The sequence below is a fragment of the Dipteris shenzhenensis genome, chromosome 11 (genome assembly GCF_047967505.1).
Source record: "Dipteris shenzhenensis isolate YYH24624 ecotype China chromosome 11, Dip_SZ_1.0, whole genome shotgun sequence".
Lineage (NCBI taxonomy): Eukaryota > Viridiplantae > Streptophyta > Polypodiopsida > Gleicheniales > Dipteridaceae > Dipteris > Dipteris shenzhenensis.
In genome coordinates, this window is record NC_141606.1 from 13,947,211 (window position 1) to 14,019,299 (window position 72,089).

At 41.9% G+C, this 72,089-nt stretch overlaps 1 protein-coding gene across 1 annotated transcript; it reads left to right on the top strand.

The window, feature by feature from the left end:
- The first annotated feature begins 4,956 nt into the window (after positions 1–4,956).
- Positions 4,957–27,301, top strand: LOC147896643 (protein translation factor SUI1 homolog). Its single transcript, XM_087381430.1, has 5 exons — positions 4,957–5,070; positions 5,481–5,581; positions 26,468–26,673; positions 26,757–26,810; positions 27,076–27,301. Exons 2-5 carry the CDS (start codon positions 5,545–5,547, stop codon positions 27,118–27,120), a joined length of 342 nt encoding a protein of 113 aa, XP_087237556.1. The 5' UTR covers positions 4,957–5,070; positions 5,481–5,544; the 3' UTR covers positions 27,121–27,301.
- Positions 27,302–72,089: the final 44,788 nt, after the last annotated feature.

Here is a 72,089-nt window from a genome sequence, read left to right on the forward strand (position 1 = left end):
GAGAGAGAGAGAGAGAGAGAGAGAGAGAGAGAGAGAGAGAGAGAGAGAGAGGGGGGGGGGGGGTTGTGAGCGGTGGGGAGAGGGAGGAAGAGTGGATGGCAGTGTGGGAGGAAGAGTGGGAGCTGGCTGAGCAGTTGGAGAGGGAGGAGAGTGGAGAGCAGTGGACATGGAGGAAGGCAAGAGAGAGGGGAAAGAGGTAAAGGTGGAGCGAGGGAGGGAGAGGCTAAGAGAAAGTGAGAGGGGGAGGGAGGCAATAAGGCGGCGAGGGAGGGGAGAGACAGAGCAGTAGGGAGAAGCGGGCCAAGGAATAAATTAAATAAAAAACTTAGGTTAATTGTGATTGAAGGGGGTGGGGGGGCAATTCTAGGAATTTGTACACAAAATTAGAAAAATCATGCACTGGTTTGAAGGTGATCGGAGCTTTGTAGTGAGAGATAGAAATTTTCAAAGAGAGTATACCTTGTATGATTATAGAGTCTATATGCTTGTCAGACAAAGAAAATCAATATCAATTCTGTATAGCTTTTGTCAGCTGCAGCATTGGAAGGCTACAGCTCCACTCACCTAGAAAAATTAAGAGAAATTCGAGGTTACGTTCAAACATTTTACAAAAGAATATTCAAGGTAGTAATTGATGACAACACTCAAGCACATTTATGTGGGGAAGACTTGATGATGGAGTAACAATACTAATTGGAGCCGAACTCTAAAGAATAGCACCTAATACAATACTTTGACCATGGTTTGAAGGCTTGTTCGATATCACAATTAGTAGGGCATATAGTCGCCTAGTAGGTGCCACGATATAACGTGATGAACATATCTTTACTAATTTAATTTAAATGTATTGTAGAAATCAACCCTTGCCTAGTTAGAGAAGGAGTTTGGAGCAGGTGGAGCCATACCACACGACTGTTGGAGATGCGAGAGCTCCTAGAAGATAGGCATAACAATGCTAGGTGCATTTAGTTACACTTTAATTCAATTTGTTGCTTTTAATATATTTTTGAAGGGGGGAGAGGGAGAGAGAGAGAGAGAGAGAGAGAGAGAGAGAGAGAGAGAGAGAGAGAGAGAGAGAGAGAGAGAGAGAGAGAGAGAGAGAGAATCGAAGGTGAAAGAGATGTTGGAGGAGGAAGGCCAAGATAGAGGGAGGGAGGGAGGGGGAGAGGGGGAGATAGACAGACATATATATATATAGAGAGAGAGAGAGAGAGAGAGAGAGAGAGAGAGGGAGAGAGGGAGAGAGTATGTGTGTGTGTGTGTGTGTGTCTATTTTATATATATATATATATATATATATATATATATATGTATGTATGTATGTATGTATGTATGTATGTATGTATGTATGTATGTATGTATGTATGTACGTACATACGTATGTACGTACGTATGTATGTAGATAGATAGATAGAGAGAGAGAGAGAGAGAGAGAGAGAGAGAGAGAGAGAGAGAGAGAGAGAGAGAGAGAGAATCGAAGGTGAAAAAGATGTTGGAGGAGGAAGGCAAAGAGAGAGGGAGGGAGGCAGGGGGGAGGGGGAGATAGACAGACAGACAGATAGATAGAAAGACAGATAGATAGAGAGAGATAGAAAGAGAAAGAGAGAGAGAGAGAGAGAGAATCGAAGGTGAGAGATGTTAGAGGAGGAAGGCAAAGAGTAGGATAGATTAGATGTCATATTAAAAGTCCCTACAAATGAAGAGAGGTGGGCTTCTATAGTCTCCTCAACTAGATCCCTTTCACCCTTCTAGGCCCAAACAATCTCTAATAGAATTAGTCATGACCACTGCTAACTTGGCCCAATTTTAATTTAGCTTTCATTACAAACCATCCCCACCAAAGATAAGTTTGCTCTCAAAATTGTGGGAACAAAGGCTCCTTGATGTTGGAATGGGTCATGCGTGCTACATGGGTCCAAAGGAAAAGTAAGATAGTTCTTTTCTCCATAAGTTGTGGCACCATCCAGATCATGTATGCATTTATCCCACCTAGCATGCTCATCACATGGAGGTTGGTTGTCCCTGAGACTATTATTTTGTTCACCACTCTATGCCTTATTGCCCATATTTCCCGACGTTGGCATTCATTGTTTTTCCATATATGCTGCAAGGTAGTTCTTGTTCCCATATGTTGTGGCACCACCTAGATCATGTAAGCGTTGATCCCACCTAGGATGCTCATCATGAAGAAGCTCCAAAATCACATAGAGATTGGTTGTCCCCAAGGCGGGTATTTCATTCACCACTCTATGCCGTGTTGCATACCTTTCCCCATCTACTTTCTCAACATTTCATGCATCTGGAGTACTCCTATATGAAAAAATATATGGCTTAAACTGGCATGGATGCTAAATGTCCTCTCTTTATGACATGCATAAGAACCTTGAAAGCTGCCTATAGGCCTTGCCTACTGAAGTTATCATCTTTAACAAAATGTGGGCATAGTGCATGCCATGGCAAAGAGCCTTGTTTTCCAAGAGGACAAAAACCTGCCAATCCACATGCTCATTTGGCTCTTGGACAAAAGCTTGCCAATCCATACGCTTCTATATCTTAAGAAACATCTAGTGATGCTGTGTGGTTCAATCAAGCCACCAATTCTATGAGCATCCGCTTTATCAAATCCAAGAGGTGGGTACATAATATATATGAAGGTGTGTGTATATAGTCATATTAGAATCAACTAAAAATACATTAATCAACTAATTTAAAGCCAGATAGTAGATACTCATTCTGCATGTGTATCATGATTCTTTTTTTTTCTTGTTTTCTTTATTATTAAAAAGATGTTGTGAAGAAAGAGAACTATAAAGACATGTTAAAAAACATTGTAAGTGGCACCCTAGGAATAGGATAAATAAAAAAGGCATCTATATGTTAAAGGTGCATAATGTAAAGAAACCTTTGTTTTTTTGGAGATGTTATAAATAAAAAAGAGAGCCTTCTACATTTCCTTAAAAGAAAAACACATAGGGGTGGCATCAATGACCAAAGTCATCTTTGTAAAATATGTAAAAAAAAATGTGGAATTAACCTTTCTATCTCTAGAACAATATGAGTGTGAATAGCCATGTATAGATATTGATTATTTATTTATATATGTATGCATCTTTATTTATGCGTGGTTTTAAGCAACTTTCCTTCTTTTGGCTAGTGAAGCATTTTAATTAACTTCACATTTTATAATTGGTGACTTTATGTTTACGGTGGTGGGGACCATGTTGTTTAGGTTGGAGTAGGAGATCAAAGGGCTCTTGGTTAAGTGTCATAAAACGATGTGAGCTACGGCTTGAGTGGACAATATGCATAGCTTGAGCTTTTGGTGCATGCATTTGAATGTTGTGAGCTAATGCTAGACAACCTATTTGTGCATAATGTTGAATGTGAGCACATCTTAGATGGATTGGGCTAACACAAATGACTGCGATGGACTAAGCAAACGATTTTGAACGTACGTATTTTATTGGCTTTCTATTGCTCATAGATTGAGTTGTCACTTGGCAAGGTAAGAACTATGTGAATTGAAATTAACGCTAATTGAATCAAGCTCCAAGACATGGTATACAATGTTGTGAGAGCATGGGAAGTAGACATAGTGGGTGCATTTGAGATGAATAAGATCTTCAAGACAAACATAGATTTTAAGACAATTCAAATGATTGTGTGTAAAAGAGCTCGACAAACCTGTGATTACACACTTGATTCATGAAATGAAATAATTTAGAGTTGTTGGATCGAATTAATGCCCATAGAATGAATTAATGTAGAAATCTCTATTTAAATACCTCTGGGTATAAGTGATTGTTCGCAATAAGCAACTGTGAGCTCATGAATTTACAAGGAGAGTGAAAAACATTGTTCCTTGAAAGGCAAGTTTTATGAAAGACATTTTAACTTTAGCCTTTTGGCATTAAAAGTCTAAGCTTTACAAATGGACACATGGTTGAATATGTGTTTCAACTTTTAACTAGGCTGGTTATGTAAAGAGTAAAGATAGGTGGAGTAGTAGTGGAGCTGAAGAATATCTTTTGGGATATGAGTCTGGCTTGTAAAAGGTTAGATCCCTTGATAGATTGGGTGATCTTTGCAAAGTTTTAGTCACTTAAAGTTGAAACCTTGTCGCACTGCAGTGTTGGGGCTAATTCCAAGTAGTTGGCCCTTTTTTGTACTCTATTTTCTACTTAATATAAGTTTGCTATTAAAAAAAATAAAAACAAGAGTACACAAGTGCGCATTGGCAACACTGCTCATAGTGTAGTGTTAAAGCAAGTACTTTTGGATGCAAAAGAGAAAGCAAACGATTTTGTAAAGGGCTTTGGGATAATCAAAAGGCAACTTTTGTTGAATGGGCTCCATAAATGGCAATTTGAAACACACAAATTTTTTTAAAGTACTAGTGGGATTGACAATAAGAGTTTCAATGCTCCACCATAGCATTCCCTCTAAGGAGGCAATGCTAATAAAAACAAAAAGGCACAAGTGTGCATGGGCATTGCCTCGTAGTATAGTGGTAAAGTGAGCACTATTGAACGTTAAAGAGAAAGCACATGATTTTTTTTTCCGACATTGGGCTATTAAAAGGCGCCTTTAATCTTGAAGGGAAAAAACTTTTGTAAGATGATCCCCATAAATGCTGATTTGAAACACATAACTTCGTTACCTATTTTTACAAAAATTAATGGTAGGAATTCACAAAAGTGGCAATCCTCTACTATTTAGCACTCCTTGCGAGAGCTTGTGCATGAGAGATGGATGGTTTACAAAACCACCAAGTCGGTGCAATTGGGGTTTTCTACTGGCCCCTACTCCAGAGCAATAGAACCGAGATTTGCGGGTGAGGGAGGTTCAAAATCTGGCGGCCACCTTGTGTGACATGACATGACAAGCTAATTAATTAATTAAAAAAGGGTAGGTTCGAAGTATGAAAACGTAATTAATTACAAAGGAAAGCATTAAGTGAGAGAGTAAAAAGGAGTAGAGAGGCGCAAGCGAGGCAAACATTATATATACTTCTCTCTTGTGTCTCTTCTTGTCTCTTCTTCCAAGGCTTTCAAACCATCGCCGACTCAGGTACGTCTCTCTTCTCCGTTCTTTTTTTTTCTTGCTTAATATCCATCTTCCTTCCCATGGATTTTCTCCTCTCTGCTTGCTTCGTACCTTTTCTTGCTTTAGCTTCGTCTGCTTGCCTCCCAGTTTCCTCTCCTTCTTGTGTTTTAGGTTAATTCCGTTACCCCCGTATATTGATCGCTCAATTTGTCGCTTTGGAATTCCCTTTACTCCATTAGTTGCAATCCTAACACTGTCTGTTTAAGTTCTTCGTTTGGGTTTCTCTCTTTTTTTTATAAAAAACATCTGTTTCCCTTTTTATTACCGTTGATTCCCCTTATCTTGCCTCGTTTGCTATCGCAAGGCTTTCCCGTTTTTCTCCTCTCTTCCTAGATGTCATTATGGCTTACTGATTTATCTGGTTTTTTCACCAGATCATTCGCATAACTAAGGATTGTGGGACAGAAGCACCTGCTTGCTCTCTCATCCAAGTCTCTCATGTCTGATTTAGATATTCAGCTCTCTGGCGCCTTTGGTAAGTTCTGTGACGATGAACGGTGCATTGAAGCTCTGCAATTGGAGTCTTAGAAAGTTAGTTCTTGTCCTTTTTGTTAAAATCAGTTGCTAGGCTTTATTTGATACCGTGGAATTGAATTTCTTATCCTGATTTTATTGGCTTTTCGTTGAGACTTTGTCCTCTCCTTGCATTTTACCTTTGCTTCTTTCTGTTTCGTTGTCCCATTTACCTCTGCCCTCTTTCTGTGTAGATGTCCCTTCCTTGAGTTGTGCTGGACTCGCATGTGGGAGGCACATTTGCATGCCTGTGGAAGAACGCAGAAGGGTATTTGTCCTTGGGGCTACCATAATGTCATCGTATCTAAGCTAGCAACATCCTAGTTAAATCTGTCCTAATCTCTAGGTACAGCTTGCAGAAATGATAGTAGCAAGGATTAGAATAATAGGACAGCAAGTAATCTTGTACATAACCATCAAAAAGTACGTGGAATCCATGTGAGAGCCCTTGGCTTGTGAGGGGCTGCACACCTAACAGGCTAGGGTATTGACTCGTGTTGATATCCTAGTTCAGCTTGGGCTCAGCTCTCAATGAGAGTTTGTTATATTGTGTTCAAGAATGAAATGTGTGATAGATGAGTACAAAGGACAGCTGGCCCCCCTTATATAGGTATAGGCTAGGGAAAAATACACCTATGCTTATGAGATAGTCTTCCTAGGAGGCCATCTGGTAAGTTCTGGCTTGCCTACTTAAAGTAGTATTTATTTACAAACCATTGAAAAGGCTGCCTATGCTAGAAACTATTAAATAAATTTCACCTTTGTTGCAGTCCTCCTTGCCCACAAGAAAATTTGCGAGGGGCTATAATAAGGGATTACAACCAAAGTATGGAAAGAGAGCTCATATTTTGTATAGTAGGAGTAAATAGTGAGCAATCTCTGCTGTACAGCTGACCAAAATCCTCCACTGGCACACACTGAAGTGCAGTAAGATGGTGGTGGAGCAGTAGGCAGGGTAGGTCAAGTCTCAGGAGCTCCACATGGGTGCAAATGATCATGTTTGATCCCAAACATTAGTTGAGCGAGTAGGGTACTACTCCACTATGGAAGAGGGCTGCCAAGAATACTCATCATTTCGCAATGCCCTCCATTTGATGTAGTACTTTATGTAAGTTCCGTTCCAGAGGATGTGATCTCTAAATCCATTGATCCTCTCTAGTATATATTGAATATGTCCCTCCTCATCCATGGGAGGCAGCTCCTCCATAACCTGGTCTGTGGGATCCAAGTACTTCTTACACATTATGAATCCTAGAGGAAGAGGGCAGCTCCAACCTAGAGGCCACCTCACCAATTCTATGCAACACCTTGTAGTGGGCCAGCTTAGTGTTTGTGTTCCCTTTCAATGATGCATATCTAGACTTGCGGAGTCTATGGATTCTTCAAAAGCAAGCTCCCTCCTATGCTTATCAGCATATGCTTTCATGCATACTTGGGCTTTAACCATATGGTCCTTGCATTGCTGAAGTAAAGCTGCCATGTGTGCCAAGTCATCAATGGCTTGTTGATTAGTTGTGGCCGCATCCAAAATTGTAGAAGGAACATGAACCTTGTATCCATACGTAGGCCTCAAATGGGCTCGTCCCTATTGTCACGAGGACATGAATTTTTGAGCTTTAGGAATTTACGGAGATTGCTCTAGCCTCCAACTGATTTAAATAGTTTAAAGGACACTTTAGTGCAATTAATTCCATGGGCCAAGGCAAGGAATTGAAGGTTAGAGAGGGGTAAAAATCCCTTTCCTCGTATGCTTATCAGCATATGCTTTCATGCGTACTTGAGCTTTAACCATATGGTCCTTGCATTGCTGAAGTAAAGCTGCCATGTGTGTCGAATCATCAATGGCCTTGTTGTTTAGTTGTGGGCTGCATCCAAAACTGTAGAAGGAACATGAACCTTGTACCCATACATAGCCTCAAGTGGGCTCATCGCTATTGTCACGGGGACGTGAATTTCTAAGCTTTAGGAATTTATGGTGAGTGCCCTAGCCTCCAATTGATTAAAATAGTTCAAAGGACACTTTAGTGCAATTAATTCCATGGGCCGAGGCAAGGAACTGAAGGTTAGAGAGGGATAAAAATCCCTTTTAGCTAAAAATAGCTCCAAGAGCCACGTTTGGCAAGCTGGCTTGTGAGACAAGGCAAAAATTCAAAATTTTCTTTGAGGCTTGTTTCTGGACCATAGAAGAACAGGGAGAGGCAAGTTATAGCTTGGGAAAGTGCTCCAGGGCTATTCTATCACTTGCCTTGCTGATTTTTGACTACTAGGGTAGTTTGTGGGCTGTTAGTGGGATGTCAAGGCTGCTAGAAGCTCAAAAACGAATTCGTTTTTGTGTCAGGAGCCTCTAGATCAGTTCGTTTTTGCTGCATGCCTTTTGTTCATGCCTTCCCAGAGCCCCAAATCTGATTCACACTTCTTCCAGGAGCCTTCCAAGCTAGACGTCTCTCAAATTCACACTTTTGCAGGCAATTTGGAGCTTCCAAGCAAGTCGATTTACTTCTAGGCATTTGTCGAATTACACTTGCCAGTGGCTTTCCAGGGCTGCCAAACTTGATTTCACTGTTCTAGATCCACTTCACTCGGGGTATCGCTTGTTGCTGATGGTATATTTGTCATGTGACTTCTAGATCAAGTTACTAGTCACTGTAAGTTTTTGTTCACACACACACACACACACACACACACACACACACTCACACACACACACAGAGCAATATGGTTGGTTATCTTGAGCTTTACCGAGCCATATGTTGTAAATATTTGCTAAATTTTTTGTTTCAAGTACATATGAATAGGTACTTGTAATCTTGACCAGAGTCTGTCTTGATTTTTTTGATTTTGGTACTTGCTGTTTTTGAACCAACAAACGGGGGACATTTGGTGTGTTTCACGAGGGGGGTCTGTCATGGGAACGTGAATTCTAAGCTTTAGGCATTAACGGCCCAGCCTCCAACTGATTAAAAGAGTTCGAAGGACATGTTGGTGCAATTAATTCCATGGGCTAAGTCAAGGAATTGAAGGTTAGAGAGGGGAGCCACATTTGGCAAGTTGGCTTTTTGGACAAGGCAAAAGGCCAAAATTTGCTTTGAGGCTTGTTTCTGGACCACAGAAGAACATGGAGAGTGACACATCCCAGCACTCCTGAAACCCCTGATCTGCAAAATAACCACACACAACATCAGAACTGAGCAGGCTGCTCACCACCCAACCGTGACATCTACGGGATGTGATCCCGAATCAGAACATGTCCCCCCGAGCCACAAGCTGAGCTACCGGCACGAACTCCCAATCATATCCAAACCAGCCTGGTGTCCCATACCACCAGGTGGCGCTGTGAAGCCCTGGATCTGCCATTGGGCCTTGGGCTACGCTAAGATGCAGGCGCGCGTCCGCGACACAATCCAGGATCAGACCTTGCACCTGGGAACGAGACTTGCTCCCAACTGCACACTGAGAACTGAACCCCCTGGGCCTCTTTTATAGACTTGGGCCCCGGCGCCAAAATAGCGAAGACCTATAAATAGTTCGTACCCTTGCCACTCAACCCGAGAATCAAGCCTGCCTAGCTCTAAGCCTCCCCAGGCTAACCTGAGCTAGTTCTGTGTAACTAGTACACGTCAGATACCAATCCGTGCACATGACATACTCCCCCTCCTCTAAGAACTCACTCCTGAGTTCGCTAAGAAATCGGGAAATGTTCTTTGGAGGTTTTGTAATGTCTCCCATGTTGCATCCTCCTCAACACGATCCTTCCACTTAATCTTGTATTCCGTGATAGTACGATTTCGAATCTGTCTTTGACGGAATTCAAGAATAGATTCAAGTTCGTGAGGAATAAAAGTTAAATCTGTAACTTCTATAATCTCATGAGGAGAAACAATTTGATCATCTGCACCCAATACTTCTTTCAATCTACTGACATGAAAGACTGGATGTACTTTAACATCAGGAGGCAATTCTAGTCGATATGCAACTGGTCCAATTCTTTTAATGACCTTGAATGGGCCACAGTATCTGGGGGATAATTTCGGAACCAAACCAGTACTTAGGCTCTTGGATTCCTTAGGAATTCTCAAATATACCATCGTTTCAGAGAACTCTCTGGGTGAACGATGTCTATTAGCATAAAATCTGTCCCGATCTTGGGCACTTCTAATAGACTCCTTGGCAAACTGCAACATTTCCTGCATGTCTTGCAAGAAATTCTTAGCAGCATCATCATGGAAATACTTTCCCATTTATTACCTGGAATCTGTAAAGGCTGTAATAAGCCCGCGCTCCTAAGGCGTTCAGCCTTAGTAACCTGACAAACTCGGCAACCTACCACATAGTTCTCAACAAATGCATGCATCTTAGGCCAATAAAAGATATGCTTCACAAGAGACAGAGTCCTATGTATACCTGGATGTCCCGCACTAGGAGCATCATGACACTCCCAGAGAATCTTGGATTTTAGGTCCAGAACATCAGGCACACAAATCTTTTCATTCCGGAACAGCAAGCCGTTCCTAATCATCCACTGATCTCCCGCCGCCTGTATCCTAGGTGGCACAATCCCTGAGTCCTGGTCAACCATGGAATTCCCATCCTGGACTCTCTGCCAATAAGAACTGAAATGACTATCAGTTGCGTATAGCCCTCTCAAGGATTGAAATAGGTCTGAGGATATTTCCGTAAATGACAAAGCATTTACAAACTTAACTCGACTTAAGGCATCCGCCACACTATTCAACGAACCCTTACGATAACGTATTTCGAAATCAAAATCCTGCATTAGCTCTGCCCATCTAGCTTTCCTTCCTCTCAATTCGGATCCATCACACACATACTTAATTGACTGGTGATCAGTCAATACAAGGAACTTTGAACCATACAAGTAGTGTCTCCAAACCTTGAGAGCATACACTACCGCATAAAGTTTCTTCTCCAGTGTGGGCCAACGATACTGAGTGTCGTCTAGCTTCTGACTCTCAAAAGCTACAGGTCTGCCTTCTTGGAATAGAGCTGCCCCAATCGCATAATCACTCGCATCGGCCTCTAAAACATAAGGCCGGGTAGGATCGGGTAATGCAAGAACGGGTGCTTCCTTGATAGATAACTTCAAGGTTTCAAAAGCCTTATTCATTGCATCATTCCAAGGGATCGGTTGAGTAGACTTGCGTCCACGACCTTTCAATATGTTGGTCAAGGGTACTGTGATTTGTGAATAATCACGGACTGACTTCCGAAGAAATACCGTAAATCCTAGGAAAGAACGAAGTTGTTTCACAGTCTGAGGGATAGGCCATTCTAAAACCTTCTGGATACGATCCAGATCAATGCTAATACCTTCAGAAGAAATCTTGTGTCCTAAGTAAATGATCTCCTTCATAAAGAAGTCACATTTACTCATCTTGGCATAAAGCTTATGCTGTCTTAGAACAAGTAAGACAACCCGAAGGTGTCCTATATGATCCTCAAGCGTTTTACTGTATACCAAGATATCATCCATGAACACTACAACAAATTTGCCCAGATAATCTCTGAACAAATCGTTCATCATCTGCTGAAAAGTAGCAGGAGCATTGGTCAAACCAAAAGGTAATACGAGGAACTCGTAATGACCATACCTAGTCCGGAATGCGGTCCTATCTATGTGTTTAGCATAGATACGGATTTGATGATAACCCGTACGCAAATCAATCTTAGTGAAATACTTCGCTCCGGCCAAACGGTCTATCAAATCATCAGAACGAGGTAAAGGATAGCGGTTCTTAATTGTAACTTTATTAAGTCGTTTATAATCTATACACATTCTCTAGGAAGAATCCTTCTTCTTTTTTAAGAGGACAGGTGCACCCCAAGGAGATTTACTTGGGCGGATATAGCCCATATTCAGATAATCCTGAAGCTGGATAGCTAACTCATCCTCCTCTACCTGGCTCATCCTATACGGTGGTACACTGATAGGTTGAGCCCCTGGGACTAAGTCTATGCGATGATCTACTGCCCTTTCTGGAGGTAAACCTTCCGGCAGTTGAGCTGGGAATACGTCCTTAAAATTATTTAACAACGTTCTCAATTCTCGGTGTTCAAACACACTTAATTCATTTTTGTTAATTACCGAAACAATAAATGAAGAAAGTGGAATCAAAACACACTGATAGACATCATAATGAGAATTGTTCAATATATTCCGAAGCTGCATCGCAGATACAATAGGCCCCTGAGAAGGGGGAATCTTATCACACTGAATACAAAATTGGGTGTCCTTGTCTACAAAAGAAAGGGTATGCTCCGTCCATCCGATCTGGATATTGTGGGTTTTAAACCACTCTATCCCGATCAGCAAGTCTACATGCTCTAGATGCATAACATAACATGTGAGAGCTCCCGTGTAGGCTTGAATCCGGATGGGAAGCGCTTCAACCTTGCGATCCCAAAACTGCTTCCCGGCTGGAAGCTGCACCTCGTAGGTGTGGTCGCTAGGTACTGTGGACAGCCCCATCTTCTGCACAAATTTGTAATTAACAAAATTGTGAGAGCTGCCCGGATCAAAGAGAATGTGAACCTGTTGGTCCCTAACTTCTCCATAAACTCGGAAAAGATCATGGGAACCAAACAACGAAGTATTAAAGGTACAATTACAAGAAAGGGGGCAGGTAATGACATTTACTGAAATACCTGTCATCGTAACCTGGTTGGCTCCCTTGGCTGCGGTTCGTGGACCCGCCTGGAGCTTCGGTCCTAGCACCAACTTTTGGTTCTTCCGCTTAAGACACTCATTCTTCGTGTGGCCCCGCTCCTCGCAATAAAAACACCGGCCCTCTTTCTTGAGCCTGAGAGTGCGAAGGAAACGGGCCTTACCATTCTTCGCAGGAGTTAAGCTTTTCCTGGAGGCGTTGTCCGTAGACTTCGTCTCCCCAATACCAGTCGCATGCTGAAAGAACTTGCGTTTGTTCTTTCCGCTGGTCTCGGTAACTGTGGTTGCCTTGGTACCGGCCATGGTATCATCATATATGCGCGCATATGTCATGGCCTCCTGCAATGTTGTGCACTTGTTATTCTTAATCTGTAACTTATAGGAGTCTGGCAAACCATCCACGAAAAAACCTAACAAGGTTACAGGATCCATTTTAGTGGCCTTGGTTTGCAGATCCCTAAATCTTTGAAGATAAACTTCAAAAGTTAAATTCAATTTTGACATATCGAGGGCCTTGAGCTTGCCGACGATATCATAGTCATCTTCCTTCTTCAGGAACTCCTTCCTGAAGATACCCTCAAATTCTGTCCAAGTATCAGGCTTAGGCTGAAGTTCTTTCCACCAAAGCAAGGCTTTACCTGACATAAACCCTGCTGCAAGCTGAATCTTTTTGTCGTCTGGATAGGGGTGAAATTGAAAGTGTACTTGCCACTTGTGTAACCAAGTGTCAACCACCTCCTTTGTTCTTGATTTTTGGTCCCCTGGAAAGGGATCCGGAGTGATATTCGGGCCTAGCACGGAGGCCATGGCATCCACATGCGTGAGTGCCTGAACCGTGCTAGCCAGAAGAGTCAAAGTTGCTTGTATCCCTTGGAGTTGCTGTGTCAACCCCGATTGATTAGCGTTGACCTGCTCAAATTTACCATCAAGAGCAGTCGTGAACTCACTGAAGGCTTTCTTAGTGATCAGGTCGTCATAGAGACCCTGATCATCCTCTCCCACTGGAGTGTAATCTAGGATTCGGAGCATCAGACATAGCTGAAATCTGATTCGATTACAAACGGAGAGAAATAACCGACTGAAACGAAGCACGGAGGGAGATGGAGCAGAAGAAAACCGTCCCAGATAAATCTGACAGAAGAGATGCTGAAATCTGGAAGACCACGAGTCCTGGTGCCTCCCCGAATCTGCTAACCGGATGCGCAGTCTGCAATAGGAGCTGTGCGGACTGCTGATGTGGCCTGTACGGCTGCTGACGCAGGCCGTACGGTAGCTGCAGAAGCTGGCGCAGCTGCTGTTCGATACAGCAGTTGGTACGAAAACAGGCAGGACAGTCCGTACAGGCTGTACGGCTGTCGCTGGAGTTGTACGGCTGGTACGGCAGCTTCGGGAGTTGCGCAGGGCTATCGCAGGCAGGGTGGGTGCAGGGGAGCTGTTCGAACAGGGCGCAGGCTGAAGGGCGAGGCTGGCTGGCACAAATTTCGAGGTAGCTTCTCGAATCTTGGGGCTGCTTGTGGGTTGCCTAGCACCCAGCCCCCACCTATATAGGGTGCAGGGCTGCCTGATTTGGAAGCTAGGCTTCCAAAAAAGGCTAAGCCCCTCCAGCTTTGGAGGGGTGCTTTTTCGAAAAAAGCACCTGAGCCCCTCCAACTTTGGAGGGGTGCTTTTTCGAAAAAAGCACCCTGTTTCAGCGCAGGCTGCTCGCAGCCCTAGGCGCAGGCTGTTCGCAGCCTGTTGCGCTGGCTGTGGACAGCCTTTTACACAGGCTGTCCCGCCACACTGCCTCGCCTACAGCGCCCTACACTCCGCATCCCCTACTCCCTGACTGTCTATTTCCTGCCCTACTCTCCTTCCTTTCTGCTCTCCTTCTCCTCACTCAGAACTTCTCTCCATAGCCTTCAGAAATCTCGTTTCTATTTCACTCCTCTTCTTCTTCCTTTTCCAGATATTTCTTCACCCCTTCTACCCCAGGTAGACAGCAAAAACGCAGCAGGAAATCTCGAATTTTAGGGCATACCTGGAAGAGAAATCCGTCAAATTTCTCGCATCAGAAGTTCCTACCTCAGGAGTTGGCTCTGATACCAACTGACACATCCCAACACTCCTGAAACCCCTGATCTGCAAAATAACCACACACAACATTAGAACTGAGCAGGCTGCTCACCACCCAACCGTGACATCTACGGGATGTGATCCCGAATCAGAAGATGTCCCCCCGAGCCACGAGCTGAGCTACCGGCACGAACTCCCAATCAGATCCAAACCAGCCTGGTGTCCCATACCACCAGGTGGCGCTGTGAAGCCCTGGATCTGCCACTGGGCCTTGGGCTACGCTAAGATGCAAGCGCGCGTCCGCGACACAATCCAGGATCAGACCTTGCACCTGGGAACGAGACTTGCTCCCAACTGCACACTGAGAACTGAACCCCCTGGGCCTCTTTTATAGACTTGGGCCCCGGCGCCAAAAATAGCGAAGACCTATAAATAGTTCGTACCCTTGCCACTCAACCCGAGAATCAAGCCTGCCTAGCTCTAACCCTCCCCAGGCTAACCTGAGCTAGTTCTGTGTAACTAGTACACGTCAGATACCAATCCGTGCACATGACAGAGAGGCAAGTTAGAGGTTGGGAAAGTGCTACAGGGCTATTATGTCATTGGCCTTGCTGATTTTCGTCTACAAGGGTAGTCTGTGGGTTGTTGGTGGGTTGCCAAGGCTGCTGGAATCTTTGTGCCAAGAGTCTCTAGATCAGCTCATTTTTGCTGCATGTCTGTTGTTCATGTGTTCCGAGAGCTCCAAATCTGATTCACACTTCTTTCAGGAGCCTTCCAATCCAGGCGCCTATCAAAATCGCACATTTTCAGGCAGTTTGGAGCTTCCTAGCAACTTGATTTACTTCTAGGCGGGAGGATTTAGTCGCACATGTCGGTGGCTTTACAGGACTGCCAGATCTGATTTTGCTGTTCCAGGTCTATGGGATTATGAGTGTGCATAAAAGCTTGCTCAGAATTTTGAGCTCATGCACAAGAGTTAAGGATCAAAGCAGGTCAACACTGAGAAGATGCGGGATTTCATGCCAGGTGATGGTGGGAATGGGCAGCAGAAGAAGAGTTGGATGGTGAGGGAGAGCAATGGTTATGGCAGGTGCTTGGATAAAGTGACGTGAGCACTCTATGCCAAGGAGAACTGATGCTTCCATTGTCATGTGTCGGGCCCATGTTAAAGATGATTGCTCGCATTACTAGAATCTTCTAACAGTAGGAGCTGCGTCACAACAGCCTCAAAAACCTTAGTTGTCACCGAAGAGCTCGATGACTAGCAGACTACAAGGACAACTTCAGTAATTTTGAAGCTCAGCATAAGGGGGAGCCTCCTTAGTTTTTCAATATGTTTTTGTTTTATGGACATGTTCGTGGGCAGAAGGTCCTTATCCTAGCAGATTCAGGCAATTTCGAGGACATCATCTCCACCAAAGCATTTTAGAAGGCTCAGTTGTCTTTTATGCCAATGGAACCAATGACCTTGAATAGTGCATTTCCAGGGCAATAGATAAAAAGTAACATGCAGGTAGCTTCATTCACTCTGAAGATCTTAGGATGGGTATACAGTCGGCCACTCAGGGTTGCACCTATTTAGGTAGCGGACATCATCTTGGGAGTATGATGGTGGTACCCGTTCGAAGTCCAACTAGAGTTTCAACACTAAGGCTTGGATGCCAAAATCCTAGGCCATGGGTCCAAGTTTATCTATTGGAGTACTGGTGTTCCACCTCGACCTTTGATATTAGTCATTCAAGGGGTTCGAGACCAGTGCCATCAAAGACACAGTCGTACAGTAGGATAGAGTATCACAACAGGCAACAGGGTTACAACAAGGCCATGATGCTTCTCTCAAATAGAGTCTTCCTTTGTCCCTATCACGAATACGCATAGAGGAAACCCACATGGAGGATCATCATGTAGCATTAACCCACAACCAATATCCTTACCAGAAGCTAGCACTAGACTTGGGAATTTTGTTTCTACAGATCAGGCTTCATGAACTAAGAGATTACGTTCCAGGCATTCAGATCGGATTTTGATTACCGAGGTCAAATCCTTTCTAGGATTTGTAAACTTTCTCTAGGTTCACTTTTGAAATTATGCTAAGGTTTAATTACCCCTCTCAGATTTGTCTAAAGGTGCGAAGCAGGGTAAATATAATAAGTATATACAGATTGTGTGGATAGAGGAGCTTGACACATGTTTTAAGCAATTAAAACATGTTGTTACAACAGCTCTTATATCACAGATGCCTGTATGCCTGGCATGAGAGATACAAGGCGCCTTGTCTTGTTTGAATGTCATGACAGTCCCAGTGCCGGTCATCAGGGGGTGTAAAGAATTTTAGATCTAGTTGAAAGAACCTTCTTTTGGCCTAAGCTTAAGGTTGAGGTTGAACTATCTGTGAACAATGCCAAGTCAATACAGCTAAGCGCTTGAGGTAAGGTGGATTCTTGCATCCTTTGAAAATACCCTAGAATAATTTGGCAAAGTATTTCGATGGATTTTGTGGTAGGTTTACCATGACCCAGTCATTGATCGACTCACCAAATTGGCTAGATTCACACCCACAAGAGAGACTGTTACAGCCACCCAGCTTGCTCATTTGTTTGTTGAGAAGCTCTTTAGCCTGTATGGCTTGCCAACTGAAATAGTCAGTGATAGAGATGCTAAGTTTACTGGGTATTTTGGGTGGGCTGTGTTGTAAAAATTGAACACTCAGCTCAGCATGAGTTCGAATTGATCATCTTGAATCGAATGGATAGACTAAGCTGGTCAATCAAACTTTGGAAGACATGCCGGGCTCCCTAAGGTAGTTTGATTGGGAAGATTACCTTCCTTTGCTTGAGTTTGCTTACAAAAGTGTTGGCACTCAGCAACCTGAAATAGTTCATTCATGGATACCAGCATAGAGCCCCTTCAGTAGTTGGGTTAAAGAATGCCAACGGGAGCTCTGCTGCTGATTGGTTGCAACATCAACGAGATGTTTTGCAGTTGGCAAGGGAAAGCATAAAAAGTGTTTTGGACAGAGTGCAGGTCAGGAGGTTAACCTACAAGCTATCTCATCGCTTTTGTGGCCGTTGTTGATCCTTAAAAATATCAATGACGTAGCTTACAAGCTTGATTAGTTGACTGAAAGAGGCTTTGGGTGTTGGAGATGACTTGGTCTTTGAGGATGAACTCATACGACTGGAGGATCTGTCCACCTATGTAACCCATGAACTGGAATGCCTTCTGTATTATAGGGATCAGCAATTTAGGAACAAGATCTTGGAATAGGGTTGGTCACCTCCCTCCTGTGAGCCCCTAACTACAGCGGGGGCAGCAACCAGCCCCTATAAAAGGGGGCACTTGGGCCCATCATCACTTGGAGCAGCCCTCAGACAGCAGACAGGAGCAACCGAGGGACCTACCTTGGGCCTAAGGACCAGGATTTGGTGGGGCTTTGGCCCTCTGTTGTAATGCCCCACAAATACAGCTTCAGGATGCTAGCCATACATAAGACAGTGCTTGCCCTGGAATCTTGGCCTCCTTGCTGGTCCGAATCACAGCCAATGGTGAGGCACAAGCTCCCCCCTTGATCCGTCTTTCTGCTGCTCTGTTGACAACCAATGATGAACACACTTTTAAGCTTTTTGATCTCTGCCAATAGCCTCCTCCCTTGCTGCAGCAGAATTTTCCTGTCAAGTACCTTGAGGCAGGCTTTGTGCTACACCAGTCTGCTCCTTGAATGGATAGATAATAAGCCATCTAGGTAAGGCACAAGCTCCCCCTTTGATCCATCTTCCTGCTGCTTGTGGACAGCCAATGATGAAGACACCTTTGAGCTTTTTGATCTCTGCCAATAGCCACCTCCCTTGCTGCAGTAGAATGCTCCTGTGAAGGACCTTGAGGCAGGCTTTGTGCAGCACCAATCTGCTCCTTGAATGGATAGATAATGAGCCTAATGGCCCCCAAACTGACTCACTGGCCCCCAAACTGACTCAATTCCACCAACCAGCCGACCTGGTCGGCTCATCGACCAAACATGCCAACCTGCCACCTGTCAGCCTAACTGTCAACCCTGCCAGTTTTATGCCTGTTTCCAGGCCCAAGCCTGCTCCAGCCAGACGCCATGCTGCTGGAAGTATTCGGCCTTGAACCTGAACCTGGTGTGGCCTTGAAGCCTTCTTTACAGATCTGTACAACCCGGTGCAGCACTCCATACCAACCTGCCACCTGTCAGCCTAACTGTCAACCCTGCCAGTTTTATGCCTGTTTCCAGGCCCAAGCCTGCTCCAGCCAGACGCCATGCTGCTGGAAGTATTCCACCTTGAACCTGAACCTGAACCTGATGTGGCGTTGAAGCCTTCTTTACATATCTGTACAACCGGCTGCAGCACTCCGTACTGTACCAGACAGAGGCCCCTGCAACCCCGTGCTCTTTCAAGCTCCTCTTCCTGGAACAGCCTCCACATGTACCAGACATACTGCTGCACCAACTGATCCTGCTCAGATCCATCTGTTCCAGAGCGTTTCCAAGCCCGTACACCTCTAGGGTACCATCCACAAGATGCTACGTGTCATTGTGCCACTTCCTGAGAGACTCCCATGCAATGATGCATGTACGAATCTGCACCAGAGTCTTCCAAGCAGCCAGGTACTGTTCAAGTCTTGTTTTGTGTGTGCGCTTGCTACCCAAATGACAGGTAATGTGCTGTCCCTGTGGCAGCCTTTCATTCCCAGCTAGTTCAGCCCATGTGGCCCCTAACGTAACCTGGTCCACCCTCCCATACTCTCTCCATACGGGGGATTACAACTGGGAGCTGACCATCTAATTTCCAACAGCAAGTGTACCAGCTTGGTTCTTGGAAAGTGAAGATCATGCGGAGCTGGATATGATGTGCAATGTATAAAGGTATAATTTTGACCAGATTTTTACAAACTTGTCGATTTGTTCTTGAGAGCATTTGAAAGGAAGTAGATGGAGTGGATACGTCATTTGGTCAATGTGTGCCGACAGTGTTACAACATGGTTGATTGCACATTTGTAAATCCCCAAATGAGGAGAGCATAGGGACATGAAGCCCACATAGGATTGGTGACACGTCCCAGCACTCCTGAAACCCCTGATCTGCAAAACAACCACACACAACATCAGAAGTGAGCAGGCTGCTCACCACCCAACCGTGACATCTACGGGATGTGATCCCGAATCAGAAGATGTCCCCTCCGAGCCACGAGCTGAGCTACCGGCACGAACTCCCAATCAGATCCAAACCAGCCTGGTGTCCCATACCATCAGGTGGCGCTGTGAAGCCCTGGATCTGCCACTGGGCCTTGGGCTACGCTAAGATGCAGGCGCGCGTCCGCGACACAATCCAGGATCAGACCTAGCACCTGGGAACGAGACTTGCTCCCAACTGCACACTGAGAACTGAACCCCCTGGGCCTCTTTTATAGACTCGGGCCCCGGCGCCAAAAATAGCGAAGACCTATAAATAGTTCATACCCTTGCCACTCAACCCGAGAATCAAGCCTGCCTAGCTCTAAGCCTCCCCAGGCTAACCTGAGCTAGTTCTGTGTACCTAGTACACGTCAGATACGAATCCGTGCACATGACATACTCCCCCTCCTCTAAGAACTCACTCCTGAGTTCGCTAAGAAATCCGGAAATGTTCTTTGGAGGTTTTGTAATGTCTCCCATGTTGCATCCTCCTCAACACGATCCTTCCACTTAATCTTGTATTCCGTGATAGTACGATTTCGAATCTGTCTTTCACGAAATTCAAGAATAGATTCAGGTTCGTGAGGAATAAAAGTCAAATCTGTAACTTCTATAATCTCATGAGGAGAAACAAGTTGATCATCTGCACCCAATACTTCTTTCAGTCTACTGACATGAAAGACTGGATGTACTTTAACATCATGAGGCAATTCTAGTCGATATGCAACTGGTCCAATTCTTTTAATGACCTTGAATGGGCCACAGTATCTGGGGGATAATTTCGGAACCAAACCAGTACTTAGGCTCTTGGATTCCTTAGGAATTCTCAAATATACCATCGTTCCTTCAGAGAACTCTCTGGGTGAACGATGTCTATTAGCATAAAATCTGTCCCGATCTTGGGCACTTCTAATAGACTCCTTGGCAAACTGCAACATTTCCTGCATGTCTTGCAAGAAATTCTTAGCAGCATCATTTTGAATCCCTTTTAATCCAACCATAACTGGTGACTTAGGTTGAAACCCGTACATAAGCATAAAAGGACTATAACCTGTACTAGAATGCTTTGCACTGTTGTAAGCAAATTCAATCATAGGTAGATAATCTTCCCATGAAGACTGTCTCTTAGATACATATGCCCGAAGCATGTCTTCAACCAACTGGTTGACCTTTTCTGTACTGCCAATCGGATTGTGCATGATCCGAGGAACTCATACTTAGAGTAGTTTCTAACTTCTCAAATACAAGTGTCCAAAAGTTACTTGTAAACTTTGAGTCCCTGTCACTGACTATGTCAGATGGCAAACCATACAGCTTGAACAAGTGGTCCACAAACTCGTGAGCCAACTGAACAGCTGAAATAGTTGTTCTTGTAGGTAAGAATCTAGCCATTTTTGTCAAACGGTCGACTATGACCCAAATAGAGTCATGACCCTTGCGCGTTCGAGGTAAACCAGTAATAAAATCCATGGAAATACTTTCCCATTTATTACCTGGAATCTGTAATGGCTGTAATAAGCCCGCGCTTCTAAGGCGTTCAGCCTTAGTAACCTGACAAACACGGCAACCTACTACATAGTTCTCTATAAATGCACGCATCTTAGGCCAATAAAAGGTATGCTTCACAAGAGACAGAGTCCTATGTATACCCGGATGTCCAGCACTAGGAGCATCATGACACTCCCAGAGAATCTTGGATTTAAGGTCCAGAACATCAGGCACACAAATCTTTTCATTCCGGAACAGCAAGCCGTTCCTAATCATCCACTGACCTCCCGCCGCCTGTATCCTAAGGTGGCACAATCCCTGAGTCCCGGTCAACCATGGAGCTCCCATCCTGGACTCTCTGCCAATAAGAACTGAAATGACTATCAGTTGCGTATAGCCCTCTCAAGGATTGAAATAGGTCTGAGGATATTTCCGTAAATGACAAAGCATTTACAAACTTAACTCGACTTAAGGCATCCGCCACACTATTCAACGAACCCTTACGATAACGTATTTCGAAATCAAAATCCTGCATTAGCTCTGCCCATCTAGCTTTCCTTTCTCTCAATTCTGATCCATCACACAGATACTTAATTGACTGGTGATCAGTCAATACAAGGAACTTTGATCCATACAAGTAGTGTCTCCAAACCTTGAGAGCATGCACTACAGCATAAAGTTCCTTCTCGAGTGTGGGCCAACGATACTGAGTGTCATCTAGCTTCTTACTCTCAAAAGCTACAGGTCTGCCCTCTTGGAATAGAGCTGCCCCAATCGCATAATCGCTCGCATCGGCCTCTAAAACATAAGGCCGGGTAGGATCGGGTAATGCAAGAATGGGTGCTTCCTTGATAGAGAACTTCAAGGTTTCAAAAGCCTTGTTCATTGCATCATTCCAAGGGATCGGCTGAGTAGACCTGCGTCCACGACCTTTTAATATGTTGGTCAAGGGTGCCGTGATATGTGAATAATCACGCACTGACTTCCGAAGAAATACCGTAAATCCGAGGAAAGAACGAAGTTGTTTCACAGTCTGAGGGATAGGCCATTCTAAAACCTTCTGGATACGATCCAGATCAATGCTAATACCTTCAGAAGAAAATCTTGTGTCCTAAGTAAATGATCTCCTTCATAAAGAAGTCACATTTACTCATCTTGGCATAAAGCTTATGCTGTCTTAGAACAAGTAAGACAACCCGAAGGTGTCCTATATGATCCTCAAGCGTTTTACTATATACCAAGATATCATCTAAGATCACTATAACAAATTTGCCCAGAAAATCCCTGAACAAGGCTGGAGTTCTTTCCACCAAAGCAAGGCTTTACCTGACATAAACCCTGCTGCAAGCTGGATCTTTTTCTCATCTGGATAGGGGTGGAATTGGAAGTGTACCTGCCACTTGTGTAACCAAGTGTCAACTACCTCCTTTGTTCTTGATTTTTGGTCACCTGGAAAAGGATCCGGAGTGATATTCGGGCCTAGCACGGAAGCCATGGCATCCACATGCGTGAGTGCCTGAACCGTGCTAGCCAGAAGAGTCAGAGTTGCTTGTATCCCTTGGAGTTGCTGTGTCAACCCCGATTGATTAGCGTTGACCTGCTCAAATTTACCATCAAGAGCAGTCGTAAACTCATTGAAGGCTTTCTTAGTTATCAGGTCGTCATAGAGACCCTGATCATCCTCTCCCACTGGAGTGTAATCTAAGTCCTGCTCTCCCATAGTGAACTCAGGATTTGGAGCATCAGACATGGCTGAAATCTGATTTGATTACAAACGGAGAGAAATAACTGACTGAATCGAAGCACAGAGGAGGATGGAGCAGAAGAAAACCGTCCCGAATGAAGCTGACGGAAGGAGATGCTGAAATCTGGCGAATCGGAAGACCCAGAGTCACGGAGCCTCCCCGAACCCGCAAACCGGATGCGCAGGCTGCAGTAGAAACTGTACGGTCTGCTGACGTGGCCTGTACGGCTGATGGCGCAGGCCGTACGGTGGCTGCAGGTACTGGCGCAGTCTCTGTTCGGTGCAGCAGCAGGTACAGGAGCTGGCGGAACAGTCCGTACAGGCTGTACGGCTGTTGCTGAAGCTGTACGGACTGTTGCAGAGGCTTCGGGAACCGTGCAGGGCTGACGCAGGCAAGGGCAGATGCGAGAGGCTGAGCGGAAGCAGGGCGATGATGACGCAGGCTGTACGGACGAGGCTGGCTGGGGACGGATATTGAGGTAAGATCTCGAAACTCGAGGCTGCTTGTGGGTAGCCTAGCACCCAGCCCCCCACCTATATAGGGTGCAGGGCTGCCTTATTTGGAAGCTGGGCTTCCAAAAAAGGCCGAGCCCCTCCAGCTTTGGAGGGGTGCTTTTTCGAAAAAAGCACCTTCCTCCTGCGCAGGCTGCACGCAGCCCTAGGCGCAGGCTGTTCGCAGCCTGTTGCGCAGGCTGTGGACAGCCTATTGCGCTGGCTGTGGACAGCCTATTACACAGGCTGTCCAGCCTCTACTGCCTCGTCTACACCCCCCCCTTCCTAGGCTCTGCAACTCTTCCTCCCTTGCTGTCTATTTCCTGCACATCTCTCCTACTTTTCTGCTCACTTTCTCCTCCCTCTAAACTTCTTTCCGAGGCCTTCAGAAATTTCGATTCTCTCTCACTCCTATTTTTCTTGCTTTTCCAGATCTTTCTCCACCCCTTCTACCCCAGGTAGTCAGCAAAAACGCAGCAGGAAATTTCGAATTTTAGGGCATACCTGGAAGAGAAATCCGTCAAAATTCTCGCACCAGAAGTTCCTACCTCAGGAGTTGGCTCTGATACCAACTGACACGTCCCAGCACTCCTGAAACCCCTGATCTGCAAAACAACCACGCACAACATCAGAACTGAGCAGGCTGCTCACCACCCAACCGTGACATCTACGGGATGTGATCCCGAATCAGAAGATGTCCCCTCCGAGCCACGAGCTGAGCTACCGGCACGAACTCCCAATCAGATCCAAACCAGCCTGGTGTCCCATACCACCAGGTGACGCTGTGAAGCCTTGGATCTGCCACTGGGCCTTGGGCTACGCTAAGATGCAGGCGTGCGTCTGCGACACAATCCAGGATCAGACCTAGCACTTGGGAACGAGACTTGCTCCCAACTGCACACTGAGAACTGAACCCCCTGGGCCTCTTTTATAGACTCGGGCCCCGGCGCCAAAAATAGCGAAGACCTATAAATAGTTCATACCCTTGCCACTCAACCCGAGAATCAAGCCTGCCTAGCTCTAAGCCTCCCCAGGCTAACCTGAGCTAGTTCTGTGTACCTAGTACACGTCAGATACTAATCCGTGCACATGACAATTGGGGCGAATGAGAGGCTACTATGTGTGCATCAGATATGGAGGCCGATATGTGAGCAGAGGGAAAGATGCCACATAGAGGAAGCTTGAAGAAGTGGAGATTGGCTGCAGGAGAAGGCAGATATGACAGAGATGTAGAGCCAACAGTTAGATATCCAAAATGCTTGCTGGAAATGCCTTCTCAATCAAAACATATGCTTGATGGCACGAACTCTCATTGGCTTGATGATGACTTGGCAATCTCCTTTGATGGTATCCACTTGCACTATCCTCCGAGATATTCAAAAATCCGATGATGTATATGAAAGAAAATGATTGCAACTTCAATGGTGGATCTTGATTTTGAGTTTCACATCTCACAAGAGGGTATAGCTTGTTGATGGCACTCTTGACCTCCTGTATCAAGCAATCTGAGACTGCTATTGGAAGCACATATTGTCCTCCGGTCTTGATGGGACCAAACAATATGCAATCACTTGTCTAGGTCCTCGGGGGTGTAGGAAAGGGAGAGGGGCACATGAGATGGTACGTTAAAGAGTCTTAGGCTAAGGTTAGGATCAAATCGCAAGATGCTCCTTGAGTGATCTCCAGGGGGCCAGACCACTCCCAAGTGCTACTTGATGGAGGCTTTGATGTCAACATATTGGCAGATGCAATGTTCAGACAGCTGCGTGTCATTTGAATGGGAGCCAATCTTGTTCGCGGTTTGAATGGCAGACCAACGGCAGTACAACCGATGATCCTTCTCCACAGAGGTACAATTACAATAGTGGACATGCCATTCATCATTGTAATAGTCGTCCTACGTATGAAAGATGTTAGCGGCACATACCCCATGCTGTTGGGTAGACCTTGGCTCCGACAAGCTCAGGGTAAGCAAGACTAGCATTCTGACCATATCACGATCCGCAAAGGTAAGAAGGTCAAGCTATCAATTGCCACAGGAAACATTAGAGGGCAAATGCCGTGTCAATTTTTGGATCATTGCACACATGAGCATACGTTGGAAACATTCAGTTCTCATAACAAACCGGGCCTATTGTGGCATATGTTCTGAGCAATAATCTGAGAATATTTTGGCTGTTCTACTAGTGTCCATCATTCTAGATATGATTTTTGTGAGTATGTTCTTGTGCACAGATTTTATGAAGTTGGATCTACATTATGTTTCCTTTGGTTCAAGATTCTTCTGATCCTTCCTAGCTAGGTATTAAGGTTTTGAGAGGTAGCTAACTGGACAATAGATTAAAAAGAATATAAAGATGGGTTATAAATACAGGTTGAGTGGGGAATTGTTCCACGTAAGACACAAGCACTAGATAGTGCAAATTTCATGTTCTAACAACAGCAGCTTGAAATAAAAACCATACAACATTAAGCAAGGATGTCAATGCTCAAGGTTTGGACCAAGGGATTTAATTTCATGTGTGTGCCTCACTGAAGATCATACCGCATTAGCAGTTTCATACTTCTCCTTTACTGGAATCAGCTGCCAAGATCTATGACTGAATAAAAGTATTCAGGCATTTAAACAAGCAGTAAGAACTCGAAAGCATCCAAGAGACTATGAAGGATTTCATGATACTTGCTGCTAGTTTTACCATAGCGGTATCAAAATATGCAGTGGATTGCCATGTGGTAGTAATCAAGTTCATGAGCGACTATAGACATTATAGCATGTTTTACCTGCAGCATGTGAAACAAGCTCCAGATTTGAGTCGCTACGTAGTAATTTTGATATTTATTACCTGTTCATCACGCATCTAGTCGGTGCATCCCTAAGATCCATGACAATGCAATAGTTAATTCCTTTATTTCAATTCCGTGAATAAATTAAAGTCCTGCTATGATTCTGCTGATGAGACCACTAAGCTTAGTAGCAGTCTTGTCATGTGGGAGCACCATGTTTTGATGGGGAGGAACTGACTACTGTATTGCTAGGAATGGATCCAGTTGGTGTTGATTTTGGTCTGGATGGATTCACCTTGTCCATGTTCTACACTTATTCATTTGTGTTTTCCTATGTTTATGTTCTAGCATCTAGGAATTGCCCTGTTTTGACCGTTCGTGCGACTTAAAGTTATTTTTAACTATGTTTCAGATCCCTTTGCGGAAGCCAATGCTGAGGATTCAAGTGCAGGGTCAAAAGAGTATGTTCATGTGCGCATTCAGCAGCGAAACGGAAGAAAGAGCTTGACGACTGTTCAGGGCCTCAGAAAGGAGTTCAACTATAACAAAATACTCAAGGACTTCAAGAAAGAGTTCTGCTGCAATGGAAGCCTAGTTCAAGACCCTGAGCTGGGTCAGGTGTGTGGCTTATGTTTTCAATCAATGTTTGTTCCTGGTTATTTGGAAGTTAAAAGGGATTCGACAGTCTCTTCTATGTGCAGGTGATTCAGCTGCAGGGTGATCAACGAAAGAATGTGTCTCAGTTTCTTGTACAGGTCTGTTTGTTTGATCTTTTGGGTAGTGTGGATTGATCTTTACTATGTTTACCTAGTCTAATGTGAGTCTCTCAAAAAAGGAAAAGAAACAATGTAGCAGTCTAACTTCCACATTTAAGCTATCATTTTTGTCATCATGTGTTGGTAAATCCTTTTGCTTCACTTTCTTTACTGGCATACAGTAGTGTTGAAGAAGTGTTGACAGTTTATGCATTAGGAGCAGGGTTGATGCTAAATCTAATGCTTGTTTTGTTCTGAATTGCAGGCTGGGGTTGTAAAGAAAGACCATATAAAAATTCACGGATTTTAAAATATCTAGATCCTCTTAATATTTTATAGAATCCAGACACAGCAAAGTCTTTTCTTTTGTGTCAAGCTTCTTCTGTGATACACTACAGGTTTAATGTTGAGGCTTGAATGTTTCTGGGCTTTGTAAGAAGACTGGGATAAAAGTGTGAGATTATGGTTCAACAAATATCTTTGATGTCTCAGTTGTCTCTTCTATGTATTTTAGTCCATCTAGGAGTTTTGCACATCTCGGGTGACATTCTTTGCATATCGGGGGTGTTAGTTTGAGTATTACTAAACTACATGCGAATTCAATTTGCTTTTCATTTAGTATTTTTGCTTACACACTCCCTTATTGCTTTTGTTCTTTCGCTTGTTCTAAAATTTATTTGTAAGATTGGATATATTCTAGTCTTATGAAGGTATATGCTTTCTATTTATTTGTTTGCAAGATTGGCAAAGTCAGTAGGTCTTAATGCTTAAATAAGGGGCATTTATGTAATATTGTTTGAACTTCTTTCTTGTGAAAGCAGCCGTTCTGTCAATATCTGTGGTCATAGTTGTCTGGTTTTTGAAAGATCCAACACCAGCAGATATCTTGCGTGCTGTTGGTCAATACACATTAAATTGTTTGTTGGTAAATTTCAAGTTGCTCAATGCTGTTTTGGTGAGTCTGGTGGATTTGATGGTAAACTGTTTAAATCCCTTTTTTTCGGAGATTATTTTTCAGGGTGAATCGCACAAGTACTGGTGAGAACTTAAGCATAGCTTCGCTTACCGAGTTAATTTTTCCCCTCATTCACTCCTAATTTTGTCTAAAGTCACTTACAAACTGTGTTCTTTATGAACTCCCAGTTCTTTCGATTGATCTATAAAAATTCTAATTTGTAGATTGGATATATTTAGTCTTTCAAAGGTTTTGAGTTAAATATTTAGGGACACTTTAAAAGAAGTTTCTCACACATGGAAAGAATCATCAAAACAATGCGGGGGAGAGCCTTTAGACCTCCAATGTTGATCCCATAGGTGTGATTCCAAATATAAGGTATGATGACAGGCCATACTAATCAAGGAAACTAGTTGACTGAGGAGAGGAATTTTGTCACTATCCACTTGCTTGGTAATTCATTTATTGCATATCTTTACTTACTGAAAACTTCAAATTCTTAAAATTAGGAAGTTTGCCAAAAGAATGCAGATGTTTTTCCACCAACAATTAGTTGGCTAGGGTCTAGCATCTCCATTAAAGGGGTTACGGGCATTAGTGTCCCACAAGTTGAGACGTATCTCTTTAAGAGAATTGTAAAAACCACACTTCGTCTGAGTATCCTAATTTATTGGATCAATCAAATGCGTAGAATGCAGACCGACCCAGAGACTACTCGAGAGAATATTTCCAGTAGCTTGGGTGTGCTTGCTAACATATGAGTCTAGAGTCCATGGGATACAAGACATGATGTATCTCTTTAAGATGGATCCCCATTGAAGGGATTATGGGCATTAGTATCCCACAAGTTGAGGCGTATCTCTTTAAGAGAATTGTAAAAGCCACACCTCATCCGAGTACCCTAATCTATGGGATCAATCAAATGCATAGAATGAGATTGACCCAACGACTAAAGAGAATGTTGGTAGTAGCTTGGGTGTGTTTGCTAACATGATAGAGTACAGTGCCCATGGGATACAACACAAGACGATAGCCTATTGGGTTATGTAAGAAGGTCAACCAAACTCAAACTAGCCCTTTTAATACAACCAACTACTAGGAATGTAAGGGTGATCGAAGTAGTGTTGGTTACTTGAATTGAAATTTTAGTAAAAAAAAGAGCATGTTTAGCACGGCATGTGGCATGTTGATGTGGTGTGTTGACATGGCATGTTGATGTTGATGTGGCATGATGATGTGGTGAGCTTATGTGGTAGCCATGGATTGTGGTGTGGATACATGGCAACTTGTGGGGACGTGGAGAGCCATGCATGAACCATGGCACCGATTGGAACTTAGTCCCCATGTAGCCCACCACTTGGAACTTAGTCCCCATGGAGAGCCATGCATGAACTATGCCACCACTTGGAACTTAGTCCTCATGTAGCCTACCACTTGTCCACTATTGGAACTCTTGTACCACCAATTTTCAATGGAGCCAATCCGTACGCTCAAACTCTCTCCCATGTTTTTTGAAGCTGCTTGCTTCAAATATAAGGTGAAGATTGACCCGAATTGCTAGGTGGTACTATAAATCAGAAGCAGCGGAAAGATTTTGATTAAACAAAATTCTAATTTATAGTATTTTGTTCGAGTTCAACAAGTACAAGGCGAAGGTCGACCTGAATTGTTGTTAGCGGTCTTGGCTACTTTTTTGATGGAGATAGATATGGAAAAACAACTAAGATCTGATTTATAGCCTTACACTTGCAAGATCGTGCTTCTCTACGATGGGTTGCTATAGAATAATAAGCCCATGCTTGAAGAAAGTCCAAGAGGCAATTGCAAGCTCATTTCTTGCCAACAGAGTTCAAAAGAGACATAATGGTGCGATGGGATATCCTTTGATGGCAACAAGATGAAAAAGTTTGTATGATGTTGGTTTTTGGGATACTTTGCTCAGAAGTTCAAACTTTTGATGAAAAGGATTTGAAGGAACAAAGGAAGTTCTATGCGAAAGTGAGGTACACTATTCAACATTATCAGCCTCGTGACTTTGAAGGGCACTCTAAATGTGGCACTAAAGGTTTAGAAGAAGCTACTCTTCTTTGGCAAGCACGATCCAAAGCAAAGAAGAATCAAGGAGCATCCAATATACCACTTCCAAAGCATGCCCATAAAGGGGAGTCCTCCAATACCCTATCTCATCAACGAAAGCAAAGGTTTTACTCTTGCTTCAAATGTGGAGAGTGTGGCCACAACTTCTACGAGTGCCCTCACAAGCAAAGCTCCCAAAGCAAACATCAACAAGGAGGCTTTGGAGAAGACATTGGTAGCTCGCAACATTGGAGACTCTTCCACAAAGAGATGAGAATCTACCGTTCTATGATTTGTTTAGAACGTGGGGTCCGGTAAAAGATCATTCAGTCCTTTCTTGCTTGATGATGGTGCAATACATAATTTTATGTCACATGAGTTAGCTCGCAACATTGGAGACTCTTCCACAAAGAGATGAGAATCTACCGTTCTATGATTTGTTTAGAACTTGGGGTCCGGTAAAAGATCATTAAGTCCTTTCTTGCTTGATGATGGTGCAATACATAATTTTATGTCGCATGAGTTAGCACAAAGTTTAGGCATAGCTACTGAAGACAAGGGTGGATGTGGTGGTTTTAAGCATCAGGAAGAAAAGGTGTATCCTCTCATCCACAAACTTAGGGTTCACATCAGGGGTGTCTGATCACCTATCTTTAAAGATTGTCCTAATTCAAGGTGTTAATGTTATACTCGAACTGCCATGGCATAAGCAAGTCAATCCTCAAATTGATTATGGAGCATCTTGATGAGATATAGCATTTCAACTGAAGTTTTAGGAAATACTATTCTTATGGTAAGCCATTCACAATCTTCCATAGTTGTTAGAAGAAAAGGAATATGTTCTTTCCACTCATTCTCTCTCTTAACTTGACCGCTTCGGGCATTCAAATCCTACTAGGGCTTATTTATGTTGTTGAAAAGGAAGTTCTAGAAGACATTTTTAGAAATTCACTTAGTTGAGAAAAACTAAACTTCCTTACATAACTTTCAATTTGTTTCTCACAAGAGTTGCCTAGTCAACTTCTTCATTGATCAATATGCTGCTTTGACACGACCCATGACTATGCTATTAAAAGATGGGGTTGATTTCTCTTGGGATGAGGATTGTGATCATGGGTTTGCACAAATCAAGAATGCTCTGGCTTCAGAACCCATTCTACGCAATCCAGATTGGTCAAAGACTTTCTATATCAATCCTGGGTTTGGTAAGCACACTCTTGCATGTATTCTTCTTCAGGAAGGGGAGGATCGGTTCATGTATCCCGTTCGATTTGCTTCTCGACAATTGCTCGACACTGAGCGACGCTATTCAGAGGCTGACAAGCATGCCTTGTCTTTGGTGTTTTGCATTGAGAAATTTAAGCATTGTGGAAAGTCCTTCATTATATACTCACTAGCACTGGTCTTGCAAAGCAGGTTCTTCAATCACTAAATCGACAATTGCTCGACACTGAGCGACGCTATTCAGAGGCTGACAAGCATGCCTTGTCTTTGGTGTTTTGCATTGAGAAATTTAAGCATTGTGGAAAGTCCTTCATTATATACTCACTAGCACTGGTCTTGCAAAGCAGGTTCTTCAATCACTAAATCCCATGGGCCGGTTGGCCAAATGGCTAGCAGTTCTACAAGAATATGAATTTTCTTTCAAAATTGTAAAAGGGGGTTGTTCCAACTTGAAGAATGCTTTGATTGATTTAGAGGAGTGCCTTGATGTAACCCTTGTAGTGGCCATAGAAGTTGGGAATCCATGGTATGGTGGTATCTACAGGTTTCTGATTGCTTTCTCCTTTCCCCTAGAAAGTACTAGCTATGAGAGAAAGAAGATCCGTAGAGATAGTAGGCGCTACACCCTCCTTGATGGAGTGTTGTACCGTCAAGGCATGGATGGGGTACTAAGGTCATTGATGCAGATGAAGTGCCTAAGGTATTGAAGCATTATCATGATGGATTTTGTGAAGGCCACTATGCCAGTGACTATACAGCTAAGAAGATTTTACATGCTGGATACTATTGGCCGACCTTGTTCAAGGATGTCACTTTGTATTGCAAAACCTGTGAACCATGCCAATTCTTTGGTAGGAAGGATTTGCGTCCTGGGCAACATCACCCAGTGATGTCCATCCATCCGTTTCAAAAGTGAGGAATAGATTTTGTCGGGCCCTTGCCCATGACTGCCCGCAAAAAGAAGTATCTTTTGGTAGCCACTCAGTATGTCACTAAGTGGGCTGAAGCTATCGCCGTCCCGGCTACAAATGGTAAGGCAGTTTCAAATTTCATATTTGAACGTATCTGCACAAGGTTTGGGACACCCATGGAGATTGTCTCTGACCATGGGAGTCCATTCTTAAATGAAGTAGTGGAGTTACTCATGGATCGCATGGGTATTGATCATCACACTTCTAGTATCTATTATCCGGCATCCATGGGTCAAACAGAGCGGACCAATGGCCTCCTTTGTAAAACCATGGGAAAAATGGCCACAAGGAATAGGAGCTAGTGGGATCAAAAGGTCACTGAAGCCATGTGGGCTTACAAAATCACTCATAAAACATCTATAGGTCACACTCCTTTTGAGTTGGTGTATGGTACTGAGGCCGTTTTACCACTAGAGATAGAGATTCCAGCTTTGAGATTGGCACAAGAACAGAGGATGACAGAAGATGAACATGTAGAGGCCAGATTGGTACAACTTGAGAAGTTAGATGAAACCCGACGCCTTGAACTACACCAAACAGAGATCCAAAAGACTCGACAAAAGGCCCGCTTGGATGCTAAGATTTGCAAGGGATGGGAAAGACACTTTGCTGAGGGGGATGTTGTGCTATGCTTTGATAATAGATTGGACCACCAAATGGATAAGAAGTTTATGCCACTGTGGACTAGTCCATACAAAGTCATCAAGGAACATAGCAATGGGTCTGTACAAGTTCAGGAGCTGCATGAACCATATGGCAAGAAGGTGATCAACAAGCATTACCTCAAGCCTTTCTTTGTGCATGATGGACCCAGGCATGAAAATGCTGTGCATTCCCTGCCTAGGGGGGGAACTGTTATGGATAAAATTGTCTAAGGAAAAAGGCATTAATATGTGTGTGTGTTTGTATATGTGGCAATAGTATAATAAAATATGGTGTGCATAGGGCCCCAGGAGGTGGCAGGGCATGACCATGTGCAACCCTTCCACGTAAGAGGACCCATAAGGTGTGTTGTACATAATCCATGGTAGTAATATTATAAAATGTAAGGTGGCATGGCTCCTCCATGTGCCACTCCTCCACCTAGGCTGCATTTAGTGAGATATGGCTCAAAGTCCATGGGAGAAGTAATATAAAATAGGTGGAGATGGATATTATATTGGGTTATTCCCTCCATATAGGATAGGCCCATGTGGGGGAGGTATAGAAGGTCCAAGAGAGCAAGTTAAATAATGGGGAAAGTAGGATGAGGTGGCAAGATTCCTTGTGCCAACCCTCCACTTGTCCTCCTAGAGGTTTGAACATATTATAAAATTGGGAAGAGCCCAAGGGAGTATCATAGACTTGAGATATGGGGCTTGATTTATGTGGAAAATTGAGGCAAAGGGTTGTCGCACACAATTGAGAGTGCGTAACCGCCTAGCCCACATGGGAGACTTTTCCACACACACCATGCATGTGGGAGGATGCATTAATTGGGAGAGACCCCCTCTTTTGGCTATAAAAGGAGGGCGCTATTCCATGATGAGACACGCTCATTCTTGTAAAGCCACCTAGCTAGTACTTTGATATTTCCCTCTCATCCTTTCTTTCAAATAAAGTATGGTCCTCTTCCCTTGATGTCTCCATCTTTACATTCCTCCTCCTATCATGTACATGCTTCTCCTCCCCCTCTCCCTTTCCCCTTGCATCATAGTCTCCCTCTTCATTCCCTCCTCTTCTAATTCCTTTTCCCCTCCCATAAAACATTTCGCCCTCACGATCTCCTTTCCTCTATGGCCCTCGAGCGTCACCATGCTTAGCCTCTAGCCTCTGGTCTTGATTTCTTTTCTGGCTAATAATATCAAGCACACCTACATGATTAGGAAGTCATCCCAAAATGTCAAGAAAGTATTTAGAATGAGGAACCTCTAAGTAGTAATAAATGAAAAGCTCAATATTAAATCTTTACCCTACTCTAGATCAAAATACAATGGATGTTCTACAGGCATGCTTGATTGACAAAAGATGAAAGATAACCATAAGATAATTGAAAGTAACTCTCACCTTCAAAATAACATAAAACATTTAGGAAATCAAAAGTAAAGGATAAGAAATCTAGCCTTACAACAATAGAAAACATTTTGGAAGCTCCTTTGAATCAATCAGCTCATGCTGAAAGTAAAGCTTGATATAGAATATTTGGCAAGTCTCTCTAACCAAGATTCATGGAAACTTGAAGCTACAACTAAACTTGTTAGCAGAACATAATAATACACGTATTATCATTGACGAATAAAACATCAAGCATATGAATGTAGTGGAATACAAATAACATGACCTTTTAGGTGGAATATCAAGGAAAAAGAATTGTACTAAACTACGATGATATCATGACTCCCAATCATTTACAACATTAAAGGAAGTTGGTTTATCTCTATACCAACAGGCAAAGAAAAGCTCCAACACATAGATGTATGTCATAGTGGTTAGTGATCTTGGAATTAACCATCATCGTCTCATTGAAAATCAATCAAGTTTTCTGAGGTACCCAAGTATAGATATTGACAAAGCTCTTTGGTTGAAGGACATTCTATGAATGTTGACTAGCAAAGCACTTACACAAAGACTCAGCAAGCGATGCACTAAATAAGAAGTTGGTCAGTAAAGGATGCACTAAATAAAAATTAGCTTAATGGAAGTGAAGCATCATTGGCTTTTACTAAATTTGCAAAAGCAGCATGAGACCACAAGTGCTGAAGCACTAAAATCTTGTTTTCACTGATGACCTAATAGAAAGCAAAAATTAATTTCATACGGTAGATAACCTTTTGTCTAAGTGATTTTTCCAATCAACTTTCTGGTCTGTTGAATGTATATAATTATCACTGCAAAAGCATGTAGATTGGGCTGCCTTACTCTTAATGACAAGATTGAGACTCTACTTGTCATTGATTAGATAAGATCTTCATTCTTAAAGATTGACTATCATGCACTCTTGGTTTTATGAATATGACCGGTGGGCGTTACGTCTCCTCTTCATCTAAATTTTTGTGGAGCCATGTAGCTAAAGAATTTACTTTATGTGATTGATCCTCTTATTGCTCCATGTGGAAACATGAAAGCATGATATGACAGCGTGTTAAATCCAAGGGAACATAAGTACTAAATGGATGTGATCAACTAGTGGAAATAGAAAGCAGGAGGGCGATGCCATATCAGGAAGCTTCTTATTATTAAGTCTAATTTTCCATTTCTTTTGCCTCAAATATTGTTGATTCTATAAAAGTATGAACCTTTTCTATCCTCATGTCCTAGATCAAGTCCTCTCTGGTTATGGGTGTTCATCTTCCTATCCAAACACTCTTCTACCAATTTATTAATAGCAGGCAACAAAAAGAAATAACCATAACTTTCTTACCTCAAATCGAAATATAGTAATCCAGCTAGTCAAAATAATCAATGCATAATGCATCACTACTACACACGGGCCCTATTCCGATGCTTCAGCATCGACGTTTAGCGCACACAAGGTGGCGCTAATCGTCGGTAATCAAAGCGGGATTAGTTAAGTGTTGCTATATAGTGACTTTAGACAAGAGTTGCTATATAGCGACCTTTAAAGAGAGTCGCTATATAACAACACTTACTAGACTTGTGAATGGTCATTATAAAGGGACATTGAGTCGGTTTCCTATAGCGACGTTTTACAGAGAGTGTTTTTTCCCATACCGACCTTTAAAGATAGATTTTCCCAATGACAAAATTTTTTTCCTTTTGATACATGTTTGATCCTTTGAGAGAATAAAAGTACAAGAGCATGTACATCAAGTTTGAAGCTCATATATTCATGTCCAAGTATGAGATGAAAAAAATCAATGAAGAGCATTTACATCAATGACTTCATCGTGAGCCAAGTCTAACACGCCAAACAAGTCTATCTCTAACTCTATACCGAGTTGATCTCCTATATTGTCATCGTACTCTAGCATCGTACATTCACCTAAGACTTGATCATCTTCTTCAATAAAGGCTGGTCATACTTGATGATCATCATCTTCTTCTTCAACATCGTGATCTCCATCTTCATCCCACACAATGTCATTATCTGCATCTTCCTCTTGGCTCATATTGTCATCTTCATCTTTTTCTCTAGATCCATCTAGATCAATTGGATCCGACATTGGTAGAGGCATCTCCATATCCACATCTCTATCTTAAAAAATATTTTTACTTTGTGGTGCAACTTGGATCACATACCACCATCTTGGATCACAATGATGCGGATGAGAAACCACCTATATTGAAGATGGATATCAACTGCCATCAATCATATGAATTTATGCTTAAGTACATGTACTAATTAATCTTAAAAATCAAAAGCATTCGATTAATTAAATCATTAGTATGCACTTGCTCACAATGGTCGGGAAGAACAAAAGTATCACTTTCATTGGTCTAGAGTTTGGTGGAGTCTATTGCAAAGAAACCACTTTTTCCCCTCTCTTCTCTTATCTCCTCTCTTCTCCTTCTCTTCACCTCTCTTTCCTTCTCTCTTTTCCTCTCTTTACTTGTCTCTTTTTCCCTCTTTTCTCCTGTCTTTTCCTTCTCTTTTCTCCTCTCTTTTCCTTCCACTCTTGCATCCTCTCTTCCTCTTTTTCATCCTCTTTTCTCTCTTTTCATAAGCATATGAATTCGCGTATGCTTATGCATGTGAGCTTTCCTCTCTTTCCCTTAAGCCTTCATTCTCTCTTTTCCATTTCTTGTCCCCTCTCTTTTTTTCTCTCTTTTCCTCTCTTCCTCACTTTTCTTCTCTCTTTTCCTCTCTTTTCTTCTCTCTTTTCATAAGCATATGCATATGCATTTTCCTCTTTTTTCTTTTGCTCCTTAGCGGTATTTGGTTCTTTTATTTCAAATAGATTCTAAATGGAAAGCACACGCCCATGTCCTCACCCACGAGTGTTTTCCCAAAACCCCAATGTGGTTCCCCACATTGGAGTGATTTGGGACATCCAAAATCTGCTATCACATGCAATAGAGAAGATTCCACACGATAGAGACTCGGTGAAGTATAACATCAAAGTGTGTGCACTTGGGTGGGTTCCTAACTGAAGGCACATGGAGCAGTAGTAGCGATGACTAAGGAAAGCACAAAACAACCTGTAGGATCTCTGTAAGTTTTGGGGAGACCACTACGACCGCTGCTATAGTAAGGATGAAACTATAAAAGACATAATGGGTTGTGTAGAGGTTTTCATGGACTACAAGTACGTAATCCATGAAGAGTATGATTATATATTAGAAGAAGTGAAAGATGAGGCCCCAAGTGACTCCCTCGTCTAGCGGTGAGGAGGAGAAAAGTACCTTGGACAGTAATGCAGAGCACTAGGCCTCCTTTATTTTGGCATTTTTGAAAAATGTCTCTTTTGGAGACATATTTTTCTTAACAATACTATTTCATGATATTTTTTGTAAATGAGAGCTCTTGTTTAACAATACTATTTTTTGTGATATTTTTTTAACATATGAAAACTCTCTTGGATTCCATTTATGTTAAGTAAATAATTGTCCTTTCATAATTGTGTTTTCATAATTGTCTGAAGTAAATAATTATCTTTTCATAGTTTTATTAAATTGAATTTGATTTTGAATAAATTATCTTTTAAGTAAATTGTCTTTTTGCTTCTTACCCGCTCTTGTGTTTGTTTTTATTTTCATGTTTGTGTTTGCGTTTGTCCAATCCCCCCAAATTAAACTTGACATTACGTTGAATATCGAAAGGATGGAGTAGTGAGAGATTGGCAGGCTAAAGGTTGAGGGAGAAATAAGACATGGCAAGGACAGGGTGACAATGGTTGGGATTGTATCAAAGGATGGTTTGGAGTGTGTTGGGCAGAAGAGGGATGATAAGATCTATGTAGAAGATTAGATTTTGTACGGAAGTTCACCGAAGTGCATTTGGAGTGTTTGGGGGATGGTGCATGGGGTGAGAGTGTAAGTGGTGAGTTGTGCATCACCTTCTCTCTCACAAGTTTGGAATAGTTAAAAGATGCAATTTTGTCGATTGTATCGGGTTTCACAGCAAATAGTTGTCCTAACATTGGTGGGTGGGTTTTGTATGTATGAAAGTCCACTCACATTGTTATAAAACCTGTATCCTCGAGGGCTTCTGCTCTTTTTCCACCCAACTGCAGACTCTTGTGAGCTCCCTCTTGTTTGCGTGAACCCTGTTTTGAGTTCCCTCCCCCTACTTACCACGTGGAGCTCTCTTTCTAGAATCCTCCCCCTTGCTCAATACCTCCCAAGTGGCCAACCCTCATGGTGCAATGTGTCCAAGTGGACCTTACCATTAAACCCCCCTTTAGGTTCAACTAATGCACCCTTCCATTAATTGCCTAGGCCTAGGATTTCCCCCTAGACCCTAGCCCTCATTAGCCACACGGGTAAGTATTGTCAAGCCCTCATGGTTTCCCTGTTACACCGATGTCACGATCTTACAGTTGACATAACATTCCCTCCCCCTTAAGAATTGTTTATGCCCTCGAAAATAAAATTGGGAAACCTCCTCTGGAGATTGCTTACGTTTTCCCATGTTAAACTCTCTTCAGATCTATCTTTCCACTTAATCAGACATTCTTTCCATATAGTATGTCGCGTTCTTTTTTCTTGTGTATCTAAAATTCTTTCTGGTTCATGTGGTAAAGATGCAGGTTCAATAAGTTCAACTAGGACTTCATTTCCAATGAGATTATCATCATCTCCTAATTTTTTTTTTAGCCTACTAACATGAAAAACTAGATGTACTCTACATCCCTCAGGTAAGGCTAATTTGTAAGCAAGTTCTTCAATCCTCTTAAGTATTGTGAATGGTCCACAATACCTGGGAGATAACTTCAGACATTTACCTAGTTTTAGAGATTCTAAAGATTCAGGTACCTTAAGATAGACTTTCTCATTTACTTCAAACTCCAACTTTCTACGGTGGGGGTTTGCATAACTTTGTGCTCTATCTTGAGCTCTTATTATGCTATCTTTAGCTAACTTAAGCATTTGATTCATATCCTCAAGAAAGTCTTTGGCGGCTTGAACCTTCTCTTTTTCAAGTCCCACTGTCATTGGGGCTCTAGGTTGAAATCCATACATAATCATGAATGGACTAAGACCTGTAGCTAAATGTTTGGCACTGTTATATGCAAATTCTAATATGGGCAAATACTGTTCCTAATTAGTTTGCCGTTTATTTACATATGCTCGAAGCATATCCTCAATGATCTGATTGACTCTTTTAGTTTGACCATCACTCTGTGGATGGTCTGCGGTGCTCATATTCAATAAAGTTTCCAATCTCTTAAACACAGCCCTCCAAAATGGCTGTTAAATTTGCTATCTTGGTCACTAACAATACCGGCTGGTAGCCCATACAATCTATAGATATGCTCCACAAATAGCCTAGCTAATTCTGGAGTTTTAACATGTTCATTGATAGGAATAAAATGAGTCATCTTGGTCAACTGATCCACAATTACCCACACAGATTTGTGCCCCCTCTGTGTCCTAGGTAGTCCCACAATGAAATCCATGGAGATGCTTTCCCATTTGCCAGATGGAATCTCCAATGGGTGTAGGAGACCTCCTACCTTAAGGCGTTCAGCCTTATTGACCTGGCATTTTTGGCACTTCAATACATAATCTTGGACGTCCTTACCTATTCCAGGCCAAAAGAATTGTCTTTTCAGAAGTACATATGTCTTCTGAATTCCTGGGTGTCCAGCACTTGGACTATCATGACATTCAAAAAGGATTTGGCGCCTAATGCCATTATCATCTGGGACACATACTCTGCCCTTGTAGAGTAGGTAGCCATCTTCAATAGTATATTTTCTCCACTGAGTCCTTTATCACCAACCTGTGGTGTATCGCCATTTCCATGCGACTCCTCAGCGAAACCCTCTCGATTAGTTAGATCCCTGTTATTAATTGTGGAAGTCTCTTTAACCAAGATTCATGGAAACTTGGAGCTCTAACTAAATTTGTTAGCAGAACATAATAGCACATGTATTATCATTGACAAATAAAACATCAAGCATATGAATGTAGTGGAATACAAATAACATAACCTTTCAAGTGGAATATCAAGGAAAAAGCATTGTACTAAACTACGATGATATCATGACTCCCAATCATGTACAATATTAAAGGAAGTTGGTTTATCTCTATACCAACAGGCAAAGAAAAGCTCCAACACATAGATGTATGTCATAGTGGTTGGTGATATTGGAATTAACCATCGTCATCTCATTGAAAATCAATCAAGTTTTTTGAGGTACCTGAGTAAAGATATTGACAAAGCTCTTTGGTTGAAGGACATTCTATGAATGCTAAGTAGCAAAGCACTTACACAAAGACTCAGCAAGCGATGCACTAAATAAGAAGTTGGTCAGTAAACGATGCACTAAATAAAAATTAGCTTAATAGAAGTGAAGCATCATTGGATTTTACTAATTTGCAAAAGCAGCATGAAACCACAAGTGCTGAAGCGCTAAAATCTTGTTTTCATTGATGACCTAATAGAAGGAAAAAATTAATTTCATATGGTGGATAACCTTTTGTCCAAGTGATTTTCCCAATCAACTTTCTGGTTTGTTGAATGTATATAATTATCACTTCAAAAGCATGTAGATTGGGCTGCCTTACTCTTAATGACAAGATTGAGACTCTACTTGTCATTGATTGCACTCCTGGTCTTTATGAATATGACCGGTGGGCGTTAGGTCTCCTCTTCATCTAAATTTTTGTGGATTCATGTAGCTAAAGAATTTACTTTATGTGATTGATCCTCTTATTGCTCCATGTGGAAACATGAAAGCATGATATGACAGCATGTTAAATCCAAGGCAATGTAAGTATTGAATGCATGTGATCAACTGGTGGAAATTGAAAGCGAGAGGGCGATGCCGTATCGGATGCTTCTTATCATTAAGTCTTATTTTCCATTGCTTTTGCTTCAAATATTGTTGATTCTATAAAAGCATGAACCTTTTCCATCCTCATGTCCTAGATCAAGTCCTCTCTGGTTATGGGTGTTCATCTTCCTGTCCAAACACTCTTCTACCAGTTTATTAATAGCAGGCAGCAAAAAGAAATAACCATAAGTTGCTTACCTCAAATCGAAATATAGTAATCCAGCCAGTCAAAATAACCAATGCATCACTACTACACTCTGGCCCTATTCTGATGCTTTAGCAATGACGTTTGGCATGCATGGGGTGGTGCTAATCATCGGTAATCAAAGCGAGATTAGTTAAGTGTCGCTATATAGCAACTTTAGACAAGAGTTGCTATATAGTGATCTTTAAAGAGAGTCGCTATATAACGACACTTACTAGACTTGTGAATGGTCGTTATATAGTGACATTGAGTCGGTTTCCTATAGCGACATTTTACAGAGAGTGTTTTTTCCCATACCAACATTTAAAGATAGATTTTCCCAATGACAAAATTTTTTTCCTTTTGATACATGTTTGATCCTTTGAGAGAATAAAAGTACAAGAGCATGTACATTAAGTTTGAAGCTCGTATATTCATGTGCAAGTATGAGATGAAAAAAATCAACAAAGGCTCCCCAAATCTAGGGAAATTTTCATATTTTTTTCAAAATACCCCAAAAAACATCATTGGTGGTTCACAATAAAAAATTATCTTTCTCAAGCCTGCTTGTTTTTCTCCCAGGGCAAACTATGCTCACGTTTTCCATTTGGTTCAACCATTTGGCCCAAACTTTGACTTCCTAACTAGCTCTCCCCCTATTCTCTCTCTCCCAAAATGTTTCAAACATTCACTGCTGCTACTTTCTAGTAGCTGGTTTCAAAATATCTTCTTTCCACTCTTATTTAGTCATTCTCTCTGCTCTTTGCTCACGTTTCTCTTCCACATTTAAAAATCTCTCAGAGAAACTACTGTCAAAGCTTTGTTCATCCCTCTTCTCTTCCATTCATTCTCTACTTATTTCACTCTCTCTTAGAAACCAAAGTTGTGACCTAAATCTGCTTGGAAGGAGTGAGAAAAATGGGTGTTCTCTTATTTTTAGTTGTTTCCTCATCTTTTGGGAGTATAGAGAGTCACCTCCTGAAGTTTCGACCTAAATTTGCTTGGAAGGAGTGAGAAAAGCGGGTGTTCTATCATTTTCGGCTCTTTCTCTTCCTTTTTGGAGTACATAGAGTCAACTCCAAAAGAAGAAACACATACTTTTTGGGTAATGAAGTGATTTCATCTTGAAAGTTTTGTTTGTGTTAAGTAGATACATTTTTGTATCACACTTTGTCTATATGTTTGTTACAAGAGACAGGGAAGAGGGAGAGATTGAGGTAGATGATATATAAAGCTATAACATGATTTTGGACATTTTTTTCTTCACTGGTATAGGAGGGATAGATAGAGGAAGGGAAAGAGAGAGAGAGAGAGAGAGAGAGAGAGAGAGAGAGAGAGAGAGAGAGAGAGAGAGAGAGAGAGAGAGAGAGATTATTTCGAATTGCTATGTTGTTTTCTATTTGAGGGGATGAATGAGGGAGAGAGAGACATAAAATAGTCATTTTTTTCTTCAGTAGTATTAGAGGGATAGATATATGAAGGGAAAGAGAGAGAGAGAGAGAGAGAGAGAGAGAGAGAGAGAGAGAGAGAGAGAGAGAGAGAGAGATTATATTTGAAACTATTGTGTTTTTTTATCTGTTTGAGGGGATGAGTGAGGGAGAGGGATAGAAAATAGTCATTTTCTTCTTTGCTAGTATAGGAGGGATAGATAGAGGAAGGGAAAAGAGAGACAGAGATTATATTTCAAACTGCTATGTTTTCTTTTGTTGAGGGGATGATCGAGGGAGAGAGAAAAAGATTCTATTTCAAATTGCTAGGTTTTAGAACTATTTAAGAAAGAAGGAAGAAAAAGAGATCCTAATCAAAGAGTTTTCGGAAGGAGAGAGAGAATGATATGATATGATAATGTTTTCTTTGTTTGTGGAGAAACAGAGCAGGAAGAGCATATCGTAACTAAGTATTTCAAAAAATTTTGATGTTCGTTTGTATGAGGGATACCTTGGAAGATAGATTGAGAGAGAGAAGTAATAATATTTTGCTTGTTTTTGTGAGAGGTTTAGAAAGGAGAGAGGGAAGGAGGGGGAGGGAGGGAGAGAGAGAGAGAGAGAGAGAGAGAGAGAGAGAGAGAGAGAGAGAGAGAGAGAGAGAGAGAGAGAGAGAGAGAGAGAGAGAGACTTGCAAGGAAAGAGAAAGAGAGGGATAGAGAAAGAAAGAATAGAAGACATAAATTTGGAGGGTCTTTGGAAGTAGAAAGAGCTAATTTTAATCATATGGTATAGGAGCAGAAACTATGGAAGTAGAAAATGATAGATACAGAAGTAGTTTACAGTCTATTGTATTGAAGAATGTTAAGGATGAGCATGAGGAATGGATTCCTCAGCTCTACAAGAAATATTCTTGGATCACAATGAAATCCACTAATCATGGGTGCTACAAAGTGGGTCAGAAGGATGCAATGGACATCTCCAAACATTGGAAGGGAAGGATCTTAGATTTTGAAATTTCTCCTAGCAGTAACACAGTGACACAAATATATATTCAGCATGTCTTTACCCATGCAAACATATATGTGCATCCGAATGAAGGGCTTCCATATCGTAGGCCCAATTGTAAGTTTTTTAAAGTGTACTTGTACTTCATTTGCTTTTTAGAGTATTTGCATTTATTTGGGGACGTTGACACTATTGTCTTATGCCTTATATTTGTTTTATAGACTTATATCCATCTACTTACAAAGAGTGGTTACAAAGAGTGGGAGCCTGCAGCATGCGTAACTGGGGTGATGCATGTCCTCCATGTTGAGATCGGGAGTCTTCAGTATGAAGGTCGCACACCATAAGAATTCAAAAAGGACGGGGTCTTCTTCTATGACTCAATTTTCATTGTGTAAGATGAAGAAGGACAGTATGGTAGATTAGAATCTCTTCCCTTGCCCTCTTTTGATAGTCCAGAATGGCCGCTTCCAAGCATGGAGATAAGTAAATCATATAGAAATAGAATGTTCAATGATGTGAGAAATGCTATGAAGCCAAATACTGGTGGAAGAAATGCTAGGTTGAGCTAGTTTCTTCCATTTCCATGCTTTGTTGATTTCTTTACAAGTTGTAGGCAACTAAGGAAAACAAAGATTACTTACACTTGCAAGAGCGTAGAAATGGACTGGCTATCTGAGCTATTTAACAATGGATGGACAACAAGAACATGTCATGCCGAAGATTTGGTACAATATCGATTGAACACTTCAGATGTGACATTTTGGTGAGCAAATCTTATAATTCTTGTTTATATAAAAAATGATCAGGATACTATGTATTAATAGATCCCAAATTTTGCAGGTATTTCATTGGAAGGAAAAACCTCTGCATGTCTTTCACATATAGAAGGTTTAGATGGAAGAACCTTCAATGGGAAGCAATGGATGATGATATGCATGATGGGACTCACAGTCCTATTGTCGAGGTATCAATTTATCAGCAAGGACATCCTGATCTAATGTTGGAATTGGAAGAGGAGTGGACCATGCGATTTATCAGGGAAGAATTGCACTTGGCAATAGCAAGCCCTCCCCAAGACTATTATTTTAGACTTGATAATCACAAAGTTAGATATAGGGATGAGACAAGTATCCGTTGTAAGAATTGTTGCCCCCCATACTCTAGAGATAGTAGAGACATGATGACAGGTATTTCATATGATATCCAGTTTCTTGGATCCTTAGTGCTTCAACAATGCACTTGGTAATGAGGCATTGTTACATGTATGAACAGAAATCATATATAATACAAAGTGTTGTTTCATTTCTTGTAAATAATTTTTAAATTAAGTATGCACCTCAAGATTGATGGCTCTCTATGGTCTATGAATGATAAAGCGATAAATATTTGTAATTTTAAATTTGCGTGGATATTTGTATATATGTATTGTGCAAGACAGAGAGTGTGTGATCTCGAGATAAATAGACCCACCACTTGTTGTTTTTCTTTGGGGTGACTACCACTGGTGAAACCCATTCAGTATTGTGAACCGGAACAATAAATCCAACTTCTACAAGTTTTTGCAACTCTCAACGTAAAGCATCAGCCTGTAGGGACCCTAATCTCCGATACTTCTAAGCCACAGGCTTCGCATCAGGCTTCAGCTCTATCTTGTGCTCTATGGCAGTGACATGGCGAAGGTGGTAGTAGCTAGTTGCGAAAAGGTCAGGGAAATCTTTGAACATTTCTAGGAACTCATCTTTCTCACTTGGAGTGAGGTCTAAGGAAAGCATAGATTCAAGCTATTGAGAGCTAGCTGTTACCTTTTTTGTAGGTGGCGGGGTCAGAGACACCCCCATCATGTAAACTTCCTCCTCTGAGAACTCCTCCCCCCCGTCTAATTCTTCCATTGATTCAGACACCGAGGATGAGAGAGTATTACTATCTTGCTCCACTTCTTCTTCTGGCTTTGTGGCACCTGGTTGCACTGGGATCTTCTCCTTAGAAGCACCAAAAGACATGTGTCTTGTTTTCCAATAGCTGACTGCATCACTCTTTCTCAACCATGGTCTCCCAAGTATGGCTGGGTAACTCCTTCCTGTATCTTCGATGTCCACAACATAGAAATTGATGGTGGTGGTCAACCCATTGATAGTGATGGGAAAATCCTCAATGACTCACAGGGTGGCGAGTCGTCGACCATCTGCTACCTTGATTCGAGTGGAGGAACGCCTTGTGCATTTCAAATTCAATTTCTTCATGATTCGGGGCACCATGATATTACATGCAGCTCCCCCATCAACACACACACTTTTGATACGACAATTATCTATGATGGCATCTACTGTATGTGGATGCTGATCAATTTTTGTAGAGATAGAAGAGACCTCTCATACCTTTCCCTTTTTCTTGCTCCTCCTTGTTGAGAGCCCTTGCTACAGCTCACGTCTTACTTAGGGGCTTAATGTTATTAGTTGAGGGAGCGTGATGATCAAAGACCGATAAGCAAGGTCCTGAACAACTGAATAGTCCTCTTGCCCTGAGCCGATGGGAAAATCTGAGGGCAACCACTTACTCTTGCGAGATCTTTTAGTCTTCTCTGTTGGTGGGTTTGCCATCTCAGCATTTGAGGGCTCTAAGAAGGACACCTTCTTCCTGGGGTGGCCCAACACAGTTTGGAGAGGGGTCTAAGGTGGTATGACTTCTTTTCTTGAGGTCAAGGATCTCTACATCAGAATCCTCAGTGCTTGATTCACTTAGAAGATTCACCCTTGGAATATTGGGACATTCCATGTGATAATGACCCTTTTGGTGGCACTCGTAGCACACAACATTGGCATGTTCTCTTGGAGGGTGATTGGATTGATTTTTGATGCCCACCATCTCAAGTCGAAGATCATTCAGGGCCTTGGATAGGTCATTGACTCCGAGTTCCTTAGCAGGAGGGGCCAGGGAAGTAGGAAGGAGGGGGGCTTGTGGGCGAGGCTGGAGAAATCTTCTAGGCAGAGGTTGAGGATATACTCCTTGTTGAGGGTAAGCATCTAAGGGAGGACCATACATTTGAGGTGGAGGCAGTGGACACATCCCTGATGAGGGGTGGAGATATGCCCCTGAGTTAGAACCCCCAGGTTGTTGTTGCAAGAATTGAGGGCATTGCGGAGGGACAATCATCTTCTTTGAAGCGGGGTCCAGACTGAACCTTATCAAAATTTTGAGCAATCTCATGTGCTAGCATTATAGTTTCTGGATTCTCCCATTTAAGCTTGAGGCGGAATTCGTCACATGCCCCTGCTACAAGATAGCCCAGCGCATGCTGAGTCATTCCAGTTTGAAATCCGGCATTATCCTCCTACGTGGCAATTAAATGGTCCAGGAGCACAACCGCTGATCCACATATTAACGCGCCATCTCACCTCTTGACTGCTTCAAGTTTGCCACCTGTAGGTACACATTCTCTGGCTCCTCTTCTTTGTCGAAATACTCAATCATCACTGTTATCAACCTTGGCTAGCTTTGGCGAACGTCTTCAGCCTGCTTCTCATACCACACTTGAGCAAACCCTCTAGAAATGTAGGAAGGACCAATAGCCATCTATCTTCAGTAAGAAACTTGAGAGAAACACAACGGTGCTTGAAGGCCACAAGATACTCATTTGGATTTTCTTCAACCCATCCACAGAACACAAGAATGTAAGCCATGCTTGAAAAATGAAAAAGAGAGAGTCAAAATGAGGCTTATCTATTGGCAAACAATGGAAAGAGGTAGCTTGAATTGAAAATCAGGTGAAGATACATCCACAAAGCACACATAGGCAGGGTAGGGTGTGACTGGTGTATTGTGAAATACTACACAGGGTGTGACTGGTGTATTGTGAAATACTACACAGGAAGAATCTTCAGCATAGAATAGCTCATAGACAATCTTAAAAGGACCAACCCTCATGATATCACATCGATCTTTACAAGCAAGGGTTAGAGGCATGGTGCTGCATGAGGTTGTTCATCAAGGCAAACAAGAATGCCATGACAAATGTCAACAGTTGGAGAGCTTGCACATAACATTCAGCTTCTTCCAGTTCTTGTAATTGCCATGCTATTTCTTCAAGGGCTGTGCAGTCTGACATTCTTCTTTTGAGCAATGTCCTTGAGGACCTTTCTGATGATCTTACGAAGTCAGTAAACTCGTATGAAATATGCCCAACACTTAGTTTCATGATGACCACAATCTTTGCATTTCTTACAAATGATCACCCTCCTTCATGGCTTGTAGCTTTGTTGGGTGGTGCTTCCACTCACGTCATGCGTGATTGAAGTACAAGCTTCACGTGCCAAGAAATCAGCAACTATATTTTGAGCTCGAGGGATATGCTGAATTTTTACCTCTTCAAATTGTTGGCACAGTTCCTGTTGATGTCGTGGAACCAAGCCTTCGCTCCGCACCTTCCACCTTCCACTAACGTGTTCACATACGAGTTGAGAATCTCCTTGCACCTCAAGTTGCTTGATGCGATGTTCTTGTGCCTTTTGTAGCCCAAAAATGAGTGCCGAGTACTTAGCTTGGTTGCAAGTACTTGCTGGTGCAGACTTACTATAACAATATACCTCACCCCTTGGTGAAGTGAGCTTCACACCCACACCAGCAGCCTTGGTCGAAGGTTTGTATGTGTCGTCAAATTGGAGGAGCCAAGATTTCATCACACCAAGACTAAAATCCGAACATCCCAAGTTTCTCGGTAGTCCAAGATAGGTAGAAGGAGAGGTTGGGGAGAATTCCATACTTGAGCCAAACGTTCAGCACCAAATAAACTTGCAATCCTTTTTGATAGTTTATCTTTAGACCAAAAAGAATTACAACTTGAAGCTCAAAATGAGGCACAAAGGGTTGATTAGGTACAAGGGGACCCCTTGGTCAAAACATTACCAACCATAGCAAGCCCTAGAAACCTTTGTAGGGAGATTGAGAATAGACCATTCAAGATGAGCTTACCCACAGGAATTAATAAGCAGGTGCGCCAAATCTCCCCCCAAGCTTGGGGAGCATCCCACCCTTCGAATAAGGACACCCTTTTAATTACCTCCAAAGCAGCAAGTAGCTCGATCACTGCACAATGAGTAGAATTGAAATCAAAGTCCTCCCAGTGTATCACTAGTTCTTTACCTTGGATCATCCACGGTGTATCATCCCACCTGTCGTCTCCTTGAGCAATGCACTGTACAATCAGTTGTTGAAGATCGACATGAAGATCAAGAAAGAGATCTTGCCCATTAGTAGCCATAAGGTGTGGAGGACCAAGCACCAAATCCTTAAACTCATCGAGAAGTGACATAAATATCCACCCTCCTCGTGTGGCGTGCGTCCGTGAAGTGAACTTGAAAAAGTTTAGAATCTGTGATCTAGTAGGAGATATGAGTAGAGCACATGAAAGGAAGTACTTTCTCCTTTTACAGCATGTGAAAACTCCCCACGGTTAGAGAGTTACAGTTCATGGGATTTCAATATATAAGCAATATCAATACATTTTCATCACTTCTTATCTGCTGGCCCAATGATAAGTCTCCCTTTTGTGAAGGGGGAGGTCTTGGGTTCAAATCCCACTCTTTAATAAAAAGAGAGGAGAGGAGAGGAGAAGGAGAAGAGAAAGAGAAAGAGAAGAAGAGAACAAAGGGGGTGCAGCATCTGTTACAGTTTTGTAGAAGCCCAGAAAAACTGTTCGTGACCAGAAGACGCAGGAGCCCAGAAAACCATCGCGATCTATTTGCAACTATTTGCAATGCATGTGGGTGTACACAGTAGATGCCTGAATGTGCGCATAGGAACTCAGAGGGAGTGCGGATGTTACAGTTCTACATATGTGACTGGTATGAGCAGAAGATTCGCTAGCCAGAATACACGTAGGAACCATGAGTAGAAAGCAAACAGACTAGAAGCGCAGAAGCAGGGAGGTTTTGCAGTTGTAGAGACAAAGAAGGCACACAGTTTGGAGGTGCAAAAGTAGAGAACTATGCACGAAAGAGGCCGCAGAGCCACACCCAATCATAGGAGTAATACATTTTACACCACTAGCCGTGGAGATTTTGATCCCAATAGCCACACCATTTCTATTACCTAGAAAAGAAATCAGGACAAGAGGCTAGACACTAAGCATGGCGACGCTCAAGGGCCATAGAGGAAAGGAGAACATGAGGGCAAAACGTTGTCATGGGTGGGGAAAAGGGATTAGAAGGGGAGGGAATGAAGAGGGAAACTATGGCACAAGGGGAAAGGGAGAGGGGAAAGAGAAGCATGTACATGATGGGAGGAGGAATGTAAAGATGGAGACATCAAGGGAAGAGGGCCATGCTTTATTTGAAAGGAAGGGAAGGGGAAATCAAAGTACTAGCTAGGTGGCTTTACATGAATGAGCGTGTTCCATCAAGGAATACCGAGGAATACAAAAACCCATACACATACACATACACATACAATGCAAACTCCAATGTGCAAGGTACTTTTTTCACTTCTTATTGGGAAGATATTGACAATATGGTGAGAAGAAGAAGGATTTACATTGAAATGTAGCTTACTCCCTTAGAAAAAGCAATCTTACAATAGAGGGGGAGAGTAGCCAAACCTCTGCATGCAACCCAAATACAACATAGGGAGGAAAAATACAGATCACTCCCAAATATCTTGAGAAACCAAGTTCTATGCTCACACTATAGATAAACGCTGAGGTGATAGAATAACTCAATCCCTACCCTCACAACAAAACCTAAAGATGAGAAAAAATAGCAGTTTCTAGAAGTTATATGCTGAGCTCTCAATTAAGGTGTTGTTGCTTGCCATCCTCCAAAAGCTCAAGTGATGATGATGATTTATCCAACACGTGCTAGAAAATCCTTAGGGAGCCAATCGGTCATCCAACCTACACCAATTGAGGGAATAAGCTACGAGTGAAATGAAATGGAAAACGTTTTATCCTCAAATAGGCTTGCCCAACAAGTATAAGAAATGGCAACATACCCTCCCACAAGGGTTTTCCTCATACCATGTCAAGGATACATCTAGTCACAGGCTTTTAAAAATGGGATAGACCCCCCCCCCCCCCCAAATGAATATCTCTCTTGCATGTACAAGATTAATATTAGGCATTTGTGTCGACCTAGTTTATCATGACTGCAAGAGGTACCATGGAGGAAAACATATCGCATGGCCTACATCATATGGTGACCAGAGGTTATTTACAAAGAATATAAGGACTAAAGACACAACCATAACATTCACATTGTATTATTAGTCTAGGGAGAGAACCTCAAAATTGACTACATGACCAACTGATTACAAAAGTTCAAAGATGTTGGACTTTAGAAGGTCCAACCTTTATCTTCCTCTACCACAAAATTTTATTATTCATTTGTTGATGCTACCACAAAATTTTTTTCTTCATATGCTGATGGAGTTCTTTTTTCAACCATATTCTCCTTGAGTTTCTTCTTCTCATTGCAAAACTTTTCAGAGATTATTTTTGCCACAACAAGTGCAAGGATTAATCCTATAGCAATCTTCGTCAAGATGATTGGTCTTTCCAAAATGCTTGTATGGTTGCCCAAAACTGGAGTATAAAATAGAGGAACATGGAGTCCAAAATTTGCACTAATAGATTTGGATTTCAAAGGTATTTTATCACAAAAATGAATCTCTATTACACGAGATCATCCACCAGGAAGGATAGGCGGAATGTCGCACATATTAACTTGGGGCAGAAGCTTAAAAGTTGGTTGGTTTTTCTCTGATTTCTACTCTGTCTGTGGACCAATTGGGCTCAAAATTTAATAGTAGTCTCAACATTTTCTTGGGTGTAACCAACCGCAGAACTATTTTTTAGGCCATTTTGGAGCTGCGACATGATGCCCTCCTAGGTGAAATTTTGAATTTTGCATGGACCCGCGCTTTCACCAAAAATTTTCTCGACATCATGATGCCACACTAGCATAATAATGAGATGCAATCTATTTATTCTGAGCATGACAGATCTCAATACATGGCAGTTGTGCACTACATCGTGCATTTGTAAATTGCTTCACACAGCGTAACCACTTATCATTATACATCCTTTTGCCATAGCTTTGCCACCTTTCACTAGGCACCACACCAATGCAGATCATTAAAATTCAAGGTTGGCTTGGAGAGACCACCGTGCTGGTTCTTGATGTAATAATGAGACACAATCTATCATTCTGAACACCATCGCAACAGACCACTTGTCATCGTGCAACCTTTTGCCACACTTTGCCTATGCAAATCATAGGTTGTCTTGGAGAGACCACCGTGCTTGTTTTTGGCACAATAATGAGATGCAATCTATCATTTTGAGCATCACCCCAGTGTAGTCTCTGACCTGATGACCCGTCATCATCCAAAATTCAAGGTTGGCACTGCACTAGTTCTTAGAGTTATAGCTCTATTCCTTATTTTTACGTATTACAGGAGGAGGTCTAGGATGACCAGCATGATGGAAAATAGAAGGACATATATGATAGCCACGGTCACAGTGGTTCTTGGAGTCACATATTTGTGTACCAAGAAAAATGTATTTCCTTGTGCAACCAAGCAAAATGCAATTAAAGATTTGTCCCTGGAGGGGCCCCCTTTAGGGGCAAGGGCCATATCAACATGCGATATCTATCCAGTGGCATCCTAAATACTGCATAATGCATGTTGATATGGCCCTTGACCCTAGAGGAGTCCATATCATCAATTACATTTTCTAAAAGCTTAATTTTATTTTTCTAGGTGTATCTCCATGCAACACAACGGTGGGTTGTTGGAGCTATTTTAGTGCTCATAAACTTTATTGGTATTTTAGTCCTTGTTGCAATAAATATAAATGAGGGCAAAAGTATTTCGAGCCACCACAGTGACTGAAGCAACGGTGGTGCCATCCAGATAATCAACTATAATTCATCGAGTGAAAATTAAGGAAAAGAGATTACAATGTACATCTACATTCAATAGCATGTTATTTAAAATTTAATAACTTATACTGAGCAAAAATTGAATAGAGGATCTTACGTTTTTAAAAACTTGGCCATTGTTGAGAGCTTTAAAGGCCAAAAGATTACAGCTAGCAAACATAACCATTCAAATATAAAAGTTCACAATAGTGCATACTAAGAGCCTCAAATTGAACAAAAAAAGATTACATAAATGTAAAAAAAACTCAGCAAATTCTGAGAGCCTTAGAGACTAAAACATTACATCCAGTGAGCCAAAATATCGTTGAGAGCCTTATAGGGCAAAAGATTACATCCAGCCATTGCTGAGTGGTTATGAACCTTGTCTGAGCAAGAGATAATTTGTACAAATCAGTATTTCTACTAGTCTAGCTCGTTACATTAAACTTTATTAGGGAGCCAAACGAGGAGACAATGAAGAGGCCGAAGACCATGCACATTTCTAGGACTCAGATTACAGCTCCCCAACAAGTCAAGAGTCCTCTGTTGTGAAAATATTTAGGCCTTCATCGACGTCTAGGGGGAACCCATACATCACAACCATAAAGAGGCAAGAGGTGAGCATGCCATCTAAGGTGGTAACATGCACATATGGGGGAATCGACTATGGGAATGAAGGATCTCCACTAGTGCTAGCATTTCTACTCCAGATGAGTGCAATACAATCACCTTATATGAGAAGGAAGATAACATTGGGATCACAGTGCATTGAGGGGGGGTGGTAGTAGGCATGGTGAATATGAGTGCGTGAGTAGTAGATGACCAAGGGAGCAGATGAGTGACAAAAGGAGTGACAAAAGTTGGAGGAGGGATCATGGAGCAAAGTAGAGCAAGGGGCAGAAAAGAGCTAGAGGAGGGGTTTGGAGCAAAGTAGTAAAAAGACAAATGCCACGAATCTTATATATTACAAAGTTTGAGCCACCATGGTGGCTAGATTCTAGGGTTCCATCCATATTAATTATAAGACACCATTGTGGAATCTTAGGTGCCACCCCAGACAAACTGGTAATCATGAAGCAGATACTTGGTGGTGGGTGAGCAAGCCACTACGGTGGCTAGTAATTAACTACCAGCCAAGTGGAATCTTAGCCACGACAGACATGGCTGATGAGAGCCACCACCATTGGACAATAATTCCCACAAAAGTAGATCATCAACCCTAAAATCACCTCTAATTACTCATTACCAGGCACTCTAGTACTCTACTGAACATGCAAGCCTGGTGATTGGTAATTTTTATTGCACTCATAGTGATCATGCATGCTTAAGCACACTGTGGCCACTGCAGTGGGCTAGTAATTAACTACCAACCTAGTGGAATCGCATCCATGACAAATGTGGCTGATGAGAGCCACCACCACTGGGAAGTAATTACCACAAAAGCAAATCATGAATCTTAATCACCTCTAGTCACTCATTACTAGGAACTCTAGTACTCTACTGAGCATGCAAGCCCAACGACTTGTAATTTTTTCTACACTCATAGTGATCATGCATGCTTAAGCCCAATGGTGGGTGAGGAGGCTACTTCGGTGGCTGGTAATTGCCAACCTGATAGAATCTTAGCCACGACAGATGTGGGTCATGAGAGCAACCACCACCGGGCATTAATTCCCACAAAAGTAAATCATGAAGCCTAATCACCTCTAATCGCTCATTACCAGGCAATCTACTACTCTACTAAGCATGTAATCCCATTTCCTAGTAGTTTTTCCTACACTCGTAGTGATCATACATGCTTAAGCTTGGTGGTAGTGCATGAGCAGGCCATTTGCAATGGTTGGCAATTAACTGCCAGCTCGATGGAACCTTAGCCATGATAGATGTGGCTGATGAGAGCCAACACCATCGAGGAGTAATTACCACAGAAGTAGATCATGAATTCTAATTACCTTTAATCACTCATTACCATGCAATCTAGTACTCTTCTGAGCATGCAAGCCTAGTGACTGGTAATTTACTGCACTTGTGGTGCCTCACTTGTAGTGATCATGGATGCAAGCCTAGTAGTGGTAATTGGCAATTGAGTAACTACAGGCTAATGTAGTGGTGATAATTAACTGCCAGCCCATGGCCACATACGTGGCTGATGAGAGCCACCATCACCGAGCAGTAATTACCACAAAATTAAATTATGAAGCCTAATCACCTTTAATCACTCATTACCATGCATTCTAGTACTGTCCTAAGCATGCAAGCCTAGTGTCTGGTAACTTACTGCACTCATAGTACTCATGCATGCAAGCCTAATGGTGGAAACTCGAAGGTGAGTAATTGCGAGCCACTGTGGTGGATGGTAATTAGCTACTAGCCTAGTGGGTCTTAGTTGCCACCACAGACATTGCTGGTAACCTTATATGCCACCACCTCTAATCATGCATTACCATGCAAGGTAGTGCCACCGCAGTGGCTCTCACCTTCACAGTGTAGTTGGGCTACAAACTTAACCCTCCGCTATTCCATTCCCTTAACTATTTCATCCTCTATCCCTCTCGACCATTTCTTTCTCCCTTGCACTCTTCTTGTAAACTCAAGCCTGCACTATTCCATTTCCTTCACTGTTTCATCTTCTATCCTCTTTGACCATTTGTATCTCCCTTGCACTCTTCTTGCAACTTCTATCCCCTCTTGTAATGGACATTGCACAGTCCGGAAGCTCCTCATACAATCTCTCCTCCCCCTCTATAGCACAGTGCAAGAGCCTCTCCTCCCTTGATCTTGAAATCGTGACATATGGGAGATTCTCTCTTGCTCTTCAAAAGCCCAATTCGGATGCTCTAAAAACTTCACCAAGTTGGTACAAGAGGTGAACGTGAAGGAGGGGCAGCTAGTCTACCAAGGTCAGAAGATTACCATCACTTAAAGCATGATTAAAAATGCATTGGGCATTCATGGAGGCAACTTTCAAGCACACTTCTTCGAGAAGCAGTGGAAGAGACATGATATTCTAGATGTATACCCCAATTCTCATAGTACCTGATGGCATCTACCCTCAAAGGGATTTTTGAGAAATACGATAAGAAGATGTCTCAGAAGGTAACTTTTCTACAAGAGAAAGCCACCCACACAGCAAAGGCATCGCAACTTGAGAAAATTCTTAGGGAAGGTGCGTAAGCCAAGGTAGAGGAGGCACAAGCGAGGGCCTTGCAAGCGCGAGAGCAAGCTGAGGATGTTGCAAAAATGGTCAACATGGAAAGGCATAGAAGAGAAGAAGTAGAGAAGTGCATCAAGGAGCTTTGTGATAGGCTTGAAGAAGTCAGAAGTGATGGGGATATCATGGACAAGGAGCTTGCAATGATGCGAAAAGAGCTTGAAGATTAGAGAAATGAAAAGGAGGGTCTTTGCAAATGGCTCTGCAACATGCAGAATGCATTGAACATTGAAAAAGACCAGATGATGGAGGAGCTAAAAAGGGAGAATGCAAACACCAGAAAGGTGATGCAGGAACTACGAGAGAGCTTTAAGGCCAGGAAGGATGGGACAAAGAGCAGCCGGGGTGGAGAAGAAAATGAGGCAGCCCTCCAAGGCTAATCTATGCTAATCTAGACTACACCAACCATCAAAGCGAACGAAAGCAAGAAATAACTTCTTTTCCATTGTAAGCTCAAATGCGGGAGTACATCATGCAATGCATGAGGAAAAAAACTAGCTCAAAATAAGCTAATAAAAAACCAAGGCGGAGGCTGAAAATGCCATCTCAACCCTAAGGGAGACTCATAGAAGAAGGGAGATCCTCTCCAAACTCTGAAGAAAGTAAGTCTCCTAGTAGTGGCTGCTCTAGAGGATCCCTGCATGCTTGCCCATATGGCCATCACAATGTGTACTGTGTCGGTCCAAATACTGGCCATAGCTTGGGAAGGGTGGACCTAGATACCCTCCATCGCCTTTGTACACCTCGCTCTCCAAATATGCCAAGCTACAATGCTAGCCAAAATCTTCCAAGACGTGTCTACTGAGGCATGAGCAGCTCTAACAAGAGTGAAAGGAACATCCTTCCATTGTTCTTTTTAATATAATTAGGTTGTGAGTTTAAAGAAGACAATTACAATTGCGATAAAATTTTTTAAAAAAGAGAGAATATTTTTATTTACAAAAACTTTCTTAAAACTAATAAGAATTTAAAATTCACATTAATAAGAAGTTAAAATCTCAATAAATTTAAATTTGACTTTATGAAAAATAATAAAAACTAAAAACTAAAATTGATTGCAAACCCTAAACCCTAAACTCTAAACCCTAAACTCTAGACCCTAACCCCTCAACCCTTTTACCTTAAACCCTAAACCCTAGCCCCAAACCCTAAATCGTAAACCTTAACCCTCAAACAATAAACTCTAACCGTTAAACCCTAATCTTGGTCTTCTAAACCCAAAACCCTTAACCCTAACCCCCAAACCCTAAACCGTACAAACCCCCAATCCTAAACCCTAACCAGCAATCCTAAACCCTAAACCCAAACTCTTAAATCCTAAACCCTAAAAGCTAAACCTTAAACCTAAACCAAAAACCCCAAAAACTAAACCCTAAACCCTAAACCATAAACCCCCAAACCCTTAACCCTAAACCCTAATTCCTAATCCCTAAACCCCCAACCCTAATCTTGGCCTTTTAAACCCTACCCTTACCCTAAACCCTAACCCCTAAACCCTAAACCCAAACCACTAAAGCTTAAACCCTACCCCCCAAACCCTAAACCCTTATCCCAAACCCTAAACTCCTAATCCCCAAACCCTAAACCATAAAATGTAACCCTAAAACCCTAAACCATAAACCCTAAACCCCTAATCCCTAAACCCTAAACCCTAAAATGTAAAACCTAACCTGTTAACCCTAAACCCTTTCTTAATTCAAATTAATTTCACTTAAAACTAATAAGAATTTAAAATTCACATTAATAAGAAGTTTAAATTTTGCCATGGTAATTCTTATTAATCTAAACTCTAAATTCTTAGTTTGAATCACAAATTTCAAATTTTAAATAAATTAAAATTTAGCTTTATGAAAAATGTGAAATTCAAAAAATAAAGTTTAAAATAAAAAATGTAAAATTTAAGTAGAAGCCAATTTAAATTCTCCCTAAAAGGAGAGAAATTAAACTAATATATTGAAAATGTAAGCTAAACTAATATAAAACTTTAAAAAAGGTGAGAAATTTGAAATTTTACTTTCTATATTCCAACACAAAGAACACTTTTTTTCCTACTATATTCCATAAGTTTCAATTGAGAAATTAAGCTCATGAATTGAAAATGTAAGCAAAACTCATTTTAAATTTAAAAAAAGGCGAGAAATTTGAAATTCTACTTTCCATATTCCAACGCAAAGTACATTTGTTGTTTGTCTACTAACTTTTACATTTCACAAGTACATTTGTTCCTTACCAAGTACCTTGGTAACTACTTTCGGCATGTTTGCCTTTCCACACCCCAAGGTACATTGTATATTTTGACACAAAGTTTTGTTTGTTCAAGTTTCCACATGTTTGTCTTTTCCCACACTAAGGTACATAATTTTGTTTGTTCAAGGTTTGATATTTAGTCATTTCTATCTTCACTTTAGTAGCCTCTAATCTCCCTCCTTGATCGGCGCCTCTAATCTCCTTCAATATCTCTCCTCTACTAATACCCCACCTTGATCGTAGCTCCCACATCCCACCATCAAAACCTCTCTCCTCTAATTTCCCTCCTTGATTGTGTCGCGCACTCCTTACTAGTTTCTCCTCCTCCTTGGTAAGATTTTCTATCTCTCTATTCCCCTTTTGTATCTTTCATTCTCACTCTCTCCCTCCCTCTTGTACTCTCTCTCACTCCCTCCCTCCCTAGATTTCCGTCTCCTCCTCTCTCTCTCATGCTCCCTCCCCCTCTAGTGCTCCTCCTCTCTCTCTCTCTCTCTCTCTCTCTCTCTAGCACTATGTTCTACCCTCTCTCTTGCTTGCTATCCTCTCCCCCCCCTCCCCCCCCCTCTCTCTCTCTCTCTCTCTCATACATGTGCTCTCCCTACCGATCCTTCTCTCTACCTATCCTTCTCTCTCTCTCTCTCTCTCTCTCCTCTTCTATCTCTCTCTCTCTCTCTCTCTCTCTCTCTCTCTCTCTCTCATGCACTGACACAAAAGCAATGCGCTCTCTCCCACTCCCTGTCCTTCTCTCTCTCCCCTCCCTCTACTTCTCTCTCCCCTCCCTCTCCCCCTCTCTCTCTTTCTCTCGTGCACACTGCCTCCCCTCTCCCCCCCCCCCCCTCTCTCTCTCTCTCTCTCTCTCTCTCTCTCTCTCGCACACACCCGCATGCACGCATGCACTACCTCTCCTCTATCTCTCTCTCTCGCTCACTCACTTGCTCTCTCCCTTTCCTCTCTCTCTCCCTCTCTCTTGCATGCTGCCGTGAGACATAGTGACTTCCTCCTCCCTCTCCTCTCTCTCTTTGTCTCTCTGAGCCTCCTCTCCCTCCCTCTCCCCTCCCTACCTCCCTTCCCTCCCTCTTTTGCTCTTTAGCTTTCTCTCTCTCTCTCTCTCTCTAGGCTCTCTTTGTAGAAATTTTTTTTCAAAGATGAAAATTTGAAAGAAATACGTGGAAGAAAGTTGAGATTGAAAAGTCTGGTTGTCCTTGCTTTTGCTCTTGCTCCTCCTCTTGCTTCTCTCCTTGCTCTTCGCTGTTGAGATGGGAGAAAGAATGAGAGGAGGAGGTTATATATAAGAAAAGGTAGAGTTTAAGTGCTTTTCTCTCATTGGTCCCTCCATCTCATTGTCTCCTCTCCCATTGGCCCTTCCATCACATTATCTCCTCTCCCATTGGCCCCTCCATCCAACTACCTCCTTTTCCATTGGTCCAACCTCCCCCTCTCCCACTCCTACTCCGACTATCCCACCTTCCCCCACTCCCACTCCCACCCTCCCATAGGCACGTCCCCCTCTCCCACTCCCACCCTCCCACCCTCCCTTTCTCCCACTCCCACCTCCCACCCTCCCTTTCTCCCACTCCCACCTCCCACCTCCCACCTCCCACTCCTATTCCCACCTCCCCTTCTCCCTCTCCCTCTCCCACCTCCCCTTCTCTCAATCCCACATCACTTTGTTCCCTCTCCCTCTCCCACTCCCATTCCCAGATTTCAACTCCCACTCCCCCTCTCACTTATGAATCCTAATGAAAACTATTACTTAAATCAATGAAAACTATTACATAAATCAATGATGTTAGGGTTTCGAGTTTCGGGTTTAGGGTTTGGGGGTTTGGGTTTAGGGTTTAGGGTTTCGAGGTTTGGGTTTAAGGTTTAGGGTTTGTTAGGGTTTAGGGTTTGGGAGTTAGGGTTGAGGGTTTAGGGTTTTGGCATTAGGGTTTAGCGTTTAAGGTTTAGAAGGCCAAGATTAGGGTTTATGGTTTATGGATCAGGGGTTAGGTTTTATGGGTTAGGGTTTGGGGGTTAGGGTTTATGATTTAGGGGTTAGGGTTTAGGGTTTAGATGGCCAAGAATAGGGTTTAAGGCTTAGGGATTAGGGTTTATCAATTAGGGTTTATGATTTAGGTTTTAGGGATTAGGGTTTAGAGGGCCAAGATTAGGGTTTCACACTTACAGATTAGGGGTTGGGATTGAGTTTAGGGATTAGGGGTTAGGGTTTACAGGTTAGGGTTTAGGAGTTAGGGTTTTAGGGTTATGGTTTAGGATTTAGAGCACCAAGATTAGGGCTTAAGGTTTAGGGGTTAGGGGTTAGGGTTTAGGTTTAAGGGATTAGGGGCTATGATTTATGGGTTAGGGTTTAGGAGTTAGGGTTTAGGGGTTAGGGTTTAGGGATTAGGGTTTGGGGTTTAGGGGTTAGGGTTTAGGTCTTAGGGATTAGAGGTTAGGATTTATGGGTTAGGGTTTAAGAGTTAGGGTTTGGGGTTTAGGGGTTAGGGGTTAGGGTTAGAGTTTAGAGAGCCAAGATTAGGGCTTAAGGTTAGTGGATTAGGGGTTAGGGTTTATAGTTTACAATTTACAATTTAAGGCTTAGGGTTAGGGTTAAGGTTTAAGGGTTTAGGCTTGAGGGTTTAGGGATTAGTGATTAAGGTTTAATATTTAGGGTTTTAGGGTTAGGTTTAGAGTTTATGGTTTATGGTATAGGGTTTTAGGGTTTAGGCTTTAGGTTTAGGGGTTGGCACGAAGTGATCCAAATTTGTCACTTTAGAAGACTTGGTGCGAAGATAAGGTGGCGGTTATCATATCAAAGATTCTTAGTGCACATGTTGAGCTGAAGCATAAGTGCGAGTATATGGAAATCCTTTGAGATGTTATGCCCTATAATACTTCCAACAAAGCATTTATTGCATGCGATAGAGATGAGAATTATGTAACAACACATGTCATCAGGAATACAAAGTGCATATCTTTGGATTTTAGAGTGGGAGATATTTAACAAATGATATCATTTGTAAATAAGAATGTAGTGGAAGGTCAAGCCTTGGGATTTGAATAAGTGGAACGCTGGACATTTGAGAATTCAAAAAGTTACTGTTGATGGTATGGATGATAACTCAATCTCATTGGATGCTCCCTACTAGGTAAGGATTTGAGATGGTGGAGCATGCAACTTTTAAAGATTGGAAAGTCTCGGCATGTGGTTTTTAATGATAAACATAATGTATACTACAATATCAAAGAATAAAAATTCCAATGCACTCAACTAGAGCATGGACATCTTATCAAGAGTCGATAAGTTCATTGGTACCGAGAAAGAAAAAGATTTCATAAGTGATGCCTTATCTGAAGTGGATGAATTCATGCACATTGAGAACTTGGGCAAAGATGTCAAAAGTGATATCTGATAAAGTTCATGGATACTCATAAAGTTCTTGGAGTCAAACCAAGTAACTATGGAATTATGGAAATCATGCACGATGATATAATGAGTGATGTTCTTGCAGGTGTAGAGGAGTATCAAGACTTTGGAGTTATGAAATCCATAGAAAGTGCATCAATGAGTGACGTTCTCTCAGCAATAGATGAGTTTGAAGATCATATTGGACACTCTATAGCCACAGTGTGAAGTTAATGAAAATGGTTCTACAATTGTATCGAAAGTACAGATGAGATCAACAAAACGATATTCGGTATTTGACTTTAACTGTAATAAGATCAAGGATGCAACCTCCCATGAAACAATTAATGTAAATGGTTCTATGAATGTATTAAAAGTAGGGATGATATCAACAAAGGACTATTCAGTATATTTGACTTTGAGTGTCACAATGATAAGGTCAAGGATGCAACATCCCATGAAAACAAAGTGACAACTAAATCTTACAAGTAGAGCTGCACAAATCCAAATAAGGCTATACAGAAGGCCCAAAAATGGACATATAGATGCATGAAATGAAAGCGAGTCCAGACAGATCCAAAAAAGTAACCAAAGATAATAAGAGTAATGAATGAAGATGTTATGGTAAAAGCAATGCGATCTACATGTTGTAACTGTAGATCTATGCAATCCATTAACTTACATGACATCAAGGGCTACTGGCAAAGGAGAGGGAGCACAAGAAATGAATACCTACTCACGAGACTCTCTTGCTTTCTTGTAAATGACATTCTAGAATAAAATATGTGTTTTGGAAGGAGCAAGCTATTTCTCATCCAAATGAGTACATGTGTGTTATTGTAGATGGTATGGATCAAATTAAAACAACATTAACTCAATTCATTAACACTCCACCTAAGCTACAAGGAAAATGCTTTTTGAAGACACATCGATGATGAGCGTTAGTGCATGGATTTAAGTTTTTTGTAGACATATGGATTGATTCGTTATATCTACATGATAGCAATCAAGTTATAACATCCGTTATGAAGGAAATTCACAATGTACATGTAGAAAAAGGTCACCTACCAATAACTTTGAGAGTACAAGCAGACAATTGCAGATGAGAGAATAAGAATGTACTCTTATTTGCATTTCTCTCAATGCTAATTGCTCATAGAATCTTCAATCAGATTGAACTTGGGTTTTTGTTGGTTGGGCACACACATGAGGATATTGATCAAGTATTTAGCACAGTCTCAAGAGAACTAAAACACAAGGACATGGAGATAATGGTTGACTTGATAAGAAAATGTGGGAGGCAAGTTGGTGGCCACAAGGAAGGTACAGTATGCTCCATGGTTTAAACTTTACGGATGAAAAACAAGTGATGTAATGGCAACACTATTCTCATGATACAACATGGGAACCTGAATAACCTTACACTCTCTTAACTTCAATTATGAGCAAAGAAATGTATCCAACATGGGTTCTTATAAATGAATTTAGCAAGAAATCAAAAAGTGAAATAGAAGGCTTAAAAGCTTTTATTACATGTACAAAGAGGAAATGCTTCAGAGATTTCCTGATCAAGTGGAATCCCTCTTGGAAGGAACACACTACTATTGTAAGCAGCAAGACCTACCAATTGATAAAGGACCTTGCAAAAATATGAGAAGATGATATTAAGGCAGAATGAACTTTATTTTGGCCAAATGTTGGTAACGACTTGCATCCAGTATGTGGTCTCTTTGAAAATGAGTTTGAATCACTGCTCAGGGTATGAGCCAAGGGGTAGGAAGGAGAACCAAGATAACAATACATTGGATAGTATTTGTTTGAAAAAGGAATGGGTCCCAAACCATGAAGCAGTTTCAAAGCTTTGCACAGAGACAGTCATAGTATCTTGGAAATCAAGGATGAAGAAAACAAAGAAGCACATGGGGTATGATGTAGAAGAAAAAATAAAATTACCGCAACCAATAATTTTGCACGATAGAGAGTTCATAAAGATGCTCGCCAAGGAGGAAGTAGAAGGAGATAGTGCAAATGAAGAATACCCATGATAACATGATTCAAACATCAAGAAAGACTGAAGTTGATGGTGGGGTTAGATGAGAGTGAATGAAGATGGCACCCAAGCGACAAGTGATGACAAAAATGTTAGAGCTATATATAGCTCACCTTATGTGAAGAGAGTGGGAGAGAAGGAAGGAGTCTCACTTGTAGCTTTCTCACATACACAATGGGGGAATATACACAAAGGTGGAGGCTGAAAATAGTTTTCTCCTTCTTAGATGTGAAAGCCAAAAGAACTCTAAGTACAAAAGAATAGGTGAACCCTATATGTGGGTCTCAAACCAAACTCAGCTAACTAAGGTGGCATACTAACTGAGCCACTAACTAGAGTACATAAAGATAGCTGTCATCCAGCTATTATTCATGGGTGGTGTACCAATTGCATCTGTAGCTAACAAGTCGGTGACATAAATGCACAACGGTCACCCTGCCATATCATGAGTGGAGCTCGATATCTCAACTCCCCCTTGAGCTTAATCCCAATTCCTGCAAACCAAGCAGGTCTCTGAACTTGCACAGCTTCTTTGCACCAATGCCTTCATGAATATGTTAGCTACCTGATCCTCTGTGCTGACGTAAACTAGATCAATAAAACCTACTAGAACCTTCTCCCACACATAGTGATAATGCACCTCAATGTGCTTTGTTCAAGCATGATAGACTGGGTTATTTGCCAAGTGTATACTGCTCATGTTGTCATAATAAATGACAATTGGCCCATCTTTAGACTGATGCATATCATAAAGTAGCTTATGCAACCAAGCTACCTCACATGCAGCCATTGCTGCACCGCTGTACTCAGCCTTTGTGCTCGACAAGGCAACTGTAGGCTATTTCTTGCTACTCCAAAGAGAACATATATCCACTTGTAGATCGTCTATAAGAAATACTACTAGCCGAATCAGCACCAGTGTATCCATGCAATTGTATATGAACCCCAGTCTCATAAAATAGTCCATACTGCAATGTGGACTTCACATACCTCAGTATGCGTCTAGCCGCATCCAAATGTGGTTTCCTTGGAGCCTGCATAAACTGACTTACCAACCCAACACCATAGCTCAAATCTGGCCTCGTAATAGTCATATAAATCAAACTTCCTACTATGTGTCTGTACATAGTAGGGTCTTCCAGAAGCTCACCTGCATCTGTGCTCAGCTTCACATTCTGCTCCAAAGGAATTGAAATAGGCTTATAGCCTGTCATCCCATATTTGGATAGCATGTCCAATCCATACTACCTCTACAAGAGCCATATCCCACTTGTGGATCTAATCACCTCAATGCCCAAGAAGTAACACAGCTCTCCCAAATCCTTCATCTCAAACTTTTGCTTCAATAGCATTTTCACATGAAGGATATCTTCATCACTATCATATTTTCACATGAATGGCTGTAAATCCATCATATTTCAGCCTATCCACAAGATACCTAGCTCTGGTAGACCTGTGCAAAATAGGCTCACTACTAGGTTCTCTCAAAACATCCCTTGTCTTCCTTACTCTAGGTGTAACAATAGAAGGAATACCCAACTCATCATCAAGGCTCTGTTCTGAGCCACTAGTTTCACCATCCACATAAGAGTGACCTGCATTCACATCAACCATGGGCTCGTCTACTTTCTCTTTTCCTTTTTGTGATACTTGCATACCACTATCTGCATTGCTTTGAGAAGATCCTCGTGATCTCAATCTGCCTGTCCATGGTGAAGTATGTGAACCACTGCTAGAGGACACTACAGGTCCACTAATATTTTGTGATTGCTACTGTGAATTCTATGTAGCATTACCATTTTGTGCATCTACATCATCAATCACATTTACTGGTTTATACTAGCTGCTCATCTCATAAGAAACAACATCTCTACTCACTGTAAACTTACGAGTAGAAGGGTTATAGAATCTATACCATTTTTCCTACAGAGAATAACCAATAAAGAGGCACTTCTTAGATTTTGGATCCAACTTGGATCTCAACTCATCTCGCACATGAACATAGGAAATGCAACCAAAAACTTTCAAATGAGAAATATCTGGTTTCCTACCAGTATACCTCTCCTCTGGCGTCATGCCATGTATTGTTGCAGTGGGAGTCCTGTTCATTATGTAGGCTACTGTAGTAACTACTTCAGCCCAATAATAATCTAGCAGGTCTTTTTCATTGAGCATGGCACGAGATACCTCTCCAATATGACTGTTGCAAGTCCACTTTGCTGTTGGGTATGACTGCATGAATATTACTGCTTTATGCCATGCTCCTGTAGGAAACTTGCAAACTCATTTGAGAAATACTCTCCCCCTCCATCTGACCTTAGGCATTTTATTTGCAAGCCTATTTCTTTTTCAACCATAGCTTTAAAATCTTTGAAATGCCCAAACACTTCACTTTTCTATTGTAGTCATCAATAGAGGTAACAAAATAATGATTGCCTCCAATAGATGCAGTTTTAGTAGTCCAAACATCAGAGTGGATTAATTCCAATGGCCTCTTACTCTCTTGAACATGTCTAGGAAATGGTTTCCTTGCCTGTTTTCCAAATTGGCAGGCTTCACATACCTTATGCATTTCTGCAACCTTGAACTTAGGCAATCCTGCAATAATATTTTGGGCCTGCATTAATTTAAGTTGCTGTACATTAACATGACTAATGCGTTTATGCCAGATATCAATACCGGTCCCATGTGCAAACATTGTTGCACTCAATTCAGGCATGTCCACATCCAACGTAAACATCCTGCCCTTCTTTTTCCCTTTTGCTATCAAGTGACCTTTATTTTTCATATCTTCAACAAAGCATCCATGAGGATTAAATCTGACCTGCAAGCCCTGCTCAACCATTTGACCCACAGAAACTAGGTTCTTGGTGATATTTGAGACATGAAATACATCAAACAGGTATTTCTTTTTTCCATCCTACATAGACAAAGAAATTTTACCAATCTACACAATAGGATGTGCATTATCATCACCAGTCTCCACAAATCCTGGTCTTTCCATTTTCCTTGCATCCTGCATCCATTCTACATGACTTGTCATGTGGTTTGATGCACCTGAGTCAACATACCATACATCATTGCTTTCTTCTACACTTGTCATAGAGTTGGCCATGTGCTGCATCATAAACAGATGTTCATTTTTGTCATCACCTTGTCTACTAGAGGATGCATAATTGCCTTTCTGTAATTTTCCAGTCATTATGTCATTTTGCTTTTTATAGCAGTCTTTAAACATATGACCCATTTTACCATAGTAGTAGCATTCAACCTTGTTGTTTGCATTTTGGCCTCTCTGCCATCCACCATGACCTCTTTGGCTCCCCCTGCCTCTAAAGTTACCATGTCCTCCTCCATAGGATTAGTTTTCTTGAATTTGCTGCATATTCTGATTTCTGCCATGGCCTCCAAATCAGCCTACGCTACCTCTGCCTCTACCTCTTCCAGCATTTGAGTAGAAGACAGCTTCTTTTTAAGTTCCTCCTGAAGAAGATGCACCACCATTTCTCTGCTCTTTAGAAATTAGAAGAGCAATCAACTCCTCAAAATCAAGAAAATTCTCATGGATGGCAATGGATGTCCAGAATCATGCATAATCCTTTTCTAGACCATTCAAGGCCATAGAAACTAAGTCATCATCTTCCACTGGTGACCCAATAGAAGCAAGTGCATCTACAATCTTCTTCACCTTCATGTGGTAGTCATTGATGCTCATATTTTCTCTCTGCACATTATGCAACTGCTGCTTGAGCTGCATTTTCCTAGCTTGCATATTTGTGCTATACATTTTTGTCAAAGTATCCCATGCCTCCTTTGGCGTGCTTGCATCCTGAATATGCACAATCATAGAATCTAAAATACTGATAGACAGCCAGTAATAACTTTTCTAGCTCTTTCATGCCAGCCTTTAAATTCTTGCAACTCCTGTTGATTGGGAACATTAGGAATAATTGGTTCTTATTTAGCTCCAGTAATGAACTCCCAATAGCCTTTTCCCTCAACGAAATTCATCATTCTAAAATTCCATGCTTGGAAGTTGTTCTTGTCAAGCTTTTCAGTGATAATCTGTGAAAGAGCATCAGACGCCATTACAAAACACTACAAAATATTCTGTCACTGCAAAACTTTAAAGACAACTTCCTCACAAGGGCAAATCTGCAAAACTGACGAGAGTGGTATTTGACCACACAGTCACTTCCTAGTGACGATTATGCATCAATAGGCAATAAGAATGATTTTGTCACTCCCAATATCTCTGCGCATAGGCATACGATGTAATTTATGCAATAACTTTTCACCGACCTGTAGAACAGTGTTCGCACAACAAAAACAGGGCACTTTCTTGAGTGCCTGTGGAAAACTTCTGCCACCAAAATGGGCCCTGTAGTATATACTATCTTGTCGCCACACCGCGAAGGGTCTCCCAATCTGAGATAGTGCACTCTTGGACTTTCTGGCTGTGCTACTTGTAGAGATTTTCTCCCAAACTCAAAAAAAAAGGAAAGCAACACTGATCCTCTTACTAGGACACCTCAAACTTGGTTTGCTTTCTTGAGCTCCTTACCACGAATCGAGCTCTGATACCATGTGAAAAGAGTGGGAGAGAAGGAAGGAGTCTCACTTGCAGCTTTCTCACATACACAATGGGGGAATATACACAAAGGTGGAGGCTGAAAATAGTTTTTACCTTCTTAGTTGTGAAAGCCAAAAGAACTCTAAGTACAAAAGAATAGGTGAACCCTATATGTGGGCCTCAAACCAAACTCAGCTAACTAAGGTGGCATACTAACTGAGCCACTAGCTAGAGTATAAAGATAGCTGTCATCCAACTATTATTCATGGACAGTGTACCAACCGCATCTGTAGCTAACAAGTCAGTGACATAAATGCACAATGGTCACGCTGGCATATCACGAGTGGAGCTTGATATCTCAACACCTTAACTCAGCCTAGTCCTTCACTATATATATGCCTATGATCTATGAATAAAATCACTTCCTTGGGAGCAACTCTTGTGTCCATCTCTCTTCTCTTTCTCTTCCTCTCAACACAACTCTTGTGTCTATCTCTCTGCTCTTTCTCTTCCTCTCGACATGGTATCAGAGTTTGCTAGTTACGCTCTCAAATTTAATTTTGTATTTTTGACAATGGGTCTATCCCTAAAGCTATCCCCATGGTCCTAGGGTTAGCTATAAGTTGACGGGCATAGGGATAGACTTATGGCAACAGTCGTAGGGATAGAAGCATGGTGACAGGTGTAGGGATAGATTTATGGTGACATGCATAGGGATAGTGGTGGCAGGTTGGGGTTGAGGATGGTATGCCCACGATCGTGGGGATCCAGGGATCAACCTGAATAGTGTACCACATGCATTCAAAAGGAGGGCTATTTTAATCCAACTTTTAAAAAAAAATCAACAGAATTACAATAGCAGGATAGTCCTTTAAGATTTTGCATTCCCTTGTAAGCTCATCAATGCTGAAGGCACGTACTACCAAAGATTGTTTCATGTCTTCAAGCTTGTCTTTGCAATCCTAGAGCTCTTCTTCTTTGTGAATTAGAGTGAGTCGAGCTTGTGCCACTACCTTTGTCTACTGAGTATGTGTGGAGGTTAAGGAGTTATAGTAGGTCTGTAGATTGCCGTTGCTTGTACTGCTGCTGTCAGCTATGTTTGACTTTGGTGGAGGTCGGAGGTCACATTCCTCACGGCCTTCTCTTGAGCATGGAGAGCTTGGTTCATGCACACTCCTTTTACCTCCTTCTCATCTATTTGTGCCGAGAGTGCCTTGACCTCTATGGTGATTGCCTAGAATTGGTCTTCGATTTTTGTTGCAGTCTCTTTGTCCAATTCTCTTGCAAATTCTTCCTTGGCCAATCTAGTGAATAGTTCTGACATTTGGATCATTTGGCTAGCTTGATGTTGAAGAATGACAGACGGTGATGAGGACTGGCGATACTGCTGATACAAGTGGTGCCCATGTAGCCATCCTGATGATTCTGTAGTACTTGTGGGATGTTTACCATTGATCATTAGATTAGTTGGCATGCAAGTATGACCTTTGTGTGTGTTTGTGAGAGATCTTATTGTTATACATGCTTTGAGAGTGTGGAATGAAAGTGTGTGGCACAATTATTCATGCAATCATCTATGTGTCTAAGCGAAAGCGTGTGAGTGCACGTGACTTAGTAGCTAGGTAGGGACTGGCAATATGCTTTTTTTTTTACTGCTGGGATTCCATAGGGCAACTAGAGCTCAGGCATCACTTCTAAGCCCTAGGTTAAAATCGATTGATGCTACCTATATGTGTGAAGAAATACATAATGCAAGTGAGTGCTCGTGATACAATCTAATCCTAACTAAGGAATACTTGGTTTCCCAAATCTTCGTTTTTGTCGGGGATGGCTTGCATGTTGAAGTAGTAGCACTTCAGTCAGCTCCTTTATTGTTGTGTTGAATTGGACTCCATCTAATGTTTCTAGCAGCACAGCTCCGATGGGATTCATCTTTCATACTCTGTAGGGTCCTTGACCTAGATACTTCAATTTCCCCTTGTGTACTTTGGCATTGTATAACAGGACCAAGTCACCTTCCTTGATGTCTTTAGCTTTAAGATTTCTATCAAACCATGCCTTTCTTCCACATTTTTTTATTGTCATGGCATGGTAGGTGACTAGTCTTGTCTCTATATGACTTTTCAACTGATAGAGTCTTTCTTTCAAGGATTCATGGTCTCCCATGCATTCCATGTACTGCTATGCATAGGATTGGTATTACAAATTCTAGTGAGACCACAGCTTCAAGGCCGTACACCAATTGAAAAGGTGGGTTCCCTGTACCGACCTTGAGTGTGGTTCTAGATGCCCATAAGGATGCATTCAGTTTCTCTACCCAATCAAAACGTTGTGGTTCTATTAACTTGGTGAGGATAATGCATAATATTTTTTTGGTGGATTCGGCCTATCCATTCCCTTGGGGATAGTAGGGTGTGCTTTTTCTATGGATTATGATAAGGCCAAACAAGAGTTTTTCGATTACTTCATTGACAGAATGTGTGTCTCTATCTTACACAATTTCAATGGGGCATCCAAATCGAGTGATCACATTTTCGTATAATAATCTTGCTGTGCTTCTGGCATCTTCCTTTCTGACTGCTTTAGCTTCAGCCCACTTGGTGAAGTAATCAGTGGCCACAATGATGTAGCATGCCTGTGTTTCTTTTGTTGCTGGATGGATGGGACCCACATAGTTAATACCCCAATTCTTCAAATGGTTTTTGTACAAAAACTGTTGTTAGGGGAATGAAGTCTTTGTGTTGTGGTTTAGTAGTCCGTTGGCATACATCACAGTATTTTACATATTCATAGGCATCTTCCCATAGTGTTGGCCACCAGTAGCCTACGAGGAGGACTTTCTTGCTATGGCTTCCCCTTAGAAGTGTCCTCCTGCAATGCCTTTATAAACTTCACTTAGGATTGGCATGATCTCATGAGGCATTACACATCTTCTTAATACATGGTCCTTGCCCTTCTTGTATAGTTGTCCTGCAATGAGTTGATAGGGTGCAGCCTTTAGAATTAGCTTTCTGGCATCTACTGCTTTCATTTTAGGGGGTGGTCTTCTTGCCATTACTTAAGTACCCAATGATATCTCCACACCACTTTGGAATAGCATCTATTTGAAATAGTGTTGCATCTGGTAAGTTGTATTCTACTCTAGTGGCTTCTTCTCCCAACTTAACACAAGACATGTGATTGGCAATGTAGTGTTAGGCACCTTTGCGGACCACTATTTTGAAGTTGAATTCTTGAAGCAAGAGGAGCCATCTAGTTATTCTTCCTATTGTACACAGACGGTTCACAAGATAAAGCAATGCTTGATGGTCGGTGTAGAAGACAAAATCATTTGCCAGTAGATAGTGCCAAAATTTCTTAACACTATATACCATTGCTAGGGCTTCTCTATCTGTGGTGGTATAGTTGGATCTCTGCATCATTGAGTTGTCGACTAGCGAAGTAGAATGGGTAGTCTTTCTTATGTTCATTAGGTTGACAAAGCACACTCCCAATTGCATACTTGGATCCATCAGTATGAACATGAAAATCAATATTTCAATTGGGAGATATAAGGATGTGCTGTGATTAGGTGCCACTTTAAAAGCTCAAAGCTTGGTCGCACTCTTCTGTCCATAAGAATTCCACTAATAATTTGTAAAGTGGTCTGGCTATCATGGCATACTGCAACATAAATCTTCTATAATAGCCAGCATGTCCCATAAAGACCTGTACACCTTTGGAATTTGTAGGAGGAAATTCCATGATGATTTTGATTTTTTCCATGTCAGTTGCAATCCCATGTTGAGAAACGATGTGTCCCAAAACAACTCCATAGGTAACCATGAACTAGCATTTTGTTGGTTTTAGGGAGATGCCATACTCCCTTCATTTGATTAGTACTACTTCAAGGCATTTGATTAGTCTTTTTTGTTTGAATGGATGCACAAATCATTTAAGAAAACACCTGTAGAAACTTATTCAAAAATGACTTAAAAGTAGTGAACATGACTCACTAGAATGTGGCTGGGGCATTACAAAGGCTGAATGGCATGACTCTATATGCAAAAATACCCCATTCTAGAGAAAATGTTGTCTTTTATTGGTCTTTAGGAGCAATTTGCACTTGGTT

Coding starts and splice junctions, on each gene's coding strand:
- LOC147896643 (XM_087381430.1), top strand. CDS start 5,545: ATGTCTGATTTAGATATTCAGCTCTCTGGCGCCTTTG. Junction 5,582..26,467: donor TCAGCTCTCTGGCGCCTTTG/GTAAGTTCTGTG, acceptor ACTATGTTTCAG/ATCCCTTTGCGGAAGCCAAT. Junction 26,811..27,075: donor TGTCTCAGTTTCTTGTACAG/GTCTGTTTGTTT, acceptor TCTGAATTGCAG/GCTGGGGTTGTAAAGAAAGA.